Source organism: Thermobia domestica, chromosome 8 (genome assembly GCF_964235325.1).
Source record: "Thermobia domestica chromosome 8, izTheDome1.hap1.1, whole genome shotgun sequence".
Classification (NCBI taxonomy): Eukaryota; Metazoa; Arthropoda; class Insecta; order Zygentoma; family Lepismatidae; genus Thermobia; species Thermobia domestica.
The window spans coordinates 244906829-244978917 of record NC_137461.1 but is presented as its reverse complement, the minus strand read 5'-3'; the positions used below and the strand labels follow the sequence as shown (position 1 = coordinate 244978917).

General features: G+C 34.5%; 1 protein-coding gene across 1 annotated transcript; it reads right to left on the bottom strand.

Annotated features, from left to right (window-relative positions):
- Nucleotides 1-13107: 13107 nt before the first annotated feature.
- Nucleotides 13108-70304, bottom strand: LOC145692532 (uncharacterized). The gene is made up of 5 exons (XM_081767839.1): nucleotides 70052-70304; nucleotides 53354-53407; nucleotides 48221-48326; nucleotides 46243-46349; nucleotides 13108-13142 (listed from the first exon to the last, which is right to left on the bottom strand). Exons 1-5 carry the CDS (start codon nucleotides 70302-70304, stop codon nucleotides 13108-13110), a joined length of 555 nt encoding a protein of 184 aa, XP_081623965.1.
- Nucleotides 70305-72089: the final 1785 nt, after the last annotated feature.

The following is a 72089-nucleotide window of genomic DNA, read 5'->3' as shown; positions in this document are numbered from 1 at the left end:
AAACCTTAAGTAAATGATAAGACAAAAAGATAATCAATATCTAGAGAACTTGTCAGAAAAAAATCTGTAAGGAATGAAGTACATTACAAGAAATTCAAATGGTTTATATGTCTTCAATATAGTACACAATATAACTGAAATAATATACTAATGATAATATATAGACCTAATAATACAGTATGATAAAGATCAATAATGAAATAATGTTATTCTTATATTCAGTGTAAAATTTTATGTCACCTACATTTATAACAATTGGAAATAATAACTGAAGTGTGCTCGTATTTACCATATGATGAATTTTCATGGAAAGGAATGGTTACACTAAAACATATGATGGCATTTTCAGACGAAAACAAATGCATTAACATGTTTTTTAATCTTTATTATTGCGTCTTGTTATATACCATATATCGATCTTTCAATTACTTTTATGTAAGTCACACTCGTTAGAGTTAGGGGATCCGATGCTACAATTTGTACCATACGGGTGTTTCATGGTACATTGCGTTATAACACTAATATTTGAGCTTTTTCGTCCGGTTCTTTTTTTCTTTGTTTGTTTTTCAAGTCCAGAGGCATTGTAGAAGACCTTACGTATGGTTTCACACTTTCCTGCGTCGAGACATAGAAGGTTATGACGTCATACTTCTAAAATATATATTTTCTTTTATTAAGCCTATGTTCATTATTTTTTGGCGGGCTTATATTTACACGTAAAGATTGAAATATTGCACAAACATTCAGTCCACCGAGTAGTATTTACCAGTTTTTTAAGATTTCTGGGTTAAAACAGGGGGGAACCAGAAGAGCAGAAATTTAAAAAAAAGGATATGTTTAACAAAAAATCTTTTCTTTGAGAATTTCCCGCCTTAAATACATGATAGAGACATGTGAATGATACCGCCTGAAAGGCAGTTCTATTCTGAAAAGAATGATGCGCAAACCATGATCCTAGTGTAATTAGAGATGTCTCAGGGAATTTTTACAAAATATTCTTCTTTTTTCGGGAATATGGGACATTGTCGGTATATATTCCTTTTGGTGGGCTTACTTTTGCACCTGAAAGATTGAAATTGTGCATAAACATTCAGGTCACGTAGTAGTATTTAACATATTTTTTTCAGATTTCTGCTTTAAAACAGAGGGGTCCATAGGTGCTAAAAGTTGGAAAAAGGGATATTTAGACCACAAAATCTTTTTTCGGGATTTCCCCGCCTTTGATGGAGACATGTGAATGGTACCGCCTGAAGGGCAGTTTTATTCTGTAGAGAGTGATTGGCGGATTATAGTCCTAGGGTAAACAGAGATGTCTCAGGAAATTTTATACCTGAGATCATGGTGTTTTGCGGTAATTTGGGGCATTGTGGGAATTGTTGATAAAATTTCTCCAGCCCTTAATATCCAGGATAGAAACTTGAAATTTGGAACACACATTCAGTATACCAAGTACTATTTATCAGATATTTTGAGATCTCTACGTTCAAAGGACCGTTCCAGAGGGGCCCAAAGTGTGAAAAAAATTTTCGCCAAATTTTTCATTTGACATCATTTTCCCCCCTCTTGGTGTACGGTATGAGCATGCAAGTGATACAATTGGAAAGCCAGCTCCATTCTGAAAAGAATGAGGTATGAACCATGATCTTAGGGTAAATAGTGACAATGCAGTAGCTGCTTGACTGAAAGTTTAAAATAATACCCAAAAAACTCCGGATCCCGTAAGGGTTAACTATATTTTAATCATCTCACATAAGGGAGATCAAATGGCGTAGAGTATTCTGCATGATTGTACACACAACTATCAAATATTTCTTTCGTGTTATCCTGTGCTATATATGTGGCTTTCCATTTTTCAGATGTTTTATTTATTACCTTTACTGGCCAAGAAATAATCATTTCTTTACGTTGCTTTTACTATTTATGTATAATTAGTATGTATAAATTAATTTTTGTTAAAAGCTTGTGGTTATATAATTCATGTACTGTATAAGTAATATTGGAAAATATATACTAGTGAAAACAATCGAAGGGATTGTAAACACGCTTAGTTTTACAGATGCAGTAATCTGTATTAAATAATGAAGCACTAGGGAATAGTACTGTCACAACCAGGATAATCGGTGATTACGTCCTTTCCAGCAATTCAAGTAACTGCTCAAATACGTTAAAAAAGATGTTACTGTTATTGATTTGCATAATTAAATAACTAAAAGTATAGGCTACAAAATCCAAGCACGAATACCTGTAACACCCTGATAAGTGCAATAAATAAAATAGATTACAACAATGTCACGTTGCGTTATTAATTTCGTGCAATAACAGGTTATTTCTCATTTACATAACCATGCCATCTACTATACTTATCGAGCACTGAATCTTAATAAAGTCAATTCAATTATTTTGCCTCAAAATTATTTCTAAATGAACTTTAATTTGAAAATATACTTAAATGAAATACGCCAATTATATTGCTCCACATCAAACTAAGACACTTGACAACTGACATCAGGGTTACAAGGGTTTTCTTTGTAGCTACATAAAAGTGCAATTGTCGTTTCCTATAACTATATATGGAGGTTTTCCTAGCATGTTGATATCATATTAGCAGTATTTTGATTATTTATTATCAACTAGACGAAAACACGTTTTCTGTATATTTTTTTCCATTTACGAAAAGAAACATAATATCACTTCTCTTTCTTAATCTCGAACGAAATGATTTCCAGTTTCACATGATTGTGCACAGAACTATCACATATTTCTTTCACGTTATCCTTATCAGTGTGTGTCATCCTAAACTGTGTGTCTTTGAACGTGAAGGTACTTAGTCATATAAGTTGTACTGTTATTCATTTTAATGATTTCTTTCTCTTACCTTATGATAGATAGATCCAAAGTGGAAAGTCAGTACAAAGACATCAGTGTTACAAACGACACACTGATTAAATTTACAAACGACACTTAAATTCTTTTGTGCTCCAATACTTCAATACTTGCGCTGTACTTGAAATTCTTTCACTTTGGATGCTCATTTTCAAGATTATTCTGTGCAATTTCTGGATATACATTCCAAGATTAGCAAAGAATATTTTTCAATTTTCCTGGGTTTTCTCTCCCTCGACCTCCCTCTCTCTCTCTCTCTCTCTCTCTCTCTATATATATATATATATATATATATATATATATATATATATATATATATATATATATATATATATATATATAGGTAGATAAATAGATACTGATATAGATATAAGTATACATAAGTGAGAGAGAGTGTATTATTTTTATTCATTACTATATATGTCAATAATAAATAATATTTGCTTTATAGTAATCCTTAACACAACTAACTCTTAATAATATTTCAGTACAAACGTCGTTATAACTATTGTGACAGGTTGATTGTTAAATTTCTTTAATTACATGACAAATGTCAATCATAAGTTCAACAGATATTCATAATTTCCCAAATATAAGCAAATGTGTTTTCTGAGAGATCTTCATACAATCTATTTTACGTCGAGTTATAATTCGTGAAAGTCAACAATTGAGGGGAGAAATTCGGGTGATATTAGATACTCTTTTATACTTCCCTGCTGTTTTCTAACATTAAATGTAACGGTAGAGTTTATTTTGAAATTTAACAAACATTAAATCCATTTATTTGGTTGCGCATATCGAAATTGCATCAGTTATGACAGTCACTAACATTATAATTTTGATAGTATAGCTTATGTTGACACTGGTTTAGTACACTCTAGACACTTTTGACAATAATTGGCTTTTCGAATCCGTTAACGAGTAGGACAATCAAGTACGCAAATATGATTACCCTCTTCAGTAATGAAATCATAAATGTCAAGGCAACTTAAGTCACTCAATATACTGTGGTGTTAAGTACTTATTTGTAAATTAACCATCAACACTATTGTTTATCATAGTAATCTACGAACGCAACAAATTTATATCAGAGATGTGCATCTACGCGTAAAAAGCGATAGTTTACGTTTACGTGTCAACTATGCGTAGACAATGTAAACAACGTAGACTATGTAGAATACGTCAACAACACGTAATTTAATATGGCATCGTGGACAATAAAAGAGCTTTATTTTGTTGTTACCTTGCGAAATTGCATACAAAATAAAATGCCTAGACCAGCGAATAGTAACTTTCGAACACTTAGTTTCTTCTTGATGAAGGAAAATGAAAAATATTATGCATTTTGCAAAATATGCAAGAAAAAATTGGCAAATAAAGCAGATTCAAGACTGAAAGCCCACAGATGAAAATTAGTTTTGTAAATTTCATTATAAAAGCAGTGCTCATTGTAAATGGAAAATCTAAGGAAGTGGTATGTGCAGAGCAGAGTAAACATACAGATTAGATAATTCCCTCTACTTTTTATGTTAGTCGTTTCCCTAATCTTTCGCTACACCGAAGCAAAACAACTGAATGAGGAAATATGAACAAAGGAGCAAAGAAATTGTTCCTTACATTTGATAGTGGTTGTCTACATAGTCTACATGGGAAAAGGCGTAATATAGATTACGTATAGATTACAGTAGACAATCGCGTAGACGTAAAATTATAGTTTACGGCACATCACTGATTTATATAGCTAACACCTTAATTTCAATTTAACCACAACTATGTGGCACTTAAACAATTAAAACCTACAACACGCATTTCAATGGATAAGCAGAAGTAGGAAACTGTCACCCTGAGTAAATATTGTATATGATTTTTTTGGAACACACAAAAATTCTTGTTTTGTAACAAAGAATAAAAATCATCAACTTAAGTCATCGGTCTGAATAAAGAAAATTTAATACTGTACAAGTATATGAAAAACAATAACAAGGATTAAATGCAGAATTAAATAATAGATCTATCAGCTACTTCCTTACAAAAGAAAAAAAGATTTTTTACATATTCACCTTACCGGTTGCGAAACTTTATATCACTCAACTATGCAAGCTGTCACATTTAAAATATGATAAACATAATATATATTAAGAAAGAGACACCTGATGAGAAATACAAAATGACAATTTTATACAGAAGCAATAATTTATACGAATTGCACTGTGACTCATGACGCCCTCTGACATTATACAAGTAGTAAAATGTTCCTTAAAATATGTGTGGCCACCACGGAAAGCAGTTGATGCTCTGCAACGTGGTCCCACACTGTTCAAATACTTGCTAACGAGTTATTGTAGTATGGTGTTTCATTTCTCCATCAACAGCGTTAGCAAGTGTACGATAATTCTTGATGCATCTGTACATTCAGCTAGACATAAACCTGTGTTGTTCGATGTGGTTGCATATTATCATCCGTAATAATACGTTGAACCTGACTTTGAAAAGACGAACTCAAAAGAGGAGTGCTGTCCTGAGCTCAAAAGAGGAATCCTGAGAGAGAGGAGAGAAAACCCAGGAAAAAATGAGAAAATATTGTTTGCTAATCTTGGAATGAAAATTCAGTAATTGCACAGAATAATCGTTAAAATGAGCATACTAAAGTGGAAAAAAAATCACGTACAGCCCAAGTATTGGAGTATTGGAGCACGAAAGAATTTAAGTGTCGTTTGTAAATTTAAGCATTGTGCTGACTTTCCACTTTGGATCTATCAACTATAAAGTAAGAGAAAGAAGTCATTAAAATGAATAACAGTACAACTCACATGACTAATTTCATACTTTCAATCGTACCTTCAAGTTTAAAGACACAAAGTTAAGGATAACACACACTGATAAGGATAATGCAAAAGAAATATGTGATAGTTCTGTTTACAATCATGTGAAACTGGAAATGATTTCGTCCGAGACTAAGAAAGAAAAAGTGATTTTTTTCGAAAAATGAAAAAATACAGAAAATATGTTTTCGAAAAGTTGATAATAAATAATTAAAATACTGTTAATATGATACCAAAATATAGGAAACGACAGTCGCACATATATGTAGCTACAAAGAAAGCGGCTCTTGTTACTCTGGTGTCAGTTGTCAACTGTCTTATTTTGATTAGGAGCAATGTAACTTGCCAATTCCATTTGAGGATATTTTCAAACTAAATTTCATTTAGAAGTGATTTCGAAGCAAAATATTTGAATTGATTATAATAAGATTTAGTGCTTGATAACTATGGGAGGTGACATATTTAAGAAAATGAGAAATATACTGTTATTGCACGAAATTAATAACACAAAGTGACATTGTTTTAATGTTTTTTATGTATTGTACTTATGGGGGCGTTACATGTATTCGTGCTTAGATTGTGTAGCCTATATTTTTCGTTATTTAGTTATCTAAATCAATAACAGTACCTTCTTTTTTAATGTATTTGAGCACTTATTTGAATTACTAGAAAGGACGTAATCACCGATTATGCTGCTTGTAACAGTACTATTCCCTAGCGCTTCATTATTTAATACAGAATAATGCATCTGTGAAAATAAATGTGTTTACAATCCCTTTAATTGTTTTCACTAGTACACATTTTCCAATATTACTTATATAGTACATGAATTATATAACCATAAACTTTTAACAGAAAATTAATTTATACGTACTATTTATACACAAATAGTAAAAGCAATGTAAATGAATGATTAATTTCTTCGCCAGTAAAGGTAACAAATAAACATCTGAAAAATTGAGAGCCATATATATAGCACAGGATAACAAGAATGAAATATGTGATAGTTGTGTGTACAATCATCCCGTATGTTCAACACCATTTGATCCCCCTTATGTGAGATGATTGAAATATAGTTAAATGCTCTACTTTGACTCTAACGAGTTTGACCTACAAATATAATTGAAAGATCGATATATGGCATATAACAAGATACAATAATAAAGATTAAAAAAATGTGAATGCATTTGTTTTCGTCTGAAGTTGCCATCGTATTTATTCCTTTCCATTTATTCCTTTTGTAACGATTCCTTTCCACGAAAATGCATCGTATGAGAAATACGAGCAACATGCTTTCCCTTCGCTTATCATTTCCAATTGTTATAAATGTAGTTGGCATAATATTTTACACTGAATATAAGAATAACATTATTTTATTATTGATCATTATTATACTATATTATTATATATTATATTATCTTTAGTATATTATTTAAGTTATATTGTGTATTATATTGTAGACGTATAAACCATTTGTATTTTTTGTAGCGTACTTCATTTGTTACAGATTTGTTTCTGACAAGTTCTCTTGATATTGATGCTCTTTTTGTCTTATCTTTTACTTACGGTTTATTTCTAACTTCATGTTATGTCTTCTTATAATGACTTTTTTATATGTGTATTAACTATCGTAATTCATGTGTTTAGCTATTTGGCGTTCTTTATTTACTAGTAGTCACCCTCATTCTTCATTCAGCTGCCGTTTAAACATAAACAAGTTGAATATTCATGAGTATTCGTATGGGGGAAGATAGAACGGGATAAGGCCACATCTTGTATGGAATAAGGTACTATTCATTTCTTGTGTTATTTTCCTTCTTCAGTCGTCCTCTTGTTTGTTATTTAGCAATTTCCACATTTTATACTTATATTTTATAATTCTCCCATTATATACGTTTTAAACAATTTTTTGGTAATTGTTGTAATTGGTAGTTTCTACTTCGAGTTTTCGTCGGTTCATGAGTAGTGTGTTATGACACAAAAACTCCATACATGTAATAAGCAAGATGGTTTTAATTTCTTCATGAGATTTTTAGAATATCCGAATTCAACAGTTGAATTGTAAATGGTGAGTGTTTTCCTGGACACGTTTAAGGCCTAAACGTGCATAAGTGACTGTTGGAGTGCTTTGTTGACATGTTATATGAATCTGATGCCTAAAGTGAAAGGAATTTTGTAGTTACATCATATTGTCAAATCCATAGTTTTCGGAGTTGCTGAGATAAACAGAGATATTTCGCATTCCGTTTAAATCCAAATTCGGCCCCAAACTTGTGGGAAGGGAAGGGCCGACATATAAAAATTTTCGAAAATGGTCGATATTAATGTCGAGTCGATAGTTTTCGGGGTCGCTGAGATAAACAGTAACCCTTTCCATGCCGCTTAAATTAAAATTTAATCCCGCAACTAGTAAATGCATGGGAGAGATGTATAAAGGTGATTTAAAAAAACTGATATTATTGTGGAATTCATAGCATTCGGAGTCGAGAAGACGTACACTTCTAATGCAGTTTAAGTCCAAATTCAACTCCTATTAGTACTAATAGGGGATAAATGTTGACATGTAAAAATAATTGAAAATGACTTATATTACCGTCGAATTCAGTTTTTGGAGTCCCAAAGTAGATTGATGACAGTTTTTGTACCCTTTATATCCAAGATAAAAGATATTTTCCGTGCGAATAATTGGTATTCTACTAGTTTACTTATAAAAAGAAAAGAACTGAATAAAATTATTTGTTTAAAAATCTGCACATAAATCTGAGAATAAATGTAAAAAGTACAGCAAAAAGCATGTGTTACGTAATAAAGACCTAAACCCCCTCCTCACCTTTTTCACGCTTTGTAACGCAAAACCATTCCCCCCTTTCCGCCCTTAAGTAGTATGTGGATAACCCCTTATACGCTTCTTTGGTACTTTGAATTTCGGAGCTAATTGAATTTATTATGGTCTGTGCAGGTATTTTTGTACCAAATGTTTTATAATTACTTGCATATCCTAAAATTTAGTATATTATAGTCCTTACTGCACAGTGATATTCATTTATTTTTATTGCACTTATTATCCTTAAAACGTACAATAGAATACTTGTTACATGAAACATTAGTGGAACGCCTTCGTTTGTAATTTTGGTAGTTGCAGTGGTGTGTCCTGGAGTTCTGTACGGCTTCCGGAACTTATCTGTAAGTTTTATTTAAGGTTAGGTCAAAAAGTTTCATTATTATTATTATTATTATTATTATTATTATTATTATTATTATTATTATTATTCGAAGTTTTGTGAATTTAATGGTTCACCCTGTTCCAAAAAAGGTTAAGCGCTTTCTGTATGGTTATTTTAGTCGTAGCTCGCTCAGCTCTGGAGCTTGTGCCCCTGTATCTATCGCAGCACCCGCCAGTGGATATTATGCTGGACAAACGTCGTGTGTGTAGGCTTTCTCGGGATTCTGTTTCCTCCCACATTCTTTATTCTACTATCTATTTCATTCTCATCATCGACGTCTCTTTTAGTTTAGCTGGCGTAACTATGAAACGTATTACTTAAAATCATATACATAAGAATATCAAGAAGGATATTTTCTGTTTGCAAATTTTGCTTGAACAGATATAAAAAAACATGTGTTGAACAGATATAAAGAACGGAAATGGCAAACTAAAATATCATTTTTATTTTTCAGCACTAGAAATAATAGTGGAAGACTTTCGGAACAAGTGATAAGAAACGATGTCGTTTCAAACTCATTTATGACTCATAGTAGACCCTAACCCTTTATTGACTTTTTGCAATTGAGTGAAACGAAAATTATGAAAATATGTGTATGGTATTCAGGACACGGCCGCAATAGGCAACATACTCGACGTCAGATGTTGCAGGAAAGCAACTAATCACCATAACGGTAAATTAGCCAGCGAAAACAGAAAAACAGAAAAAGGGCTAAGGGAAAAACATACAATCACGCAAAGTCATTAAGGAAAAACCGGCTTTAAGAGTAATTCGAACAATTAACTACAACCTGGTGCCTCAAAACACTTTCCTTTCTGATTCACCGAAAGTATCTCCATACCTTATCTCTATTGTACTTGGCAATACCCGTTTTACAGTTATTTCCAGTAACCTTGAACAACAGGACACGAACACAGATACATCGAGAACATATACAATTTCAAAGGATCTCTCACAAGGAATCGAGCCAGTGACCGCGAGCACTGAACTATCTGACGTGTAGGGTACCTGGTTCGTTACCAAGGAAAATATGGTTTAGGTGGACGATATCATGCTCGTTGGTTTTTTCGGGAAACTGCAGTTTCCTCTCACTGTATCTTTCCACCGATTCGTCCATCATAATTTACTTGCTTTGATCATGCTCTCCCTTGACCTACCAGACATAATTGTGTGATATTTAATGCAAAGATTTCATTTTCAATTGGTTAACCGAACCGAAAAAAGTTGTACTTTCTAATGCCCATTAACGTTTTCTCATTAATAATATAGAGAGAAAATACATGGAAATCGTAATTCCATTGAAAAGTGGAACATCAGATTCATAATACCTCAATCTAGAACGAAACCATTACATATCTTTCGAAACTTTTCCAAAATACTTATGAATATTTTGAAAAGTGGCAATATAGTATGTCTTATCAAAAAAAAAAAAAAAAAAAAAAAAAATACGGTTTGGTTTCTAAAATAAACCGACACATTCTGATTCAACCTTAATCCGAACCAAAACCAGTTAACATGGTTGCTACAAAAAACAATAATACTCATCCGGAATGTTAGTATAGTCGTCTGGAACATTATTTTCCGAAAGACTTAACTTTTGGACGGGTAAGGGGCGTAAAGAGTAATGGGAGGGGTGTTACTAAAATCCCAAATTGTAGTTTGGGAACGCCAATAAGCGTCAGCTTAATCAGAAATGTCACAGATTTAATGGTCCGATGCTCGTTGCATGTGTCACAGACTGATATAGGGCTACAGCTCTCTTTCTGATAATCACGTGAGAAGATCACCATTAATGTCCTTAGCAGGGTCTACCAGAAGAAGGTATTTTTATCTATTAATGTAAAATTCGGTGTTATTTTAATAGAAATATAAGCGTCTTTTAATGTAGGGTGTTATTTTGGTAATGCACTCTCTTAGAGAAGCTTAGGGGGCGAAACATATGATTTTAAATCTTTAATGAATTCAAAATTTTATTCTCGAAATCCGAGCATCCGATTAGTGATATATTTCGCAGAATTAATATTCTGATGTTTCTTGCATGTGTCAATGACTGAAATGGCGCTACAGCTCCCGTCCAAAATTAATATAAAATTCCGTATAAATATCCTCAGCAGGACATACAAGAAGAAAGTTTCTTGATAACAATGTGAAAATTGGCTTTCTCTTTGTAAAAATAGTTAAAGAGTTTGAAATATGGATTGAAAAATAGTAAGAGGTTTCTAACACGGATTACCCTTTCGGTAACATATCTCCTTCAGAGGCTCAAGGGCAGCAGCATGGGAGGTTGAATCTTTATAAAAACTCCAAATTTTACTTTAGAAATGAGAGTGAGCGTCAGATTAATCAGAATTAATACTCCAATGCTCCTTGCATGTGTCAGTTACTAATATAGGCAGCGGCCTCCCCTACATTTTGCAAGATATCTACCAGAAAAATTGAAAGAGAAAATTGTCTAGAGATGATCTCTCCAGATACCTGTGAGATGTTCACAATAACTATGGCTATAGTAAACTGCATTAATTTATTTCTTTCTCGTTCAGGAGACCATGCTAAATAAAAGTAATTTGGTTTTACCTTTCTTATACTTACATGAAAAACTTGCCAAGTGTAACATTCCGCTATTGACAAAATTCGGCATATGTCATGTTTCTTCTTGTAATTGTATGATCTGAGCGATAATAAGCTCCTAACTTTTAACCTTCTACGAGAAAATTATTATTAAAAATCTTATTATTACTATTGTTATTCTGAAGATATGATACTTCAAGTATTGAATCATCCGATTATTCAAATAAGTGAAGATAATAAATCAGTAGTGTGTCTTTACAGATCAATAACCACCCAAAATGTACAATGAAAATAGTTACGGCTCTTTGTCGATATGATCCGATTACCTTGAGATTAGTGTCCGAGCGCCTTGACTAATGAATCACGATTACTACACGGTAGTTGATTCTTTTTTTGTTTACCGGTATAATGTACACGCAGTATTTGATTCAAAATAAAGGAGTTTTGAATTTTGTTTTTAAAATCTGTAATATTGTTAATTTAGTGAATACAATAATATAATGTCCCCCTTCTACTCAATTACATATTCCTATGTTTGCCAATCAATTTGACTATTAAGAAGCTACTGTTTTAAGCTAGCAGAAAATGCACCTTATTTAGGTGAGCCAGAACAAATAGCGCTTTAGAAGAGGGGTTTGCATTGTGGTTTCCTAATCGCGCGATTCGGATTCTACTCTCCTCGTCATTTACACTTTTTAAAATTCTTCATTTACAACTGTTACTGGATATGAAGTAAGGACAAGCTAGGAAATCTTTATTTCATATTGAAATTTAACCAGTCATCAATGGGAGCCAAGCAACCTTGAGAGTTCACTGCCTGATGTTACTAACACCAATATTTTGTTGTACGTCCCTAGCTGACTTAACATCGAAATATAAATTAACTATTGCTTTGCTGTTATTGAGAAAGTGTCTGTACTTGTAATTTGTAATAAACAGTGTTACCGACCTTCAGAACCTTCACCCTTTAACAGTCTCACACGCGACGTTTTAAATAGGCTTTGTTAGATCAATTTCTTCTCTCAATTGGTTCCACCTCATTGGCCCCTTCATAGTCGGGCTACTACAAGTCATGGGCCGTTTCGTTCGCTTACCCACGACACGATGTTACAAAAAGGAAGTAATGAATATAGAAGAAAGGACTTTGACTCAGGTGAGTCTCCTTTTGGTTCGTTTACCTGACAACGTTGGCAATCTCAGGAGCAAGTTTGAAAACTTTGTGGTTAGTCGACGAGATGTAGAAACATGGACTTGGTCAATGTCAGTTTTGGATAATCTACCTCGCTCAGGAAACTCTGTGGTGTCGCCATCATCTTATTCTGACGTCAGAGGGACAGTTAGGTCAAAAGCAATTGAAAGAGCACGATCTGGGTGTTTGGGTCTCAACCACGACGCGAGACATATCGGAGTCTCCCTGCCTTTGGGACTCATCATGGCCTTCATCATGGCCATGGTTTTCATCATGGCCTTCATTAAGACAACCCAACCTGCAAGTCATTGGAACTTCGACGACAGGACCTAGACATCACCTATGAGTAAGAGGAAGGAGATTGGAACTACTTCGAATTAGGGTAAGACTGTTCAAAATTAGTTGCTATTCCTTTGCTCTGTCATGTATTCCTTAATGCCGTTATTGCTACCAATTCTGAATTAAAAATGCAATTGTTATTTTCAAATTATTTTAACACTAAATTCATATTCAGTATCTTGTCTAATTTTGCTCGTGGTTCTAGTCGCCTAAAACTGGTGGTGGATTCGCCTTCATTTATCATGTGTTTTATTTCATACAAATATGGTATTGTTATCCCGCACCTTTTAGGTGCCTCTCATTTCTATTCCGACAGTTAAATTGTGTCGAAACATGTGTTCCAGTCACCAAATGTTGAGAAGTTGGTTGCAACCTAACAAATTTTTACTAAATACTGTCAATTTGTTAGTGCTAGAGTCATATGTGTATAGTGTTAATTCACATATTTGGGTAACTAACCCCACCAAGAAGCTATTTATTTTATGACCCAATAAGATCTTAGGTAATGCGGTGGAAGATAGTGAAGGATATTTGTGTACTAACCTTACTCTTGAAAATGGTACTCAAACAACTAAAAGTGATCAGTTGGACTGTACTAGAGTAAATGTGAATCCGCAACGGTCAGATAGTAAAAAACAACGTTTTTGTGATTTAATAGCGGAATTGAAAGATGTTTTAGTTGGTTTCCGTACGATTTCTCTCAAGCCCGTGACTATGGACCTAAAATTCGACTAAAAACTCACAAGCCAGAAACGTCCGTCAATACACGAGTCCTTATCATTTCCATGAAGCTCTTAATGAACAAATGCAGCAGTTACGTAAACAAAAGGTTGTTAAAAATGTAGTTGCCCATACAACAGCCCAATCATTTTAGTTTGTAAGGAAAATGGATCTTATAGATTTATTGCAGATCTCAGACAGTTGAACTCTTGTATTGTACCCACCGTCTTCCCCGTGCCACCTATTCGAGGCATTCTGGTCTATATTTTCGATTCCTGGTGACCAGCAGTATTGTTTTTGTTCGTTACCACAAGAGTGCATTACTTCCCCAGCTACTCTGAACGATCTGATGAAGTTAACGCTTGCTGGTTTGGAGAAAGGTTCTGTGTATTATTACCTCGATTACATAGTGTGGGAATCGAATATGATTGATGAATTTATTGAAACAACCCGAAAGTTATTCGAGAGATTGAAGAGTAGAGGACTAAAACTTCCTCCAGAAAAAACAAAGGACACTTTTCTTTAGAACTTATTCTGCATACTATTTCTCGTCATGGTATGTTGATCTCCGATCGCATTACATTCGAAATTACAAGAGCTTGAAAACTCAGAGAAAAGTGAAGAGTATTTAGGACTGTTTTATTTTGTGCTAAATTATATAGACAAGCTTTCAGCTTTAACTGAATTACTTACAAAAACTGCTTAAAAAGAGTGTTCAACTTAAATGGACTGCTGTCCAGCAGCAGGCATTTGAGCGGCTTAAGGTGCCATTTTTTCAGCCCCAGCTCCTATACAATTTCACCCGCATAGAGGCGTATTTGTTTATACAGATGCCAGTATCCATGGGTTTACTGTATGCGTCCTACAACCTGAAAGAGACGAAAAATATGTTCCATTAGTTCCTATTGCTTTTTGTGGTCTTTCTGTGCGTCCCCAGAAAAAGAAATATGATCCATTTGAACTCGAATGAGCTGCATTGATTTTTACTCTTCGACGCTTTCGCTACTTTTTATTCGGTAGACATTTTTATTTACGATCTGACTGTAGAGATTTAACATATCTTCGTCTGACAAAAAAGTGACTAAATTTGCACGGATTCTTTCTGAATTAAAGCAGTATACCTATACTATTTCACACATTCCTGGGAAGTCAAACACTTTGGTAGACAGTTTGTCAACAAATGTGTTTGTGCCTCGAAACATTGACGACGAACAGAAAAATCTTGAAGATCCTCGAGTTTTCCACACTGAAATTGATGACACATTGAAAGAAGAACAGCGAAAGGACCCATATTTCGAGGATATCATTTCGTTTTTAGAGGGGAAAAATTACATGATTATACCACAGAACGGCATGCGTTGCATTATGAGATGAAACAGGGAATTCTTTACCGTAAACATCGTGGTCCATCTGGCCCACAGTGTCTTGTTGTTATTCCAGCTACTCTTCGAGAAAAAGTGCTTTTTCCGCAAACACTTCAACGTTGGGATCGTCACATTCTGGTTTTCCCAAAACATACCAGTTGTTACTGAGAACTGTATATTTTCCTTATATGAAGAAGTTTATTGCTGCCCAGTGCCCCCAGTGCGAAGTATGTCCAAGCCACAAGAATGCCCCAGGATAGCTTCCAGGAACTCTTCAAATGATGCCATCAGTGGGAACCTTATATCGCCTAGGACTGGATACAAACGGCTCTTAGTCAGTCGCTAATATTTTACATTACAAATAATTAGCAATTGCAGTTGATCATAATACCAGATATGTTGTTACTGCTACTATTGGTGACCAGACAGCAGCAACTTTAGCTGATTTTCTTTATAATTACGTAATGCTTCGATTTAGCCTTTGTAAAGATATTGTGCTAGATAGAACAGCGGCATTTACTGATTCTCTATTTCAGGAGTTATGCAATATTTTGGAAATAAGGATGAATTTTATAAATCCATACTATAATCAAACGTATGGCCTTACGGAAGTTAATGTCCGGAATATGGAAGCATTGTTAACTCTTGACGAGTTTTCGTTAACATATGGCTGCACATTTTTGATCTTGCCTATTGCGTTTGAAGAGTGTTACTTTCAAATATTGTTCGTTGTGGTTATTTGTGTACATACTTTCCGCCATGGTAGAGCAGCTATTGTCCTCTGGTGTCAACTCTGGTGAGTTTTACGCGGTAAGTAGTCTGTGGATATGATGTTTTGCAAGCAGTGCCGGAAGCAGACAGAAAAGGTAGTGAACAGTTAAATGTTAAAAAGAAACTGGACCCCATGAACCATGGAAGTTAGATAGAGAAATTTTCTGCTGTGACCTTTTCTCAAAATGTAACCGTGAATCAACCCACGTCTTACAGTCCATTTTATATTCTTCATGCATTTGAGCCATACTTAGAACATCATTCGATTATAAATGTACCTTCTTTCCATATTTCCAACGAAGAACGTTTAGTTACTCTTCACAATATCAGAGAAAAGGCACAGGATAAATTATTTGACAGATTTCGAACATCATAAAAGTCCTACAAGAAACATCATACAACAGTGACCTATAATGAGGGTCAACGTGTGTGGATATATGATCCAACTAGTTGTCGTGGCAACGTCATAGCATTTTCAGGACTTTTCTTTGGTTCAGAATTATTGTTCGAAAGGAGAACGCTAATTAATATTATGTTAAATATAAAACTTCGAAAGGGAAGGAAAAAATCGAATCGATAGCCATTACACGATTGAAGTCCTGTTATCCAGATGTTACATCGAACGAAGAAGATGAAGAAGTGTTTCGTGCAAGTAATTGTGTTCCTGACTCAGATGATGAACGACCCCATGTATCTCATCACGCTGCGCTAACAATAGCTTCTGGACCCCATACTGAAAGTTTTTCTGTGGTCGTCGTGTTGAAGTTACCAACTATTACTCAAATGAAATATGAATTTCCGGTTAAAAAACCGCTGTATAATTATAATGAGGAAATTAACGACAAAATTAGTATTTATCATGGAAATATTGCCACACTGAAGTGGGAATAAGATTTCGATGGTGAAAACATCGTTAGACAACAGGTCATGAAGCTACTTCAATACTTGAAGGTATTGTAATCAGCTGGCATATTGAAGGGACTTTACAATTCAAACCATTAGAATTTTACAGACCTAATATTCTAGTTTACCTACACAAATTCTGCTGCATCTTTTGTAATATGTATTTTGTACATTTCGTTTATAATTACAATATTAGCCCTGTTAAATCTACATCCCGAATTTAGTACCTTTTGCATTTCATGAAAGAATTATAGAATTTAATTATTCATGTTTCCAGTTTATCGTAATAGCTGGTGGTGGAGACATTCCCAATTTGTTGGGCAACGATTTTCTTACTTTTTTTACGTTGCCTGCAGTGTTATGCCGACTCTATGTACGGTGTTGCCACATGCTGGAGATGCTGGGGAGGTCTGGTGCTTCGAAGCTTATAGTTTCATGATGAGAGATAAGGTTCAGCGGTACGAAGTTTATCTTACAACACCTATCACATCTTGAGATGTTAAATCTCTTTTTTTCGTATAATTTCACAGATCTTTGTTGTCGAAAGGTTAGTATTCTCCAACGATTCGACTCCTTCCGATTCTACATTTTGGGGGATGCCATATTACGGGATATGAAGTAAGGACAAGCTAGGAAATCTTTATTTCATGTTGAAATTAAACCAGTCATCAATGGAAGTCAAGCAGCCTACAAGGGTTCACTGCCTGATGTTATTACCACCAATATTCTGTTGTATGTCCCTAGCTGACTTTACATCGTAAGATAAATTAACTATTGCTTTGCTGTTATTGGGGAAGTCTTTGTACTTTTAATTTGTAGTAAATAGTGGTAGCGACATTCAGAACCTTCATCTTTTAACAGTCTCACACGCGACATTTTTAATATGCTTTGTTAGATCAATTGCTTCTCTCAATTGGTTCAACCTCATTGGCCCCTCATAGTCTGGCTACTACAAGACATTGTCCGTTTGGTTCGTTTAGGAACGACACGATGTTACAACAAGGAAGTAATGAATATAGGAGAAAGGACTTTGACTCAGGTGAGTCTCCTTTTGGTTTGTTTACCTGGCATCGTTAGCACACTCAAGAGCAAGTTTGAAAACTTTGTGTTTAGTCGACGAGATGCAGGAAACTCTGTGGTGTCGCCAACATCTTATTCTGACGTCAGAGAGATAGTCTAGTCAAAAGCAATTGAGGGAGCACGATATGGGTGTTTGGGTTTCAACCACGACGCGAAACACATCGGAGTCTCCCTGCCTTTGGGACCGGCATTCAATGCTATGGTTGTTTGTCGGAGAAGTTTTCATTATGGACTTCATCAAGACAATCCAACCTGCAAGTCATTGTAATTTCGAGGACAGCGCCTAGACATCACCTATGAGTAGAGAGAAGACATTGGAACTACTTCGAATTAGTGTAAGACTGTTCAAAATTAGTTGCTATTTCTTTGCTGTACCATATATTCCTTAATGCTTTTATTGCTACCAATTCTCAATTAAAAATTCATTGGTTATTTTCAAATTATTTTAACACTAAATTCATATTCACCACCTTGTCTAATTTTGCTCGTGGTTCTAGTCACTTAAAACTAGTGGTGTAGTCGCCCTCATTTATCATGTGTTTTACTTCATACAAATATGGTATTCTTATCCCGCACCTTTTAGGTGCCTCTCATATCTACCTCGACAGTTAAGTTGTATTGGAACACAAGGGTGAGCTCCATATGGATGCTGCTAAATGAAAGGTAATGGCCAGTTGAGATATTCAATGATGATCTAATCCTGAAAATATAGGAACAAAAATGAAGGGAGGAAATGAGTTACAGTGTTAACTCTTATGTTTTCTACATTTGATATTATTCGTTAATTTCGAGGATTTTTAAATTGTTGTTTATTGGCACTATATTCTCCTCTTATCTTCTTGTATCTCAATGTGTAAAGTTTGGCAAATATTATACAAATCATGAGCCCTCAGTTATATTTTCAACCTAAGGTGAAATACGCTTAGTACGAATATGTTGTCCAACTGTTTTGATTGTTATCGGATTTTGCTTTTTTAATATTTACAAATAAATTACTAAATACCAAAATTTAGCATTTTCAAAATTCATTTAACGAATAATGAAATCTGACAAGTTCTTCTTTCGAAGCAGTATTACATGTCAAACAGTGGCGCCGAAACCTAGGACCTGAGGCCCTGTTAGACTCCCAAAGTCTTTATTAGCGGCTGCGTTATTCTCCCTAAACATCCTTAGGACATTATACCATCAGTACTTTACGAAAAATGTAAGATATTTAGAATAGTTTAAAATAATATTACTACATTGTATATTGTTAAGTTTAGAACAAAGTAAGTAACTAATATCGAAAAAATGAAATGAAATATTTAAGTTGTATGTCCCACGGTTATGCTGGTTAGGCTAAAGGAGGCAGTGATTATGAGAAAAGAATGAAATGGTGAAATGAAGATAGTGGGAGGAAACGGGAGAAAAAACACGAGCACGGTGTTTGTCCACCACAAGGGTATCTAATATAGAACAAAGTGTGTTTTATAAAGGAAATTAATCTAAAATAAATCTAAGTGAATTTTAGACTATATGGGGCTAATTATGGTAAGTCGTACTATAAGAGTTTTTTATTATTTATTTTATTGTCAAATCAGCATGTTATCAATACAGTATTTACAAGCACTTTCATCTTGTGTGGAATAATGTTATGTTTCGGTTAGAAGCAAACATTACAATTTATTTTATACTAGAAGACAATTGCAGACTGGTTTACTAATCTAACGGATTATGCAACACATTAAAAATCTTCCATTATGAAATCTCTGTGACTTATACTTACTTTCTTCAAATTTATATAAAACAATTTAGCAAGCATTTTGTAAGCAATACACTATAAATTAATAAGTAAGGCAAAATGATATTGATTCTTTCAACAGGTAATTCTATGTGCTGATTGAGCCCTGTTTCCTCTTTGTCGTAGCCAACCTAAGGAACTTGTCGAAATTGTTTTCCAACGATGTACTGTCTATGTCAGTTAGGCATATATTTTCTTCCATTATTACTCCTCACAAATGTCTTTTTCTACAAAATATGTATGTCATTGAAGTTTGACACTGTTCCTCGTAAGACACAAAAACCCCAACCTGTTGGCGACAGTCTGTAGACACTCTTGCGACACAATTTGTATCTTTTAGTTTTAGAACAGTTTCTCTTTAAAACACACAGAAATCTGTCACGTTATATATTCACTTAAACCCTTTCAACTGACTTGACTAATATATTATAGACGTTCACTTAACTTTTCACCAACAAATTCTAGACACAGCACATATATTCTTATAAATATGTCCTCACACACCTTAGTTTTACTAAACTTTATTATGTGTAAAACTTTGATAAAACTGTGTATTTATATCACAAATACTAAGATTATGATACATAATATAAATAATTGTTTACATTATTGAGAAAATTCGACAGTCATTATATGGGTAACATCATTATAATACTTTCACAACAGCTATATATTATACTTGAACGAAAAAGTTAAAACATATAACATAGCTTTAAAATGAGCTTTTTCTCATGCATTTTGAGCATTTGTTATAGGATATAACTCTTTCAGAACCCCACAGCATTGCACTTTTTTAAAGTGTGGAGGTATCCATAGCTTCGACTTGGCATATTTGGCCATCACAACCAGTATTTGATGGAATTTTGTCTCACTTTGACCGTATTCCACCAGTGGTTTACTACTAGTATATCTGCAGGATGACTCCGCTCCGTCTGAGGTCTCAAAGATTATCAAATACCAGGGAAGCAAGAAAGTTCGTGCGCTTTTGAACCACTCCCGCTTCCATTTGGCTGCTGCGGCGACATCTGTCCCTGTATCATGAAAGTTTTGACTGTTTGGGAAAGCTTATTCATTGACGCATCATCCACGGTGAATATAACAACGCATTTGTCAGTGTAGTGTGTAAAAATCGCTCGTGATCATGTCAGTGTCAAATGAAGTTTTTAGAGCTTGTTTGCTTTACGAGTTTAAATTGGGGACAAATGGTGCAGAACCAGCTAGAAAAATATGTGTTGCGCTCGGAGAGGGTGTTATAAGTAAATGTACAGCACAGAAATGGTTCCAGACCTTTTCAACTGGTGACGAGACCTTTCAAGATAAGCCTCGCTCTGGGAGGCCTAAATAAGTAGATATGGACCATCTGAAGGCCTCTATTGAAGATTATTCCAGTCAAACATGTGAGGAACTTGCTCACCAATTCGAGGTAAGCAGGAAAATTATTCGAGTAAGTCTGCATCAGCTGGGGAAGACCTGAAAACTGGGTCAGTGGGTGTCTCACGAGCTGACCGCTATGAGCCAAGTTCTAAGACTGAATATCTGTTCATTTTTGTTGACGAGACACAAAATCTGTCCAATTTTGGACCGTATAATAACTTGTGACGAGAAGTGGGTCATGTATGACAATAAAAAACGGTCATACCATTGGCTATCACCGAATGATCCGAAGCCTTTGACTGCAAAACCTAACATCCATCAACACAATGTTTTGCTCTGTGTTTGGTGGACTACAAACGGTACAGTGCACTATAAATTCCTGGAACGTGGTAAGACAATTACCAAAGATGTGTACTCATCACAACTGAGAACGGTAGTCACCAAACTGACCCAGAAACAGCCAGCACTAGTGAACAAAAGAGGTGTGCTCTATAACCAGGAAAACGCGCGCCCTCACACCGCAAAACAGGCGCTGGAAGGTATCTCAGAACTTGGTTGGGAGCTTGTATCTCATCCTCCCTACACCCCAGATGTCGCCTTTTCGGATTGCCATTTATTCTTGGCCATAAACAACTTTATGCGTGGCAGGCAGTTTAAGACTGAACAAGACGTCAAAAATGCAGTTGCGGAGTTTTCCGAGTCTCGGGAACAAATATTCTACAAAACTGGCATTTACAAGCGTTTGAGCGCTGGGAGAAGGTTGTAGAAGCAAATGGAGGCTATTTTTCCGAATAAACAAACCGTTAAAACCCTGTAATTGACAGTTTTCTTCCATGATATAAAAGCGCACGAACTTTCTTGCTTCCCTGGTATAAGTCATTATCAATTTTAGTGTTCGGACATAATTCTTGTTTCGCTTACAAAGTATGAACACATATAATGATTTTTTCATTAAAAGTTACGAAAAATATATTAAAACTTTACAATAACAGTAACAATAAGTTCCTAGTTTATTAAGTTACAATATTATATGTCACCTGTAAATTTCCATCTTTGAGTTAATTCTGTTTGCAAACAATATTATTTTACTTAAAATACTAATCTAATAGCATGAGGCTATGAGTACTACAAGCATTAAAAAATTTCCCTACGTAATGCAATTCTTTTTAATTACAAGAAAATGAATAAATGAAACCATGAAACATAATTTACAAAATAAAATTTCCTAAGTAGGGTAGTGCCAGTAGATATCGAAGGCCCCCTATATATCGAATACCTGGTCGTTTCGATAAAAAAAATAAGAATACGGAAAACGTTGCGCACTATCTGAAATTTGTGAACACACCCTTCCATACCTCGTCTTATGGAAATCAATAGGTCGATATGTTTGGATACTTGCAAACACAATAAAGTTTCCTAGTTTGTGGTTTTGGCTGAAGATTGGAGAAATCACTCTATATTTTGTAAAGAGCAGCACCGCACTAATACTCTTTTTTCTGTTGCGTAATGGTGGCATCATAAATTATCCATTTAATAATGAGATATTTTAATATCAATCTATGTATATATATTTGTTAAAATGTAATTTTTCAAATATCATCTTATTTGAAGCAAAAAGAAAATATTGTTCGATATTTGAGACCCATTTCAAAATATCGAAATGCCGTTCGATAAAAGAGGTTAATTTAAGGAAAAGTGGTATTTTGTATCGAACATTATTGTAATTTAAAAGGCTATTGGAGGTTTAAATATTAATTCTTCTAACTTGTTGACTTCTTTTGCTCTGAATATCGCGTTTGGCTCTGAACTTAAAGGCTTTCACGTTGTACCTGATAATTCATGGGTTCAAACTGTTTTAAAAATATTTAGATTCACCTTTTTAGTGATGTTTCACTAGAGAGAGCCCATCTAATTGAGGTCATACTTCGTGCTAATCGCATTAATTTAGAGTTTTGTATGCGGGAGTTCTAGTTTGCTCTAACAACTCTAATGATAAATTCTGGGCATCAGTATATTGAAATTGCTCTTTACCCGAAGATCAAGACGGATTTTCTGAATGGATTATGAACATGGCAAAGAGATGATTTCCGTTGAAGAAAACTAATTTACTGGACACAGTTCAGCAAATTACACAGTCTTCAGGAACAAGCACACCGTTCAAGCCTGGGTGTAACCAGGGAAAACTTCGTTCAGGTGTTTTGTCTGATGACACATTGCCTGTCTCAGAAGAAGATTGAAAGTATTAGCAAGGGCAAAGCTGCGGTTTCGGAGGAGAGAATACGCAGCTTGTTTGCTGAATCTTGGAGCTAGCTTGAATCTGAGGATTAAGTGCAATTATGAAAGACTCAAGAAGGATCCTCAACACAGACTAAAGAAACATATTCTTCCACAAGGTTTCAGGAAAGTACTTTGGTGTAAGAGAACAACAGCTTCAAATTAAAGCAACATTTAAAGAAAAAGAGGATATAATAGTACTCGTCAATTTCTGTACTGACAAGCTGTCCCAACCACGATCGTCTACAGCAACATACGACTCAGCAAATTATGAAGAATAGAGTACCAGTGCCATGGATCTACGAGAAAAAAAAAAAACTGGCGAAGACTACAGCATTTGTTACTTATTTAGGTGATGGATAGAGACTGAGAAATCTCACTTCCTGTTATTCTCTTTCTTGATGAATACAGGAATCATCTTCATTTCAGGGCAGTTATATTGTGACGATTATGGTATACTGTTATATTGTATATTCCCCAACAGCAATCATCTTCTGCAACCAGCAGACATAGGTGTACTTTCATCCTTGAAATGAGCATGGGAGAATGCTCTTCAGGACCAGAAAATCATAACTATCGCAAGACTTTCTGAAACGAAAGGAAAATATTACACCTGAATTGAAGAAAGTTTGCAATGATTCTGTCAGACCAGAAATTGTGAAAAGTCCTTTCCGTAAGTGTGGTCTTTAACCATTGAGTCCTGCTACTGTGCTAAGTGTGCTGCTGATAATCTGAAGACCTCAGTGGAAAAACCACAGCAAGAGAGTGACTAGAATACACCTTCAGCTTCTCAACAACTGTTCCCTACTCCTGAAGTTCGTGCTTGGTGATCTGGAAGAATTCCTGCGTCCTCTTGTTTTTAATATGCTCCATGACAAACTAAGACGTGACAAAGAGGGACAGAGTGATAATGATCCAGATTTGGATCCTAATTGGAAAAATGATAAAACCGGTAGAGTGCGACATTTGACACTAAATTGGCTGTTCAAAATTAAACTGATCCAAACTAAACTACATGTGGTTCAAGCTCAGAATAGGAAACGAACAGCAAGAAAGTGACATACGTAAATTCAGAAGGAATAACGAATGCTTAGTGGTGTACACACCTTCACGCAAGACGGATCTTTCAGGTGGCGTCATTGCAAAAGGTGAGGTAAAAATTTACATGCCAAAATTATTGCATCAAGGTGAGATCTCTTCGGAATTTCCATGCTCAAGTAGCAGTAATGACTCTTTCAAAGATTTTCTCAAAATTCCTGAAGCCGTGGAGAAACCTCATCAATTTAGGTTTAACAAAACATGTGCAAAATCTTCCGAGGTAGAACGGAAAGATCTGATTGAAAGAAAGGCAACAAAAAATTAAGGCAAGATACTCTTCCTTCTGCTGAATTGTGGCGATATACAACAAATATTTTATTATGCATTTCTCTTTGGATCTGCTATCCAGTTTATATTTTAGAATTACTGCAATGTGCTTACATTAGTATTATATCCATATAACCCTCAATGTAAACTTGTTTAAAAATATAATATTCTGCTCGATACTTAAAAGCTCATTGCTCGATATATAGCATAACCCGTTCGGTACAAGGAGTAATACAATCTTGCTATTAAAATGTATCTCAAATTTCAAAATTGTTAATTATAATTGTCATAATGGGCTGTTTCTATGAATAAACAAAACTTCTAAAGCCTTATCGCTTATACAGGAGCCTGTTTCTCCCTGATAGAGAATATTTATTAAATATTCATATGAATGCCCTTAAGTGTTCAATACATAGTGCCATAACTCTATATTTAGTGTCTTATAGTGAAATAATAATTGATATGTAAAAAATAAAATCAATCAAAAAAAATATGTCGTATGAAACATGAACACAACTTCTTTCTAATAAAGTGTATGTCAACGTCACGCTGAAATTAAATCCATTTGGTCAATCAGTTAAGAACAGATTTCCGTGCTTTATTGTGATATAGGATAGATATTTTAAGACATTATGTACTGAAGACAGGTCCTGAGTCTCATATCCACCAACAGTATTGATAGGTCCACATAAGATTTTAGTTTTGAACTATTTAATAATAAACAATATACTAATCACGTTTTCTTCCATGAACTCTAAACATAACAAATTATTTTCAGTAGTTTTTCAATTATTTATCTTAGTAATCTTTGTATACTTCGGTCCTTGCAAAGTAAGAAAGAATGGGATCCTCTAGTCCGAGACATCTAATCAACATCCAGAGTAAAAGATAATATAATAAAATGCAGATATGAGTATCCAACAAACCTGGGATGGCTTTCTCGATTTTATAGCCGTAGTGATACTACATATTGTTAAGGATTAGTTGATCTTAATGTAGAAAAAATAACAATATCCATATGATAAAATCATCTTTTAATCCTTTTTTCAACCATAAGTTAAATCGTCATATCATCTTAAATTTAGGTATATACATCAGAGTTTATATATTATAAATATTAATGTTCATTATGCTTGTATGTTTGATCAAGGAAACAACTGAAGATACTAACTTACTCTCAATTTTTTCCCACTTTAAAGTATATGTTATTAAGAACAATAAAAGATTTTTCTTAAACTTAAAAGAACTAATTTCACTTTCATTTTACAACTAAATGCACTGATATTAATAATTACATATTAGGCACTTGGTAGTAATATTGCATGGTAATTTAGCCATACAATAGAAAAGTGGTATCTATCAGGTAAGTATTACTCAATGTAATTCTAAATTAGTCCTATTACAGCAGATTACATGTTCTTAATATTGTAATTAATTTAGGTCGAAATGTTCACGGAATAAATCGAACATCAGGTTTTAGCATCTATTTTACTATTGATTCAATTTGTAAATGTGTGTGCTCAAGTGAAAAGGTGCTTTTGTTGTAACACATGAAGTCCCACTATGTAATCTAATATTACAAGGAAATAGATGTTTGAAGATAAGCATATATTCGTTGGCGCAAAGTAATTAAATAATAATAAAAACAATATTTTTTTATAGCAACCGTTCTCTTTTCACATGCATCATTTACCCTATAAATTTACTTTATTTTCATAAATCCGTTTGGCTTATTGATATATAGTGTCTTACATAAACTGACAGCTAAGCAATCTAAGCAAAACACTTAAATGCATATGTGGCAAAATGCATATACCTACAAAAATGCACTTCGTAAAATAAGGGTGGAAATTGCTAAATTACTTTCAAAGACGCTGACTGATATTTAAAAATTCAAGCGTTCCTATAACCTACTTTAATAATTGCCGAATAAATATTTGCTACTCAAATACCGTTAATTCTGGATTATCATTTCACAAACGTTAGGCACAACTAATAAAATTACCTTTCTGTCTAAAGATACATTCGATGCAACGGAATTACGGAGTGCCAGAGATTTAATAGACAGAATAGGAGATCTAAGTACATTTTGTAGACTTCTTCAGCTCAGTAGTACAACTTATGTTAACTTCTGTTATATTGATTACAGTATATTCAGTGTATTTCTATACTTTAACAAATAAACATATCATTGCTTAATTCAATATCAAATGAGCTGAACGTCATCTGTAATATCACTTACATTATGCAATTGTATCACATGAATTGAGTGTTATGACTCATAATGGAATATCAACGTTGTGTGTTTTGCATGAAAATTGGTCTAAGTAAGAAATAGTAGAGAATCTCAGCGGCACTCATAAAACTTGTTCCGATGAAAAAGGAGAAAGCACCTCAAAGGGATACTGAAAAATAAAGTAATGTATAGTGAAAAACTTTTGTAATGCATACATATTGAAATATGAAACTAGTAATTCGAGAGGAAACAGCATGCAAACTATCTTTCTCGTCAATTAATAATTGTTCGTTCTATGATACAGATGGCAACAGTGTTTCTAATTGACACGAAAAAGCTTTAGGCTATATAATCAGTAGCTTGCTAACCAGGTTTCCTATATAGAGTGATTGCAACCCATAGCAGTGTAGGGTTACGACGAATGCCAGCAAGTAGTGTACACATAATAATGTCAAAAGTTGGCATCTGTTACAGAAGTCAATTTTATGTCGACACACCCTAATAACGTTTTTGTTGCAAGCAGTAAGACTAATAGCAAAAACACTGATAGAGAGTAAATTATATAATTTTATTCTAAAGAAACTTGTTTTTTTTTTTATTTTCAATATTTAATGCACTAACGGTATTGTTCCATGTGCTTCATACAAAATAAAGAAAACAGTATTTGATTCGTTTTTCAATATTTAGCTTCCTTCTCAGCGGCAACGTTACCTGAGACGTACACACAAACACTAACTTGAGATCCAACTGCATGAACGTCTCCGGAAATCGAACCCAGTTCCAAACACGAAAGACATAATTAGCTACTTAGACATGAGGGAACATAAAAGACAAGAAGAAAAAGTATGCATTGAAAAAATAGGCGAATCGAATCTGGTTGTAAGGATTTCTAAAATAAAGATTGTGCGAAATGGCTTATATAATCATATCAACCGAATATACATTATGTCTACCTTAGGAGAACTAAACTGTCTGAAAGGTTATGTAAATGAATATTTTAAGCTCCAGAGCAGTCAGGTAAGTGAAATACATGAAGCGTGGTTCCATAAAAGTACTTAATGTTTCAAAAATAAGAAATTATTAAATTGCCTCTCCCTTAATGAAGCAAGGAATCATTGTCAAGTCAAAAGAGAAAAAGACATACACAATAAGAAGGTGGATAAATTTGTAAATGCACAGCCTTTTACTTTTTGTAAGAATTAGGTGAACATACTAAAACTACAAAGGATGTTGACACATCCATAAGTTGTCTGGGCCACAACAACCGATTTGATAAAACTTGGTAGACTAATAGGCCACCTTGCAAAACTAACGTAACTAGCAGGAATTTGTGGAAACAGGTGTTGTTTTTGCGATACAGTCGATCCATTAAAGATGACATTTGCCGTGAAATCTCGGGAACGGCTCCACCGAGAACAAGCAAAGTTTGCAAGCAATAGTAGATGCATGATACCTTTAAAACGAATTGTATTCACGTGCGCAAGTAGTAGGGACCCCGTTATGGCTAGCCGAGTCAGCAAAAATTTTAGTGACGTCATAGGTCAAAGGTCAATGACCTTGGCCCGGGGTCAATGACCGAGGGGTACCTAGGACCACCCCCTCTAAATTTTGGCAGGGGTACCTTGGCCCACCCCTTAAATTTTGGCAGGGGTACATAGGACCACCCCCTTAAATTTTGGAAATTGCCAAATCTAAAAATTTGGTGTGGCAGCCTAGGACCATAGTATGTACCTCTATCAGTATTGGGTGTCTATGTCGTTCCCTTTCATGGGTAAAAAATTGCCAAAAATTGAAATTTCGGGTTTTTTTGACCTAATTTATCCCCTTGGATGAGGTATTATTACCTTATATAGTTATATGGGCGTATACAGGGGTCCATTACCTTTCATAACATATGGGTATATTGGTGCACCCCTTGAAAAATTTGGGAGGGGTACTTTGGCCCACCCCTTAAATTTTGGAAATTGCCCAATTTAAACATTTGGTATTATAGTACTGGACCTTAACATGTATTATGATAAATTTGGGTGTTCCACCTCGTTCCCTTTTAGGGGTACAAAATTGTCAAAATATAAACGTAAGCAATACGTTGTACCACGTGTTTGGTCTTTTGGCCCAATTTATCCTCTTGGATGAGGTTCTATTACCTTATATGGTTATATGGTTATGTATAGGGGTCTATTCCCTATCATAAGACATAGGTACATTTGTGCACTCCTTTAAAAATTTGGGAGGAGTACTTTGGCCCACCCCTTAAATTTTGGAAATTGATCATTTTATATATTTGGTATTATAGTACTGGACTCTAACATGTATTATGATAAATTTGGATGGTCCACCTCGTTCCCTTCTAGGGGTACAAAATTGCCAAAATATAAACGTAAGCAATACGTAGTACCACGTGTTTGGTTTTTGGTCGATTTTATCCCCTTTGATGAGGTGTTATTATCCTATATAGTTATATGGTCATGTATAGGGGTCCAGTACCTTTCATAAGATATGGGTATATTTGTGCACTCCTTTAAAAATTTGGGAGGGGTACTTTGGCCCACCCCTTAAATTTTGGAAATTGCCCAATTTAAACATTTGGTATTATAGTATAGGACGCTAATATGGATCACTATAAATTTGGGTGGTCCACCTCGTTTCCTTTTAGGGGTACAAAATTGTCAAAATATAAACGTAAGCAATACGTTGTACCACGTGTTTGGTCTTTTGGCCCAATTTATCATCTTGGATGAGGTTCTATTACCTTATATGGTTATGTATAGGGGTCTATTCCATATCATAAGATATAGGTACATTTGTGCACCCCGGGAGGGGTACCTTGGCCCACCCCTTAAATTTTGGAAATTGCCCAATTTAAACATTTGGTATTATAGTACAGGACCTCAATATGTATCATGATAAATTTGGATGGTCCACATCATTCCCTTTTAGGGGTACAAAATTGCCAAAATATAAACGTTGTACCACGTGTTTGTTTTTTTGGTCCATTTTATCCCCTTTGATGAGATTCTACGATTACAGGGGTTCATTTCTTATCATAAGACATGGGCACCCTTCTTAAATTTTGGCAATGGGGGTCCACTGAAATTGTCCAATTGAAGCATAGTACAGGACCTCAATATGTTTCGGTGGTCCTATTACCAAATTTGTTTAGTACAACCACATGTTCGGTTACTGACTCAATTAAGGTTATAAGGTATGGATGGGTATCCCCTTTCAATTTGGTAGGACCCTTCGGGTGTAGTACAGTCACGTGATCGATGATTTGGTTTTAATGCGCGACGAGGTCCCTGGTTACCTCGTTTCTCTTTCATGGGTACATGTTATATGGGTATGTACAGAGGTTTATTACCTTTATATGTTTATGTTCCCTTTTAAATTTGGGGAATTATCAAATAACAAAATTCGGTAAACCTTTTTTTTTCTAGGACCCGTTGGTGTTCCTCTTATGGCCAAATATTCAAAATTTAAAGGTTATTGACCGGCTTTATTATTGAATAAGTACAGGATTTATTACTTTTTCATAACACACAGGTGTATTTGTGTACCAATCTTAAATTTTGGGAGGGGTACATTTCTTATTGTCATATCAATAATTGGTAATTGGATAGTATCTCATTCATTGGGTAAATCATTGTGAAATATGAGTATGATCACGTAATCAGTTATTGACCTATGATGGAATTAGGAGTCCAGGACATTGGAACATTGAAACTTTGTAGGATAATTTGAGAATTGCGTCATTGGTTTTGATTATTCCCGCCAAATATAAACGTAAGCAAGACGTTGTACCACGTGATTGACCTTGATGAGGTAGTGTACAGGGATTCATTTCCTTTGTTGTGGTACTTCTTAAGTTTGAGTACACACACACTTCTAGAAAACAGTTGGTTCTACTCAGGTAAACAATTGACGGACATTATTGACATTATTGAACATATTAACTCTAAGACTTAGGTATATCAAGAGAAGTATTCTTTAAATTTGGGAATGGTGATAAACAGAATTTTAACATAAGGTGCGAAATTTGAAACAATACATTGAACTTTAGTCACAGCTCATAGTCTAAGATCATTGGTGGTGATTGATTTGAAATCTGATAGCTAACCTTATTGAATCTTATGACTCATAGACGAAAGGCAATACATGCTACAACACTGGCAAAGTTATTGTTAATGCAATTTGATTGGTTGATCACTATCTTTCCTGCAATCTGATTGGTTGATCACTATCTTTCGTGCAATCTGATTGGTTGCTGATTTCCAAATCTTTGATGCATTCAGTTTTGTTTTGTTTAACATTTAAAAATCTTGGTTTCGTTCAACATTTTGCACTCACTGATAAATATGATCAAAACCGTTTATTTGTTAATCGAATAGTTAAAAACCGGATAAAGTTTGACGGTTAACCGTGAAACGTAAAATTTTTTTTTTTAGTTTGAAATTTTTTTGCTTCAAATTTTTTGTTTGAAAATTTTTTCGTTTCCAATTTTTTTTGTTTCAAAATTTTGTTTGAGATTTTTTTTCGTTTGAAATTTTCGTTTGAAATTTTTTTCGTTTGAAATTTTTTGTTTGAAAATTTTTGTTCAAAAATTTTGTTTAAAATTTTTTGTTTAAAATTTTTCGTTTCCAAATTTTTTGTTTGAAATTTTTTGTTTCAAAATTTTGTTTGAAATTTTTTGTTTGAATTTTTTTCGTTTCAAAATTTTGTTTCAAAGATTTTTGTTTGAAATTTTTGTTTCAAAGTTTGAGTTGACATTTTTAAAAGTTTGTGCACTTATTAGTAAAGAACTGGAACTGTTTAGAACAAAAACCTTTGACAACATTGTGGTGCAATAGTACACGTCAGAACCTGGGGTTGTACTTGAAATGAAAAAACACAATTCATTGAAATGGATCATTTTATTACACTCCACATACATCCATACCAGATAGTGGTTCTGGATATTGTCGATACAATGTATTTTGAACTTCTTGCACTAGTTTGTCTTTAGGGAATAATTTTAATTCCAGTTGAAGTCTTTTAAGGTCTAATGCAATATCAATTGGTGGAAACTCAATGTCCATTTGATCACAAATAAACTGTTTATCAATACAGGTATGCACTAGCCGGAACTGTTTAGAACAAAAACCTTTGACAACATTGTGGTGCACGTCAGAACATGATGTTGCAACGTCATCAGTTTTGCATCATCGTTCGAGTTAGTTAGTATTCGTGATAACGTCATCATGGCTACTTGTCTGCAGTTTCTAAACACACGTGATGTGATGAAATCATTTACCAAGATTACTGATTTACAACAGAATGTACCTTATAGAATCTTAGCTAACCAAATGATCCCTACAAAGTTTGGATTAAGAATCGTAGTGAAGCTTGAAAATGATAAGAATATAATTTTACCAGCAAGATATTTACCCATGGAGGCATCAAAACAAGAAGAACTGCTGCGTTTCTTAAATACTGGATCTGTATCTTTATGTTACAAAGGATTCTTGGGTCGAAGTCATCAACTTGAATTTAGTACACAGCCAGATTCGTCAGCAAAATCATGAATTAGCACATTTCTTTCCAATGACGTCAGCTGTAGTTGTATGAATTTGGTTGGTCAGCAACTGTGATGAAATCATGAATTCAAATGTCAGCACATTCCTTTCCAATGACGTCAGCAATAACTATAAACCAGCAAATACAGTGTCATCCCACGAAATCATTTGAGCAAGTGCTTTTCAGGAGGAAAGATGTGTACTTCTAACGATAAAGAGTTCATCTTCGCAAGCTATTATCCAATAAATATATTTCAAACAAAACATGTAATGATTGGTATCAGTGCTAGAACATTTGAACCTGTGATTCGATTGGGTAAAGCAGAACAATTTGGTGTACAACTGACCTGTGAAGAATGGCAAATATTATGTTCACGAATCGACCAAATGAACGATTATTTTCATGATGAGCTAAATGTGACCATAGTCAAATCATTAGGCTCAAATCATGAAGTGGTGCTGCGTACAGTCCTCGAAGAGAAGATGGTGTTGTTACGTAAAAAGAGTACATTCCATGTCCCTCGCAACATGGTGTATCTAACACAAACGGAATGGAACAAATTCATCAGCGTATTTCCGTGTGTGAAACATGCAGTGGAAGTGTGCAACAAAACTAGTATATTCCTGAAAAAGTACTATTTTGAAAAATGTGTTATGCATATTGTACAACATGTATCTAGATATTGTGATGGTTGTCAACATCGTTCGTGGGTGCATACCTGTATTGATAAACAGTTTATTTGTGATCAAATGGACATTGAGTTTCCATCAATTGATATTGCATTAGACCTTAAAAGACTTCAACTGGAATTAAAATTATACGCTAAAGACAAACTAGTGCAAGAAGTTCAAAATACATTGTATCGACAATATCCAGAACCACTATCTGGTATGGATGTATGTGGAGTGTAATAAAATGATCCATTTCAATGAATTGTGTTTTTTCATTTCAAGTACAACCCCAGGTTCTGACGTGTACTATTGCACCACAATGTTGTCAAAGGTTTTTGTTCTAAACAGTTCCAGTTCTTTACTAATAAGTGCACAAACTTTTAAAAATGTCAACTCAAACTTTGAAACAAAAATTTCAAACAAAAATCTTTGAAACAAAATTTTGAAACGAAAAAAATTCAAACAAAAAATTTCAAACAAAATTTTGAAACAAAAAATTTCAAACAAAAAATTTGGAAACGAAAAATTTTAAACAAAAAATTTTAAACAAAATTTTTGAACAAAAATTTTCAAACAAAAAATTTCAAACGAAAAAAATTTCAAACGAAAATTTCAAACGAAAAAAAATCTCAAACAAAATTTTGAAACAAAAAAAATTGGAAACGAAAAAATTTTCAAACAAAAAATTTCAAGCAAAAAAATTTCAAACTAAAAAAAAAATTTTACGTTTCACGGTTAACCGTCAAACTTTATCCGGTTTTTAACTATTCGATTAACAAATAAACGGTTTTGATCATATTTATCAGTGAGTGCAAAATGTTGAACGAAACCAAGATTTTTAAATGTTAAACAAAACAAAACTGAATGCATCAAAGATTTGGAAATCAGCAACCAATCAGATTGCACGAAAGATAGTGATCAACCAATCAGATTGCAGGAAAGATAGTGATCAACCAATCAAATTGCATTAACAATAACTTTGCCAGTGTTGTAGCATGTATTGCCTTTCGTCTATGAGTCATAAGATTCAATAAGGTTAGCTATCAGATTTCAAATCAATCACCACCAATGATCTTAGACTATGAGCTGTGACTAAAGTTCAATGTATTGTTTCAAATTTCGCACCTTATGTTAAAATTCTGTTTATCACCATTCCCAAATTTAAAGAATACTTCTCTTGATATACCTAAGTCTTAGAGTTAATATGTTCAATAATGTCAATAATGTCCGTCAATTGTTTACCTGAGTAGAACCAACTGTTTTCTAGAAGTGTGTGTGTACTCAAACTTAAGAAGTACCACAACAAAGGAAATGAATCCCTGTACACTACCTCATCAAGGTCAATCACGTGGTACAACGTCTTGCTTACGTTTATATTTGGCGGGAATAATCAAAACCAATGACGCAATTCTCAAATTATCCTACAAAGTTTCAATGTTCCAATGTCCTGGACTCCTAATTCCATCATAGGTCAATAACTGATTACGTGATCATACTCATATTTCACAATGATTTACCCAATGAATGAGATACTATCCAATTACCAATTATTGATATGACAATAAGAAATGTACCCCTCCCAAAATTTAAGATTGGTACACAAATACACCTGTGTGTTATGAAAAAGTAATAAATCCTGTACTTATTCAATAATAAAGCCGGTCAATAACCTTTAAATTTTGAATATTTGGCCATAAGAGGAACGCCAACGGGTCCTAGAAAAAAAAAGGTTTACCGAATTTTGTTATTTGATAATTCCCCAAATTTAAAAGGGAACATAAACATATAAAGGTAATAAACCTCTGTACATACCCATATAACATGTACCCATGAAAGAGAAACGAGGTAACCAGGGACCTCGTCGCGCATTAAAACCAAATCATCGATCACGTGACTGTACTACACCCGAAGGGTCCTACCAAATTGAAAGGGGATACCCATCCATACCTTATAACCTTAATTGAGTCAGTAACCGAACATGTGGTTGTACTAAACAAATTTGGTAATAGGACCACCGAAACATATTGAGGTCCTGTACAATGCTTCAATTGGACAATTTCAGTGGACCCCCATTGCCAAAATTTAAGAAGGGTGCCCATGTCTTATGATAAGAAATGAACCCCTGTAATCGTAGAATCTCATCAAAGGGGATAAAATGGACCAAAAAAACAAACACGTGGTACAACGTTTATATTTTGGCAATTTTGTACCCCTAAAAGGGAATGATGTGGACCATCCAAATTTATCATGATACATATTGAGGTCCTGTACTATAATACCAAATGTTTAAATTGGGCAATTTCCAAAATTTAAGGGGTGGGCCAAGGTACCCCTCCCGGGGTGCACAAATGTACCTATATCTTATGATATGGAATAGACCCCTATACATAACCATATAAGGTAATAGAACCTCATCCAAGATGATAAATTGGGCCAAAAGACCAAACACGTGGTACAACGTATTGCTTACGTTTATATTTTGACAATTTTGTACCCCTAAAAGGAAACGAGGTGGACCACCCAAATTTATAGTGATCCATATTAGCGTCCTATACTATAATACCAAATGTTTAAATTGGGCAATTTCCAAAATTTAAGGGGTGGGCCAAAGTACCCCTCCCAAATTTTTAAAGGAGTGCACAAATATACCCATATCTTATGAAAGGTACTGGACCCCTATACATGACCATATAACTATATAGGATAATAACAGCTCATCAAAGGGGATAAAATCGACCAAAAACCAAACACGTGGTACTACGTATTGCTTACGTTTATATTTTGGCAATTTTGTACCCCTAGAAGGGAACGAGGTGGACCATCCAAATTTATCATAATACATGTTAGAGTCCAGTACTATAATACCAAATATATAAAATGATCAATTTCCAAAATTTAAGGGGTGGGCCAAAGTACTCCTCCCAAATTTTTAAAGGAGTGCACAAATGTACCTATGTCTTATGATAGGGAATAGACCCCTATACATAACCATATAACCATATAAGGTAATAGAACCTCATCCAAGAGGATAAATTGGGCCAAAAGACCAAACACGTGGTACAACGTATTGCTTACGTTTATATTTTGACAATTTTGTACCCCTAAAAGGGAACGAGGTGGAACACCCAAATTTATCATAATACATGTTAAGGTCCAGTACTATAATACCAAATGTTTAAATTGGGCAATTTCCAAAATTTAAGGGATGGGCCAAAGTACCCCTCCCAAATTTTTCAAGGGGTGCACCAATATACCCATATGTTATGAAAGGTAATGGACCCCTGTATACGCCCATATAACTATATAAGGTAATAATACCTCATCCAAGGGGATAAATTAGGTCAAAAAAACCCGAAATTTCAATTTTTGGCAATTTTTTACCCATGAAAGGGAACGACATAGACACCCAATACTGATAGAGGTACATACTATGGTCCTAGGCTGCCACACCAAATTTTTAGATTTGGCAATTTCCAAAATTTAAGGGGGTGGTCCTATGTACCCCTGCCAAAATTTAAGGGGTGGGCCAAGGTACCCCTGCCAAAATTTAGAGGGGGTGGTCCTAGGTACCCCTCGGTCATTGACCCCCGGCCAAGGTCATTGACCTTTGACCTATGACGTCACTAAAATTTTTGCTGACTCGGCTAGCCATAACGGGGTCCCTACTACTGCGCAGAACTGCGCATAATGCGCAAATATTTCTACGCGTGAGCATATCTCGAAAACGTGAAGAATGCTATTTATTTTTCTCTTGCTTAGTTTGAACAACATGACGAGCATAGCATAATCCATTAAAAAGCTAGACTTAAAGGTAAGCGTTTTGAAGCAACTGTGATGAGAAAATGTTGGGGTGGTCGAACCCGGATACCCCGTCTAGTTACGGCACTCTGTCTGGCTTCTCAATTATACATTTCCATTACACCTTTGGAGAAGTCATATACTTAACGTTAATAGTCGCTATATTTGGGTCGTAGTCATAATAAGTACTGTAAGTCATCAATGATGCACAACAGTAACACAGTATTAAAAAAGTGTGATAAACTATCAGACCTATGGTCGCGGCTTATTGGAACACATCAGTGTGATGCATGCATTTATGGCTTCTAGAATCATACGCCATATGGTTACCTATATATAGCTACTGTGACCGTGGACGAGACCTTTGGGGTTGTCTGACCTCATCGTGTGAAACAGTCTCGTCGCAAAAAGTATAGGCTAGTTTCGTCTCGTGTCTTTGTCTCGAAGCCTGTGCCTGGTGCCGGTTGTCGTGACTACCCGTAGAACATTACGAGACAAAACTCGGGAGACAATGAAGGGAAAACCTGCTAAATGAGAGTCGAGATCCGAACAAGCCCTAGAAAATACCATCGCTGATTTCTTAGGTTAGCCTTTGCTTTGTACAACTGGGTGGTATTGCAACGAGACAAGACGAGATTTTGTGGACTTTTGCATCTCGTCTCCTTACAACACTGTCACGAGTCTCGTTTCGTAAATAATAGACCGGTCTCGTCTCGATGTTTTTGCTCTTTTTTGAGACGAAATGAGACATGAAAAAGGGCTCGTCTCGTGGTAACACAGCCGAATGTGACTGCACATCTTTTTATAATGCAGACAGTGATCATTAATATCGCAAATGAAAGATTTAGTGAGTATATAATGCGACTTGATGTGTGCTTGCGCGGTCACACTATCGAGTACTGTACAGTGATGCAAATCGACGTTTACTTCAATTGACATCTGCAACTGAACGATTTCGTTTCAATCTTTTGTAACAGAGCTTGAAGGAAGTGACGGATTCATAAGTTGTGTATGATCTTGACAGGACAAACCTTCACAATATGAATGATGTTTGTGCTATGTGTAACAAACTATTTCGGAACATAACATGACAAAAAACAACTGTTAAACAGTTTAAAATGACTGAAAGAGTACGTTAGAGAATGAAAACACTCAATGCAGATGCACTTTATGCCTGCGAGAGCTGTTATAAAAATTACCGTGGAATCCACGAGTTAGTGATGGATACTTCGACTTCAAGTTAGCAAAGCACACAGCCTCCCACTGCTGCTCACGATTCGACGTCTGACCTGAGCAATGGCAGTACAGTTCCGGAGTCAGTAGCCGATAACGATGAAGAGTTTGACATTCCATCTTCATCACTCTCAAAGGTAGAGGTTATGGTTACTTGTGATGTAACATATGTCTACGGAACGATATTGCTTTATTTGCAAGTCGAAGACACAAAGAAATCGCGTGACGTTGGCTGTATTGCAACATGCATTTTGGGAACTTCGGATTTATATTCCAAAGAATAATCGCTGCTGTCCAACTCATTATCTGAACAATCGATTTCTCATCGACAGCTTGACATCGAATATTGTATCGACCACAATCACAATTCCATTCTCTGATTATGCATCGCTCCGCAGTACACCGCAGCAAGTAAATGTCGCCGAGTTGTCAATTATGGCTAACCTGGCTAAGAATCTGTTACGTGGTAGCGAGTACTAGGATTTCACAGGTGTTTGGAAACAAAACTTTCATGAACTTCTAGGGATACTGAATTCGTTGAAGCTGAAAAACATATCACGAGAAGCAGCACTATTAAATTAATTCTTTAAGATGAGAACGGATATTAGTTACCGTCAATTAGTTCATGTCCTTGGTCTTCCTACGTCAGTTCACCTTTCCTGTATTCTCACCTTAGTTCAAAAGGTATTGAATTCCGACATTGTTCCTAATTATCTCTTCTGAGCAGTCTTGGATCGTGCAAAGATTTGTAACAAATTAACATCTGATGTTGAGAAGCAATTATTAAGAACAACTGATCAGATAATTTTAATTGCATATGGAACTTACGCTCATCACCAAAAGAGTTAAAATTACGGTTATTTAAAAGATTCGTTCGCACTGCATAAGCACGAGCATCTTTACAAACCATTTACTTTAACGACAACTACCGGCTACATTGTTGATATGTATTGTCCTATCACAGTGAAGCAAAGTGATGCAGATATTCTCAGAAATATTCTGCGCTCAGATGATGAGATCAACAATCTGTTGACATGTAATTGCATTTTAATTCTGGACAGAGGATTTCGAAATGTGAAGGAGATTCTTGAAACTCGCAGTATTCGAGTTTTATTGCCAGCCTTTAAGAACAATCATACTCAGCTGTCTCATAAAGATGCGAATTCGTCGCGAATTGTCACAAAGCTATGATGGACAGTGGAAGCTATTCTTGGAGTGTTTAAAACGAAATTCAAGATATTGTAGACATTGTGCGACAACAAAGAGGTGCATAGAGTAAGAAACTACTTTCGACACCTGCTGTCATTCATAACATGTTTGGAACAATGATACTTTCTTATAAAGGGAAATCAACTGCAATAGTTGAGACCATGAGGTCTGTCATGGTTGGAAAGAAAACAAACAATTGACAGCGTGATCTGCTTCCAGGATTTTACGTGCCACAGATTCCCAAACTTTTAGATTCTTTTAATCGAAACCTTCAAATGTTAACTACCGATACCTATGTGCTCGCTCAGGCTAGCTGCTATTTAGCTACACACAACAAGAATGGTGTCGCCCGTATAAATGGCTTCCTATTAGAACGTGGTCTCTTTCGTGTCAAGATACATTCTCGTTTCCGATCAAACAAAACATACACAGTTTTCATTAAGTATGATACCACGAAACCGTGTTTAAGTCCGATAGAAGGACAAGTCTGTAATCTAGTAAATGAACTTCGCACACTGGGATGTTGCTCGTATGTGGCTACAGTTATTTACTGTTTCAATCACGCTAGATATGAATCTGTATTAGCGGAGCCAACAAAATCTCTCTCCTCTTTGTTTACTTTCACGCCACAATTAGTGGCTGAAGATGGTGAGGGCGATGATACATAAACAGTACGTATCTCTTTCCATTAACAAACATATTTCTCTTCCTGCAACCAGGATACATTCCAGCCAGTTTCAACATTCCCAATGACCGTCAATGGAGAGGACCTTGGGTTACCGATCGCCTACGTTCACAACTAACATCTGGAAGTTACTTTCGGTACTGTTGCCAGGAGACGAGCCACTTTTCGTGTCTCGTCTCGTCTCGACAAGCAGTAAATACCGGTTTATTATTTACAAGACAGGACATGCGACAGCGTTGTAAGGAGACGAGATGCGACAACCCCCATATCCCGTATTATCTCGTAGTAATACTACCCAGTTATATAAAGCAAAGCATAACGTAAGAAATCTACGACGGTAGTTACTCAAGCTTGTTCGGGTCTCGACCAGCATATAGTCGGTTTTCACTTCATTTTATCATGAGTTTGTACCGTAATTTTCTACGAGACGACAAGACAACATACAAGACACCAGGCACATGCTTCGAGCAAAGACACGGAACGAAACAAGCCTATACTTTTTGCGACGAGATTATTTCACGCGATGAGATGAGACAATCCCAAAGGTCTCGTCTCCTATCCACACCCTATGGCGTATGAGATATAGGTAAAAATACGACGTATGATTTTGGTACTTTTCTTCGAAGTATAGATGCCTGCATCACACTAATATATTCTAATTGACCGCTCCAATAGCCCTGATAGTTTATCCTTACGCTCTCTTCATACTCTGTTACTGTTGTGCAACATTGTTGACTTACAGTGTTTGATATCACTACGATCAGATAGATTATAGCGACTATTAAGGTTAACTATGTGGCTTCTCAACAGGTGTAATGGAAACGTATGATTGAGAAGACAGAGTGCCCTAACTATACGGGGGTATCCGGGGGCAGACTATCCCAACATCTTCTCACCTCAGTTGCTTAAAAACGCTAACCTTTGAGTCTAGGTTTCTTCATGCATTATGTTATACTCGTCTTGTAGTTCAAATTAAGCAAAAGAAATTAAATCGCAGTCTTCTCGTTTTCGAAATATGCGCATGCGCACGAATATTTGCGCATTATGCGCTGTTCTTCGCACGTGAATTCAATTCGTTTTGAAGCTGTAATATATCTACTGTTGCTTGCAAACTTTGTCTGTTCTCGGTGGAGCCGTTCCCGAGATATCACGGCAAATGTCATCTTCAATGGATCGACTGTATCTCAGAAACTACAGCTGTTTCCACAAATTTCTGCTAGTTGTATTAGTTTTGCAAGGTGCCCTATTAGTCTACCAAGTTTCATCAAAATCAGTTTTTGTGGCTCAGACACCGAATGAATGTGTCACAGACCCTTTGGTATTCATTCTGAAATCACATCGGAACGTTTCTTGCCTCTGGCTATAAAAATAAACTGTAAATATTTTTGATTGTTTACTGAAATAAAAATATGTATATGTAAAATAACTTAAAATGTAAATAGACACGAAGGTGGTCGCGGCGGCTCTGAGCTCCTAGGCTAGTTTCTCTCAATGAGCCTACAAACTTATACGCCAAATTCAGCTTTGTAATTACTTATCCAAATTAAAAGTGAAATGTTGATAAAACAAAAGGTGATAAACGATATCCCTCAGAGTTACAAATTGTCGAAAACACGTCATTTTTATTTTATTCATTTATTTATATATTTTTTAAATGGTATACTTTTGGTAAACATTAAGTCGTGTTATTATACAAGAATTATCATGCATTTTTCCTGAATATCTATGCTTTACAATACTTCTGTATGTTAAACGAATGTTCAATTCGTACTTAAAATTCTATCCCCGAAGCCAAATTTGCCATTCATTGCGCTAACTCAAATGGATTCAGACTAAATCTATATAATAGTAATATATGTTTTACAAATTAAACAATTTAATTTAAAAAGATAAACAAATTATCACTTACTCAACCTTAAATTTAAAAGTAAAATAATATTATCCAGAAATCAATCTATAGTCTATAGAAAATCTCTATACTGTAATGTACCACAGCAAAGCATTATCGTAGTCTATTCTATTAACATTACAATATCTTTCATTACAATATCTCTCCATTACCACAACAAATACCTGAATAATTACATTATATTTCCTAATTACTGTTATTTACAATGCAAAGATGCGACTTAAATATGAAATAATTTTAAAAATTGCAAAATGAAAATTGCATAGTTGCAGTAATATTTTGTTAAGTACATCATTTGCTAAGAGAAGATATAAAAAAGGGGATGTGAAAAGTTTTCTGATTTATTAATGAAATTAAGTAGCTCTGAAAGGAGACATCCAAGATGTATATCAATATATGTATATACCTTTGCAATCAATAATATTCCCTCTGTTTGCTTATTTTAGTAACTAAATAACAGACAACTATCAGGTTTAACATTGTACTACTGTTGCTGCTTAATAGTAACTGTGCTCATATTGTGTCCAAAGGAGAGTAATGGTGACTTCTACTTGCTTTCAATAAATCTAATTATTTTCTGTAGCCAATATAGGAGTAGTATATTAGCAGGAGATATTGTATTCCCTATAGAGAACTTATTGTTGAGGAAATGGTAATCTCAGATGAATTCTAGAATACGGAAAGAGTTGAAGTGAAGAGGGTTTAAGAACCTAAACAGAACCTGCTATGAGTATGTATGCAACCGAGTTCACGTTTAACTTGGAAGATATTTTCTATAAGCTAGTGCAGGATAATTTATCAACCGAGTAAAACAGAACAACGAGTGTAAAATTAGCCTAATGATAAAAACACTGACGCCCTTCAAGGCTAAAACTACCATGTGAAGTGATTCAAGTAAATTCGTCTGCTAACCGCACGATGTTAGAACAAGAGTCAAGAGTGACCGCACACTCTATGTAGTATACTCGAGTGATCAAATTGTAAGGAACCCATTAATGGACACACTGAGCTTAGAGACAATCGCTGTAACAATAAAGCTTTTCTACACCAGACAAAAAGTAGGTACCATAAAATACCATTCAGACGAAGAAGGACCTACTAGTATATGAGAACAATTTATATAATAAGTCGCGTGCCTTTATGTTTGTCAGATCGATCTCGTAATTCCTGAAAGTGATTCTAATATGTTAGAATATTCAATACTCTTGTAAGTCTGCTAACTCATGTTGAACGTAGGTAAACATCATAATAAAACTAGTCGCGTACATATTTGTAGTTACATGTATAGACCTAAAATAAATTGAAGGTGTAACTTAAATTTTATAATAACCTTTAATTCTACTCTCGTAACTGAATATTAGTTTTTCGCTGTTATCAACACGATTGAGTGATATTGAACAATCAATGCTGAGATCAATTGTGAGTTGAATATCTTTAATCTGGCTCATTTTTGGCTTCAATATTAATCTAGATAGAGCAAAACGTCTAACAGATAACGAAAGCGAATCGATTTAGAGTTCTGAAAATAAATACTATCTCAATGTCCATTTGAAATCGGAAGCGGTACATATCAGCGAATTCTGGCTTCAACGTACATTTGTATAAAGTGAAAACGGTAACCTATAGTGAGAAACGGATTTCTTTCAGCAACAAAACGTTTTAATAATCTCAACTTTTATTTTCTATTTATACCGCAAGCGACAAAAATCAATAATTTTCAGTTTTAATAACTTTGATCATCATAGAGTAGAAACGATAACGGATAAAGAAAAGCAGTTTCACGGAATCGATTACGCCTGCCAAGAATATGTACAACTTTCGCACTAATCTCTCTATTAAAACAAACAGTGGTAGAAATGCAAATTCTCTTTGTTTTTAACGTTGAAGTCTATAAAGAAAAATGGTAATATATAGAAATATGTGATATGCTATTGATTATATTCCATCTTCATCCTCAGCTTTCTATTAAATTCAGATAGCAACCCAGTATAATATTCAATGTTGATTTGCAAATGTCAGAAACGGTAGCTGATAACGTGAAGCATTCTTTTTTTTCGCAATCGTACTTGCATTCTAAGGGTGTGAATCACATTCTCATTTAACCATCTATCCAAGTAGGAAATTTTAAAAAATCAATCACTTCCAGCTTTAACATTGATCGTCTTAGAACAAGGACCGTAATATATAACGAGAAGATTATATATTTTACATTAAAAATCCTAATAATGTTGTTTTGTAACTATTCTAATCTCCATATTGAAACCGATAACAACAAGTACCAACCACTTACGTTTTCAATTTTGAATGTTATATAGTAGAAACTGTAATATATATCGACAGAAACATGTTCCTAGAAATACTAGAAAACCGCAACGACTTCTGTTTTCAATTTTAGTCAGACAAGAGATAGTGAAAGGCTGTGATATGAAACGAATCTAGCGTTCTTTGAGTAGGTATACTTTTGGCAAACCATTATTCAAGTGTGAAGCAGTACAAATAAATTACTTCCTAATTTAACGGTGATTGCCATAGACTGAGAATGACAACATACAGCGATAAGTGGTAATCAAATAAGTGCCCAAGAACATATTCCATCTCCACTCTGATATCTATACTAAGCGAAAGTGGTATATCAACTATCACTTCCGGTTTATATAATAGCTGAGAAAATGTCACATTATATAAACACAACCTATATTTGGGGTTTACACGTGACATTGGTATTTGCACTTCTAAGTTACAATTTTCTTTTCAAGCAATTTCACTGAGCGAAATTAAGTCAGTTTATGTCAAAGGTTTGGTTGTTATTATGTTGTGAACCAAAAGCCAACAGATCAAAATATAACACATAGTCATTAAGCTGTTACAATGTTACTATTTTTCAAGTTACATTGTCCGCGCAATAGTCTATCATTCACCAAGAATGACATCATTATTTTTAAATCATGTTCTCGAGACATTGATAACACTAGCGAGATAAGACTAGAGCCGTTCGTGGTAAAGTGTCATGGAAATACGCATATTTCAACAAAGGAGTGGTATTTGTCACTCGGTTTGTCACAGATTGGAATTATATTCTGAAAATTTCGGTTATGTAAACAGGCATCTAAGCAAATGTGACTTCTCTCTATTTAAGTACTTTCTATTTGGGGACTTAAATTTTGAGGTTCAGGAGAACATACAATGAATAAACTGAAAAATAACGTTAAAGAGTGCTGAGAATTTACAGTGAGAAATATCTACAATGTGTATACTATAATTTACAAAATCTAATCAACCAAATATATAATCGAGGATATTTCAACGATATTAATTTCAGTTGAATATCAATGACCGACAAAACTTTATTTTTTTATTATTTGAAGCATTCAGTCCACCTTATTTTATATTCTGGATTGATTTTGAAAGATGAAGCGAATAAAGAAATATAAGAGAGTCACTATACTTGCTATTATGTTGCAAATTTACTTATTAAGATTTCGTGCATAAACAACTTATGACACGACCACGACTCATTTTCTATAAACCAAGTAGACGCCAGAAGTAGCATTCCTCTTGGAATGAATAATTATTCATTCTTCTTGTAAACCACAAAGCCTGTTCACGAACGTATTGTACCATCAAGTTATACAATAAATACGTGTATGGTATAATTAATATGTGAGCAATAAAATGGTAAAGTAAGAAGAGTAAGAAAATTCAGTAAATGAACAAAGTAATACGTTTGACAGTGTTACGTATCATAGAAACAAATAATAGAATCGGGTATAAAGTAACGACATAACCAAGAAACCGCCAAGTTCGGAAAAAAGAAAAACAGTAAAATATAACGAATCCCTAGGCTGATAGTTATAACATTCGGGAAAATATATAAGGGAAAGACGCATACAGGAAATATTTATGTGTATTAAACGTGTGTGACGTGTAACTGGAATAACTAAATACAAGTAAATGTGGGATAAATATAAGAAAGAGTCCTCTTCTTGCAATCTCATATCAGATCGACGCGCTACCGATGTGAATAACGGGGTTCAATCTGATTAACTCCTTCACTATTTTTTTTTTAAAAAAATGTTCCTAGTTGAACTTAATAGTGACTTCCAGAGAATTGTGCTTACTCTGAAGTCAAGTAAATATGGCACGTTAGAAGTTAACGTAACGGTGTCCAATAAATTTATTAATTTGACTAAGATGGGAGAAATACCTCTATATTAACTTATAAAATACTAGCACCAACTTCTCTTTTAACTTGAAAAATGAACTTGATACCTATATTACAATTACACTCTTACCTGCAATATCTAGTGCTCCACGAATCACTTTCAGTCGTCGCCTTTCTTTCCTAGTTATTATTGTTGTTTTCCTTTGGAAATAGTCACCCTCATTCACACTTCCAGAACTGTTGCAACAAATAAGATAGTATTACGAAGCTAATTAACCACTGTAAGTGCTTACTTCTTAATTTCATACATGTAAATTATTCAAAGTACAAAAAGGTTATGAATATGTATTTGTCGTTACCATAAGTGTTTGGTGATGCTTATGATATTCTACAGTTTGACTTTATTTGTATCTGAGCGATTTGCTCATTCATTAATGTTTTGCAGGATATACCTTTGTACTGTTAAGGGTTGGGCTAGGAAAATTGTAGCCTTGTGCTGTAGCATGATCTAGTAACTCTCCCCCGTGAAACACACTTCGAGACTTTGTCTTGAATTTCACGGTTGTAGGTACTTCGCACTATGATTTAATATTGTTAATGAGAAAATGTTTCGTTGAATAATAATAGTAATATGATATGCAATTTTGTTGTTAAAGTATAAAATAGAGTTGTGCATTTCGGGAATACCATCTTCATTTCTATCCTGCCAGTCAATCAGTGAATTTCATAATGTTTGATTCATGTTAACTTAAATCTAACAAGTTATTATCGAATTTCAGCCACCGAAGATCGAAACAAGTCTTTGTTGTGATAAAATACGTTCACTGCTTGCTACCGCAACAAGCAATTTTAGTAGTAAACAATAACATGTAATGCGAAAATAAACCAGGGATATTGTTAACTTTATCTATACAGTCTGAATAGGGTCCTGAATATGAGTTGTAAGTTGCTGAGTTGTATGGATAATTACGGTTGGTAATGCTTGATAAATTTAAACTAGTGATAATGCATGATTCTCTAAAATAAAATAAATTCATTTATCATTATGATAAATGTGTAAGATAAAGGTATGAATGTATTATAAGTGTATTATAACGAGCGTAAGTTACGCATATTTTCTTACCGTCTTAGATGAATATTCAACGAAGAAAATTGTAAACTTTTAATTTTACAATAATGGTATCATCTTCACATTTTGCTTCAAAATGTTTAACTGGATAACATTATGCAATGTTTTGATCAGTTTTTCATTTATCTAGTTGCATATACTTCTACAGTAGTATTTTTATTTCGTTTAGAAACCTACATCTATTTATATGCTGTCTTCATACAGCAAGATTTAAACCTTAAGTTATTGTGTACTTTAATCATTGCTGGCTTTAGTACGGTGTTGAGGATAAACACGTAATGTATTTTAAGACACTTACAATTGATTGCAGAAACACAATTCGTTCTTATTAATAATTTTACTCTACCGCGATCGAAATTGAAAGGAGAAATTGCTAATTTCTACACTTTCCACAATCTAGAAAACGTTCCTCGCTTCTATTTATAATTATTATACTAATTATTAACAATGTAAATTCTGCCCAAGTTTGACCATGATTGTTAGCGAAGGTCTCTAGATTTTTTTGTATTCCAGAAGAATGGACAGACATGGCAAATATATAAAAGGAATTTTGGTAAACATAGGTTCTTCAGAGGTAAAATATAACCATTAAAATAAAACAAGAAGTACAAACATATATTTATACAATACTATAAACATGTACATTCTAGTGGAGTACGAGCTAAGCTTGCCGAAGTACGAAATAAATTTCTATTTTGGGAAAATTTAAAGGCGCGCAACCGTCAGACTTTTGGCCAGTAATGGTCAGCTATCTTAAGCTATGCGCTTATCGCTATTGAGTCCATGATAGCTCTACTTCTTACGCAATTCGGTTCAGTAAATTTAGAGAAAGCTCATTAACTAAAGTATTATATTTCAAACATAAATCTATTAGTTTCTATAGTACTCTACTCTATTTCTACTTTAGCACCGCGTTTCAGTATACATTTTCTCGTAGTATTCGATTTTAATATGTACCTATGCATGCCTTACTACTTACCCTGATGCTTTCAATGCGTTCACACTACACTCCAGACAACTTCGAGGGCAATCACACTTAAGCCCCTTCTCACTTTTCGTTGAGCTCTTATGAGGTTTCAGTTCATCTGAAATACATTGTAAATTATATATTACAAATTAAATGCTGAAACACACCTCTGCTGCTCTAGTGCTCAACTTCAGCCATGTTGTGCCCTGGATTTGTGGTTTTGTTCATTGTATAAAAGTATTACAATTTGAACGTATTTTCATGCTTACTTTCTTCATAAATTTCCGATAATTGCTATATTTACAAGTTGTACGCTAAACTTCAGTTAATCATCCAAGCAAATTAATAATGGCTGCATGAACACTGTTAAGAGATTTTAAGACTGAAACAATATACGCACATTTGACGCTTTCTTGTACCTGTGGCATATACGAAATAAATTGGTGTTGTTGTTGTTACTTACATGCATCTACTAATAAATTTACTTAACAACTCAACAGTCTGGCTTCAACCAGTGGTAGGGTACAGTATTTTTCTTTCCTTATCGTTTTGCAATTGAGATTCGGTTTTTAATCAGTCTCTAACAATTAGGTACCACAGAAAGTAAGGCAAATATGCATAGGGTAGATTACATATCCTCATGCATACATATAATTCTCAATAGTGTAGTAAAATACTAGCATCAACTTCCTTCCCTCCCATAAGGATGCCCGGATTTGGAAAGACTATTTATTTTACTATTGTGAATTAAATATCTACTGCGGTTAAGGGTGTTAGTTTCGATAAAATTTTGCGAGTACTTCAAAAAGTCTAAATTAAAGTTGAGTAATTAGATATTATTGAAATCGAAAATTATTCAGAACTCTTGAATCTCAATTGTACTCCATAAGAAAATAAAAAGTGGTATTCGTTTCATTCTATTTTATACATGGGCAAGTTTTTTTAAAAAAAAAAATGTTCTTGTAAGCTTTAAATTTAAAACCATAAGCATTATTGTCGATGACACTAATATTTTAGATTTAGGAATGTCTTCTTGTATCATATACAATGGAAACAGATAAGCAACTTATAATCCATGGATGTTTGGTTAGTTGTAAAATAGTGTTCACAGAGTGGCACATGACTTGTGATGAATATTGGTACTGTTCTCAAACTTCTTTTGTGCATCCGATACAGCAGCCACTTGCAGCATCTTCAGTCGGTATACGTTAATCCACTTTGCATCATGCTTCACTCAATGACTAGCGAGCATCAGATTTTCTATTTTTGATGGCCTACCTGTGCTCCATTTGTGATTTCCATGACTCTGTTGCTTTCCAATCAAAATCATATATCAACGCAAATGGTAGAAGAACTGTGCATTTTTTTCTATTTTTCAGTTCATTGAGGAATCCGTGCATCCACAGCTTACACTTTAAGAAGCTTAACTAAATCTTTGCTCTTTAGTTTCCTTGAACGAATGTCAACACCATGTACAGAAATGTTCTGGTCACAAATATTTAACTTTACTTTTGGTCAACTTAACTTTACTTCCATCTTTCTGTATGCGATAAAACTTTGTGTTGCTTTTATCAACCAACTCGATTCATCTGATGCTATTGAAAATGAGGCAAATGTGCTCATTGCACTCCAGTTATATATATATATATATATATATATATATATATATATATATATATATATATATATATATATATATATATATTGTTTTTAAACTAGGGGAAGGAAGAAGTGTCAATAGGGGAAAATTAGTTTAGAAAAATATAACAAATCTTAGCTATGTTTATCTCAGCAAATAGCTAGAAACGCAAGTCAAGTGTCGCTGAACTGCTGCTATATTTCTATCTGAATTATTCATGAATCTATAAATCTATAAATATCATCTGTTATTAGCGCAATATATTTGTCAAGTGGACACAATGGTCCTACACACATTTTACACTAGTTTAAAAATAAAGGAATATAAGTAGGTGTAAACTGTAATTATATAAACCATAACAATTTAAACTTTAACTATATATGACCAAGTTAGAACGAATTTATTTCTTATTTCAGGTATAAATACTGGCTAATATAAATAATCATATCGTTGAAGAACGAATCGTTACGGACATTTCGGACGAAAGACTCAGAGCAGGTAAATCTTTGGGGTATATGCGTGTGTAGCTCTGATTACAATTAGGACGAGAACCACCCTAAGGAGAACACTTTTACCTTAGGAACACAAGTTCTGTCATTACAGACAGTGTAAAGGATAAACTATAATGTGCTAGACAACAACAAGAGATGAATAATGCAGAGAATTACGGTGTCAGCGGGAAAGCCATCGATGAAGTCAACTCGAAAATAGGCCGCAGAAGTTGGTATACACAGTTGAATTATTCGCAATGACATAACACGGCTTATAATTACACACATTTAGACAACAAGTTCCTCAGTAATTATATGACAATTATTTTAGTCGAAGAGATGAGGGAGGTGAAGCACTGCCTAAGTTGTTTGAGACTATCCCATAACTGGAAAACAGGTGTTCGAGAGTCAGTGTGCCAAATATCGAAACTCCTCGGCAAAAACGTATGTCTTACGGTAAAGCAGTAATCCATATTTTTATCAGGAGATTAAGAATAATTATTCATGAGCGTGATATGAGCCGGCCTTCAAAGCATACAAATTTACAGTCAACATTTCTTTTATGCTTTTGTTATCCAACATCGATATCTTGATATGCCAAGAAACTTATTCATTCCCCCTTTTTAAACCCGATATGGCCCATGGTGGGTAGAGTGCTCCCTCACTCACCCACTTCACTTTGACAATATCTCAATGAGCTTTCTTCAGGAATACTGAAATAATCGTTATATAATTTTCAAAACGGGAGTGGGGTCATATTGGATCGTCGCTGCAGGTCATGCAATGTTTGACGAGAGTTCGCTAGTATCCCACCCATGGTCCATCGACGCTTTCGGCATAGATAGCTAGATTTTAGTATTTCTTTGCATTATAACTTTTATTTTCTACCTTTCACAAAAACAAAACTTCGATGCAAAATAACTTATTAAACAGAATATATGTATATAAAAAGTACGTTTGAGTATTCGGGCGACACATCACGTTTTCGGGGCCAACAGTTAGAGATTTTGATTTCCCCAATATCGACTAAACTGAATAAAATGTTGAACTCGACAATCTGCAATGTATATTAAAGGCTCGCGAAAGAATATAATTATAAAGAAATACCCTAAAAGATATAATTAAACCGTAGTCTCATAATATTAGATTCGATCTTCAAACAGGGCGTTAAACTTCCTCATATCTAAATGCTACAACAACATACACTAATACTACTTCTATTGCTCATTTTAACAGCTTAATTTGACAATTTATAATTGAATTCACTTGACTGTTGCTCCTATATAATACTTACTATTTCTTTATGATCTGAACAAGAGTTTAACAACATTCAAACGTAAAAGTAAACGTTTGCAATTTGCTGAAGACACTTCACGCCACGTTTCCTCACCCCCTTACCTAATAGTGATGTCTTAGAGTACTTCGATAAGCCCAGGTTACATATATCCCTGAGACTTCGTGCTCATAACTTTGTCTCTCGCTCGCTGTCCGTTTGTGTTGTAACAAACGACACGTCACTAAATTAGTTTGATTACTGTGTTAATATCGTAGTGTGATATTTCCGCTCTTAGTAGTGTTCTAAATCTACATATTTTGTTTCTTCGAAGCGATTTTTACGGTCGTCGTACGACGAAAATTCAACATGAGTAGCTTAAGTGAGAATACCTTACGTATCAATTTTGGTCAAGTAAGTCACATCCTACTTCAATTTTTATACATGAATATATACAAAACACATTCAAATCAACCATTGTTCAAATTCATAACATAGAAATGGATTTCATAAGGAAACAATTGTACAGCGGGGGACACTTCTAAATGATACACCTTAGCCGTAAATCTCCATATGGCTGTACCATTTAGAAGTGTCCCCCGCTGTACATTAAGTTACTCAACAAGGTGCTGTATGAAAGAATTCCGTCTTCAACTAGTGGTGAAGTCAAATACACCGATAATGACATAGAAAATTTGCTTCATTTTGATCTCGCTGGCAAGAGTATTACAGTCGTTAAACTGGTTTTGTGCCCCATGGAACTTAGTATTTAAGAGTTAACAAGAGTTTCTTTTTCTTTTTTTTGTCCGAACGGTATTCTGTAGACCATATACATGTCACCCATTCTGGACGTAAATTAATTAAACTGAAGATTAAATAAAATATTCCTTCATTTATTACAGTGTGCGGTTTGCGTATTTTCTAGTTACTCAGGTCAAATCCAAACTTGTGCGTTGTGCAATTCACAGGACCATTTTGTTCAAGAGTGCCATCGCAAAAAATGTTCGCAATTCAAAGTTGATCCGCAAGTTCGAAGTTCTAACCGCCATCGCTTCGTATATCTCATCATCTTCCACATCAAAAAGAATCCTTGCATACTAATAACTACGCGGAGTTTCCTCTACTTACTTCTGCTAACCCTGATATTTCTTCAAGTCATGTCTTCGTAGCACTTGAAACATCGTATAATCTCGCAACGCGCCACGACCCACCTATGGAAGGAGTTTGTTCTACTGACTCGGAAGTTCTTGCCCTCTGGAAACTACTGCACTACTCCTCTAATCCTGATCCTAAGGCGCAGAAAATTCTGCAGGAAGGATAACTAGCTCATGTCAGTTAAGGATTTAAAAGAAGATCCTAGTACTCAAATGAACCACTATAATCAGTGCGCTTAGTAGCAGATTCAAACTTTGATTAATATCTACGAAACGCTTAATTGATAATTAATAACAAATTCCAGTAACGGACGTTCAATTTTATTGACAATTCACTCTAAGTTTTCTCTCTCATCTGAGGCCGTTTAGACAACATTCAGAGAAATATTCGACTTGTAATGCCACTGAAAATAATTCTTGCACTTAAAGTTTATTGCGTATGTTTTGGTAGGGTTTTTGTTTGTTTAATTATTAATGTAATAAACCACTTGACTATAACTCATAGAAAACGTATCATTTGTAAATTACCAGCAATGTACATCGAATGTGTCTAAAAAGAAATATTGTTAAAAACCGTAATATAAATACCTTTGAAATTCTCTAAGCATGCCTTGCCAGAAGGGTCACATAATGATTGACGATCTGTAAAGAAATACAAAATAAACCAAAATTAACTACGTTATCCCCTTATGATCATCTATATAGAATAAAAAAATCAGTTATCAGTTCTGGAGTTCACTAATACTATACCTCTCGGTACACGGGACTTTACATTCTAACTTTCTCGCCATAAGAACTGACTTCGGCGTTCCCAAAAGGATAAAAACGCTATTTGCTGACAATCATCATTGTGTTGGATACCTCATTTTCAGGAGTAATAAATACCGAATTGTTAGCTCACGTTCTTCCAACTGCAAACATCTAGGTCGAGTTATGTTTCACAAAAATGTATACGAACTTTGATGACAAATTGAATAGTAACGGAATAATACATTTGTAACCATCACAAGGACATGTAAATAATTTTTCTGGACCCTTTGTATATTTTGAAAGGCGGAATTCATAGTTCAATTTATACTTGATTTTTTCGACGCTAATAATTTCTTTTCTTCGGTGCCAATTGCTAACAGTTCAATTTCTCTACCAAAAATCAAGTTCAAAAGAGTCTTTCATCTTTCACTCATATACAGAGTGTCCATAAATTCCGTTTCCACCCGATCTATCTTTGAAACGACTGCGAATATGGGAAACGCATAAACACCTCCATCATTGTTTTAAGGGGCTAGAATTATGAACTGTAGTAGGTCAATCCCAGAACCCTATATACGGATACGTGGGGTCAACTGGCAAAGGGTGTCGAGTAATACATCGATGGAAAGGACTCGACAAGAGAAATATTTTGCCAAAAGTTTCGAGTCGCTATTTTGTACCAATCCAAAATGGCGGGGATTCATATTTGGTATCCACGAAGTCCGATCCGGACCTTCTAAAACTCAATATTTAAGCCCCTTAAAATAATTATGGATTTGTTTTTGATTTTCAAATATTTGCAATCGTTTCGAAGATCCAAAGGGTTGTAATGGACTTTATGGACAGGAAATAGGAACTCCCGCCATTTTGTAAGAGATAAAAATAGGGACTTGGTACGGTCTAGAAAATATTTATCCTGTCGAGACCTTTCCACTGATATATTATTGACCCCTTCTGCTATTTAATACTTTCAAATTGACCCCACTTACCCCTCTACGAGGTGTCTGGAGTGGACGATTTAGAGCTCGGAATTTAAGTGTCCTAAAATAAAATGGACGTGTTTCTACGTTTTCTCATATTTGCAGTTGTGTCAAAGATACATGGAGTGGCAATGGACTTTAGGGACACGAAATATGAAACCCCGCCATTCAGGATGGGGACAAAGTAAGGACTTGAAACTTCCGCCAAAATACTTTTCTTGTTGAGACCTTTTCAGTTGTATATTACTCGATCTTTTTTGTTATTTAAAAGTTTCAAATTGACCCCACGTACCCTTATAATGGGGTGTCTGGGGTATATCTTATATAGCTCGAAATTCAAGCCATTTAAAATAATGATGGAAGGGTTATTGCGTTTTCTCATATTTGCAGTCGTTTTGAAGATACAGAGGGTGACAACGGACTTTATGGACACCCTGTATATGTCTGAAACGCTTTTTCATCATCGGAAGATTGAGTGAGTAACACTGACAACATTCATTATCTGAACTACATATATGATAATAGGATTTTTGTTTCTTGGTGCCTCGATGTTTCTTTCCTTACACATTAATTTGCAAATTTTAAGTTCTATAGTTATTTGGAACCGAATCAAGTGCTTTCTTTAATTATTTACGGAAATACTGCGGTAGACGGGATCAGACAAACTGCAACCTCGCCAGACTGCCAGGTGTGAGAACGACTCAACGGTGCCAACCATATATATCGTTCAGGCAGTTTTATATAGAAGTTCTTACGGTTAGTTATCGTGTTATTGCACATCGTTGGCAGTGAACTGTGAATTAACGCAAATTCTTTCCGCATTTAATTTGAATATCCATACAGGTGGCTTAACCTAATCACATTTTAAAATGAACTGTCAACATAGACCAGTTGGTCAACCGAGCTCACAACCAAAACATGTAAACTCTGGGAGTTTTCTCCATGCGTCGATTTCGGCGAATACGTTCGTAAAATTCGCCATACAAGTAAATAAAGGATCACAGCGTTGTGATTGATTTTCTTCTACATGTTTACGCATAGTGCATTTAATTAATAAACATAGCATTATTCTATTTAATGTCTTTTCTTTGCATGTGTAAAATACATTTTTGTGTGTCGTGGTCTGCGTGATCATCTGGATGTCTTGAGGGTTTCTAGACGAGAGATCCGAACATCTGGGTGCTTGATGCTCATCTAATTGTTGAGACCGGAGGACGGTCTGCGAAATGTTCTTTGATGTCTTAACCACGTAAGTGCAGGTCTCCTGAAAGTACTCGTTGGTGGTACACCAGGGTGTAGATCCGGAAAACGGTTGCAGAGTAAATGGCGATCAAACAGGGAGTCGAATTGAGAATGTTCGTACTCGAACAGATGTAGAATACGCTTATAGGAGAAAGACATCCGAAAACAGCGACCCGAGTCGAGATCGTTGGTTCTCGAACAGTTACCATTATAGAATAAGTGTTCCCTTGAAACAGGATATACCGCCAGAACTAGTGATACGAGTCGAGACCGCCGATGCTCGAATACCCATAATATTAATAGTTTAATATACCATTTCTTTTTCAGCTTAGAACCTGCAATTTAAAAAAAAATGATTTCACGTTATTCTAATTATACGTTTTAAGTTTACCTTTTGTCCAAGATGGTAAACCAGGAAGTAGACTTGGCTACTAAGCTGGATTTACTTTTACAGAAAGCAGACAAAAATGAAGAAAATTTTTTCGAGTTGCAGAGTGTGTTAGGTCAGAAGCTATACGCTATACGAGACGAGATTCGTTATAACAAAAACAAATAGAGAGCGCTTAAGACAGAACAAAGGAATCTAAACCCAAATTACAGACAGATATTCCTACTGTGAGTGAAATACAGAAATTTGAACCCCGATAATAGAGATATACTCCAAATGAAAATAAAATATAGGAATCTGAATCCGAATCAGAGATAGACATTCTAAGGCAACCTCGTAATAGATCTAGTAATGATTCTATTTATTCAGAATCTAATGACACAACTAGTAGTAGTATAGTGAAAATTTTGAAGTCGTAAGCCCATCAAACAGCTGCTATCACAAATCACAGAGAGAAAAGACACCAGCTTGTAATAGTTACGAGTATAATAATAGGCGATATCCTAATTTGCAAAGTATGCAACAAAACAATTCGTATAATGAGGATAATAAGGAAATTATCAAAATCAGCTTGTAAACAACACAAAGCTTAAGAGGAATCATAACTAAGACCGCACATTAAAAATAAGAACAGAAAAAGTAGGAATCGTAAATAGCGATCAGGTAATCATAGTAATAGGAAACATTTTTGGAATCGCAACTTGCGTGATAACGTGAAGAATAGATCTGTACGTAGCAGTAATCATTTTAGGGATAGACAAAATAACTGTAACTATCCAAATAGGGATACTAAGCAAAGAAAAAGAAAAAAGAAAAAGGTGACTGAGACTTCCACATAAACATAACTATTAGAAATTTGTTAACAGAATTGCTATAGTCTATGGGGGATTTCTTGAAAAATGTGGCGGAAGATCTCTTCTCACGAGTCTTCAGGCTGCAGCCATAGCAAAGGGTATGGAGGATTTCCTTCAGAAATTTACATGGTCGAAGCTTTGAGTATAAATCTTCAGGTTTCAGCCTTTCCACAAATCATGGTAGGCTTTCTTCAAAAGCCTACATGGCACACTACTTATTTGTGAGGTCCCAACCGTCTCAGAGATATTGATATATATATTTGTTTCAGGAAAGCGACGTACTTTATTTGTTTTCAAAATTAAGTTGACACATTAATAAAGTAAGAAAATATTACACATTTCTTCTGATCTTTCTGTTTGCTTTTAGACTTTCATATCTTACGTAATAAGCATGTAATTCGTTTCACATCCTTTTGTTTTGATAAGGCAATAACTGGAATTTTCGACCACCTGTGTTTACGTATACGAAGAACAGACATTATAATTGATTGATTCTTTATTGTTTTGTTTACATTTAATACTTCACTCATCTACCTGAATGCTAGTATTACAAACTACTATTAATTTACTTTTAGCTCAGTGTTATTAATCTTCAATTTCCGACGTAAGATTTTAAGCTTTTCAGTAAATAATAACACACATTATATGCGTAAGGTAATCTCCTTGTCTAAAAGCTATGTGAAGCCCGTGGCATGCCTCCGTACCCGCAGCTAGTAGAAGGACATTTTGGTTTTACAATGCATCTTGTCGTTAAGCGTTTTTAATTTCAAAATTATTTTTCGAATCCTCTCCCACTTTCTAAAATTTTTAATATGTTATTACATGTGACTTGCAATTAATATTGAGTTTTCTTTTTAGAACCATTTCCACATATATTTTGAGATTCACAGGTTAAGAAAAATTTTAGTTTTTGTCAATTATATATTCATTTATACATTTGTGATTGAAATTTAACATTTAACTCTAATGAAATTTAACATTTAATATTTTAAAATGAATTGCCAATTTTGACCAGTTGATCAACTCAGCTCACAACAGTAAAACCCGGGCTCTCGGAGCTTTCTCCATGCGTCGATTTCGGTGAATACGTTCGTGAAATTCGCCACACAAGTAAGTAAAGGGGCACACGTATCATAGTCGATCTATTACTGGTATTACGGCTAGCCCCCAACTAGTGAAGTCGCGGGTCCGCTAAACTCGTGCGTATAAGTAGAAACGGGTATTCAAATGTCCTAGTTCTTCTATATTGTGACTACCTGTATGTGTTCTGCAAGGTACGGATTTTTCTCGCACCAGCCAGGAACGTACGTCGTGGAGTTACTTTAATGTTAACCCACACGTCCATTAGTGAGTTGTGTGAGAAAAGTGTTTGTGGTGAACCCTCATACATATCTCATCCACATACGTATGAGATACAAAACTAAAGAGCTGTTATGCCTGATGTCTTGTTTAAGATTACCTTTTATTGTTTGGCAATTAATTTAATTTGGTGATAACAAAAAGTATCAGAAAATTTACCTTATCGTTTCCTAAGTTGTTAATCATATTATATACCATCTCTATGTGTATGAATCAGGACTAAAATATTCTCCTAAACAATTACTAATCTGTCTCAAAAAATATTTTCAACTTAATTTAGCTTAGAATGAGGAAATATTTATACTTGTGCATCATCAATACATTGTAAAACCTCTTTCCCTTTAAACACTTATACGTCACATACAAGCCTTACCTTCATTTCCAATAATTAAAGAAATCTATACTGCTCATCGTTTTTTATTGTTACTAATAATGGTATATTAAAACACGTACGCAACGTGTTTTAATCCTATGCAATATGTAACATTACATGTATAATTCACGTATAATAATTAATGGAAAAATAAAAATATATACTTGCATTAGCTCCCTTACTACGTGTTGTTTTGTTTATAGTGATTTCTTTTATTTTCTCTATGTTAATTTCAGTATGCTAATAAAATGTGTTGTACAGAGCTATATAATAAGAAACCTCTGTGTGGATGAAACCCAATTAACAGTATTGTTATAAATATTCTAAGATTGAAATCTTAGTAAAAAAGTTTATTTACTGGTTTGAGGTACATTATAGAAAAGATAATATAGCAGAGACATAGATCATAAGACTAAATATTATTTTTTGTGTAAATAGTTAACGAGGGTGACACAGAATTATATCCATATTTTCAAACTAGCTAAATACTCTTCTTACACAGGAATATTGAGAGTAAAGTAATATTAAGTGCAAAACATTATTAATAATTAACTTACATGTAAACATTTAAATCGGACTCAGCTATGTTGCTATAATTTAATATATATATATATATATATATATATATATATATATATATATATATATATGAGATGTGCTGCTTATATATTCGTGTTTTATTACCATGTCTGTGTCTGTTTTGATTGCACATTAAACTGCTTATTATTAGGCGACAACTTTGAATTCTTTCTTTAAGCAGGGAAATTTATTTTACAATAATATAAAAATCTATTTTATTACTAAACGTTAGTACATATTTTCCATATTAGATAATAATATTGGAAAATGCAATTAATTTTTCTTCGGAAAGTATACAGTGAACATTACCGCGAAATAAATTGTGTTGTAAGAAAATGTAAATGCGAGTTCTGTTTGATGAATTAAATTACAAAATTCATTATGAATGAGCATGTACACAGAACATTCTTCTCACTTATATTATGCATTCATGGAAGTTTCACGTGCATTTTACATTTACTAATGTGTAAACAAAACTTCAAACTAACCTTTTAAGAAATATTCGAAGTTTGAAACTTATCAGTAGGTTCATATCTCAAGACTTCTATTTAGAAAAAGTAATAGGAAATATATGTATACACGAATAGTCGCATTAATATATTTAAGGGTAAAATTAACAAAAATATACGTGTTTTATCACAAATAATGATGCATATGAAAAACTATTTGAATTGAGTGAATATACGTTTCTCTATGCAACTCTGAATTGGCGTAGTATTGAGCTACGTATTACACAGCAACCGTTTATTTCCCATAAAGAACTTGATATATTACACATAAACATTACACGTAAATAATTTGACTTTTTTTTTTTTGAAATGGGAGCGGTTGCTTTTCTAAGGATCACCGCCATAATAACACAATTGAAAGAGATATGCTTACAAATTGTTTAATGTCTCTTTTTGAAATTTTACAGATTGTGAGTGTGCTTAAATGTCTGATCATATTATAGTTTAAAGTGTTTTTACAAACAATTATTGGTGTTTTTGTACTTAGATATAAGCAGACCTGATTTTCACATACGATTTCCTATGTATGCGCAAGTTGCTCCGTATCAAGATATACCTTTATGAGAAACCTATAAAATAACTTTTGCATCCTTGGAAGATATCCCATTCTATTATAAAATTTAGCAAGTAATAAAATATGTTAAGTTTTTAGCGGTTAAGAAATAGGTGTGATTTATACTCATTATTTTTCTAATTATCGTTACATTATCATACTATTTCCAAAAGCGAAATTACGCGCATAGCTTTTAAAACCTGGTTTATTTTCCATTGTTTCCCTTACAACTAGTGTCCATATATATTTCGAGTTTGCAATAAGTGGTACATTAAATTCAAATTTTCCAGATACACTAAAATACTTGTTTCATTCTCTGTCCTTACCAGGGTAACAAATTTACACAAAAATGTAATTCTTTCAAAAAAATCATTTCAATATGATTGCTTTTTGAGAATGTTGAAGTTGATGAGCTCTGCAACTATAAGTGTGCCCATTTGTACTATGGGTTAACACCTATCCACAAACCAAGTTTGTAGACGAAAGAGATTCTCAAACAATTAGCGATCCTAGTGTATATGTTCCTATGTAGATAGTAAATCGAATTATTGGACATTTTGTAGAGAGTTATTATTGACAAAAAGAAGCAATTATTTATTGGCAGAAACACTGACGAAAAAATCGTGTTAGAGGATGTAATCCTCTATTTATTAAGAATGGCTATTTCTGAGCAATTTACAAAACTTCAGATGTGTATATGTAGCAACATTCACATGTTCATACCTGCATGTAAAACATGTTAATACACGACCGTCTATGAATTCAAAATATTTTCATAGACATTTAAACAATATGTTGAAAAGAGGTCAGACAAATTTGAAAATGTTACAAACATTTTCAATGAAATTATGCAAGCAATCAGTGAAAGATTAGCGTGATCTATATATATTGTAAAACTCTGTCCAATATAGGTTGTAGGTAGAGCAAGGTAACAAAATGAGTGTCCGAAATCGAGTAACATTACCGGCTTTTACAGGCTTTTATTATAAAATATACTAAATAACAGTATTTACAGAAACGCTACAAGCTTATTCTCCTCTGAATTAGTTAGGATGGAAATTGGAAGTTCTTGACCGTGAGGTCGCGGACAGGAACTCCATGGAGCTCCGTGGCAGGCTGCGGAGAGTGACCAAGGAATCCCCAAAGTTCCGTGGCAAGCAGTGAGAAGTAGTGAGTAGTAATGAGTAGTAGTCAGAGAGCCACTTAGCAGGCTAAGCAACTGCGTAAGTTTTCCGACCAGAGCCTCGTAGCAGGCAAAGCCAGAAGAAAGAAAAACCCAAGAGTCCAGTAACAGACTAGAGGCTTAGGATTAGGTTACTCCTAATGTTCCGTGGCAAACACTACGAGGAATACCAGAGAACTGGTAGTGGTTCACTGGTTGCTGCCGAACTTTTAGGTTCCAGGCGGCGGTGTTCGAGCCTGTTAAACAGTTTGTCCATTAGCAACAGGAATACTATTAAATTCGTCCATTTGAATAGGCGGAGATATAGCTATTCCGGGTCATTTGGATGTTTTTTGTTTTTGAGAGAAGACGTCTATATAGTATGTATAACACAAAGAGATTTGCGAATTCAAAAAGGTTGAAATTATCACTGGAATATAAAGATGGTTATATAGGAAAGTTCCTGATGAAAACAGTTTGACTTCTTGATCAGGACGCAAAAGATGTAATATTTCTAAAATATTAGCAATAATCATATGCCTATATTTATATAAAGAACCAAATTTTTAAATGACAATAATGATGATGATGAATCTAAATTGTTGGACATCATGTATAAAGTAACGGTGACCATGATTTGTCGTAAACTTTGTATAATGTTTATGATCTATAAAGTTGGTGACAATATGTCGTTCATAGTTAAAAAAAAGTACATAATAATTGAAAAAGTTAAGAATTATAGGTTACTCGTCTTTCTATAGATCATTCGCTTTCTTAAATGCAGAAATGTTATAACATTCTTCCATTCAGTGCGGAGTAGTGAATCAGCCTAATGTAAAAATATAAAATAGGAAGTATTTGTTCCGCAATGTGTTCTTTATTCATTTTTCAATTCTTCTTTTCTCTTGAGGTAAATATTATGAAACATGAAGTCGTCTGTAGAAAATGTTTTAAGTTCATTTATGCGTTGTAAGTTGCATTATGAGTATTTTCATGGTTTAAATATCTTCGCGCGTATGGTAAAATGAAGTTTGCTATGTCTATAATAAGTTTCATCCATGCTCTCATAGTAGGGTTTAATTATATCCAGAGAAGTTTCCTATATGTATTGACGACAAGAAGCGGGGAATTTAACTCTATAGAGATTAGGATTGATCCTTTGAAGCATAGAAACTGGACCCATCTATTTGGAAGATAATAAATCTGGTACTAAAAGCTGATATTTTCTGTAGAACAGAAGTACTGTTTGTTCTTCTGTAAAAATAGTTTGTTTACGTTTCGCATCAAAATGTTTCTTTTTTCTCGTAGCTTGCCGCTAAATTACCTTTTACAGTTCCCCTAATTCTGTTCAACTGTTCCTCGTACATATATAATGTTGGAGTGGATCCAATCGCAATATCAGAAATAGTTTTTGGTTGTTACCCATGTAAGAAGAAAAAATTGAACACTTGGTTACAGCCTGGATAAAGCTATTGATAGAAATTATGTATGAAATAAATTTTGGCAACTGATTTTGATTTTCCTGTACAAAAGGTTTAAAAGAATTCTGTACAATACTGTGGAATATTTTCTCTACACCTAAAGTTTTGTGATTGTATGAAGGACAAAACTTAAACTCAAAGTTGTAGAGTGTTGCTAAATAGTGTAGTCTCTTTGAGTTATTTACAGAGCGACTGTCTATATATAGGTAAATAGCTCCATATTTCAAGATGATTTCGTGAATGAGAAATTGCTGGATTTCTTCAGCTGTAATTTTATCTACAATCCTTCTGACACAGAAACACGATGACATTTTAACTGCTAGAATGATGTGTTTAAATTTTCCCTGTCCCACAAGTATCTTTCCTATCGAGTTATACTGCCACGCAGTATAAATAGCTGAAGTAGGGGATAGTAGTAAGAGACCAGATGGATTAGTTGGTATCTAGATGGTTGGTTGATGAACTAGATAGTATTTTTTGTATTTCTACATGCCGTTGTTATGTGTGCTATATATGTTTTCATAGGGAAATAATATTTCCGTAATGTCGGTTGGTAAGTTTTAGTATAACCAAAATGAGGAGCCATTGGATTTTTATAGATTGCATCAAATAATTTGTTTAGTAAATACTTTGATATGAAAAGCAAATACAGGGTAGCCGGACGGTTTTGAACTGCGTAGTACTGAGAGTGAGTTGGTGGGAGGTGATCGTTGTGGGGATAGTTCTGCTCTACACAAGACACCATTTCATTTACTCAGTCACTGGTCAGTCACTATGGGGCAGTGGGAATTTCAACGTCGATTGTTTATCTGTGACAGTTTCGTGAAGTGGTGAGTCTATTACAGTTACGCAGCGATCGTTTCGTGCGCGGTTTAATGTCGGTGGACATGGAACTGTTCCAAGCCGTAAGACAATCCTCAGATGGGTGAAAAACTTAAGATCGTCTGGAAACATACTGGATAAGAAGCATCCTGGCCTGAGACGCAGTGTAACGACGCCAGAAAATTTTGAAAGGGTAATGGAATCGGTAGTCAGAAGCCCAGGACGGTCAGCTAGACGTCATGCTAGTGAGCTACGAGTCAATCGTGAATCGGTTAGACGAATTTTGCACAAAGAATTAAAAAATCATCCCTACAAAAGGTTCGCTGTCCAACATCTTAAGGGAACTGATTTTGCTTCCAGAATGCAAGTGATTTTAGGATCAAATGAAAAATGCAATTTTATTGATGAGCGATGGAGCTCATTTCCATTTAACGGGATCGTGAGTAAGCATAACCTACATTACCGGGCTTCAGAGAATCCACACCTTATCCCCCATCGTCCTCTACACTCTGAAAAAGTAACAGTCTGGTGAACTCTTGGCTCATTTGGCATTATTGGACCTTATTTTTCGAAGAGAACGAGGTCACAGTTACTGTTAATTCGTCTCGATACATTCGTATCCTTAAAACTTTCTTGAAAGCAGAACTAAGAAGATGACGAATTAACAGTATGGAGCTACATCACACACCGCGAACACTTCAATGACGGTTATACGATTGTTTCCTGGACAGATTATTTCAGTTTTTCGTAATGTTTCTTGGCCTCCCAGGCCCCCGGACTTATCAGTATGTGACTTTTTTCTGTGGGGATACATTAAGAGCTGTGTCTATAACCACAACCGACGTACTTTGGACAATTTGAAGAATGCAATCATTCAAGAAATTGCTGCCATCTCTGCGGAGATGTCATCCTGTTCTCAAAATCCGTGTGATGGAGGATTTTGAGAAGAGACTTGAGTCATTCATTCGAAATGATGGACATCACCTTGACAACATTATGTTTTTACAAATAACTGAAATGGCAAGTAATGAACTTTGTTAATTAAAATGGCAAATAATGAGCTTTGATTTTGCGTAAATGAACATGCAATAATTTTCAAATTGGCTGAGTATTATTTCATTAAAAACCATCCATATCCAATGTGTATCACCCTGTATAAAATTCCCAATTGAGGATGTTTGGGTGTAATATATATTAGTCCATCTTTAAGGCAGAAACATTTTGCGGCATGAAGTGTTGACATTTTGTTACGTTGCTTATTTTCTAAAACACTGCTAATATCCCAAAATGAGGTATTCTTTCTTTTTTTCTAACCACATTAGGGAGTGCCGTTGATTGGTCGACTTAAAGGGTCTGCTCCAATGAGTGAGACACAAAATTTTTTGCGTCCTCAGTGTCAAAATTTTTTGCGTCCTCAAATTGTCCGTTTCGTGCTCTTCGTCGTTTTGAATATTCTGTTATTGTTCTAAACGGCTAAAAATATCTGCAGGATGCTGCAAACTTCCTATATTGTGTATTTCAAATTGTAAGCTGCTAAAAATATGTTATAAGAGTGAATTTTCCCAATCTGTCATGCTGAGTATTCAATGAAGTCAATCACTTAGCATCAATTAATAGCTGGAATTTTCTATTTAGTAAAAAATATCGAAATTTTCTAAGAACATGTATTAAGGCATATAATTCTTTCTGCTACGTTAAAACTTTACGTTCAGTCTTAGTAAAACATCTGCTGTAGTAAGAAACGACATGTTTCTGGTTCGTTTTAGGATCGTAGTAAAACCAACATTTCATCGTCCTATACAGATGATGCATCTGAGTACAAACGAATTTCCAGAGATGGGTCGAAACGAAATAAGAATGGAGCCTGAATTATTCCCTTTCTCAGTATAAATTTTGATGTGGACTTTCAAATAAGCACAATCCGGGAAAAACTTTTAAGGCCCGCTTAAAGGTTTTTTTTTTAATTTCCGTATCTTGTTGTCAATTTCGGGAGAAATTTTGAATTCTTTTCCACTGACTGTAAAAGAATTAGAAAAACACACCTAATTTCGAGTACAAAAGATTGATCTTTTTAGCTAGCTATAAAATCGTGTCCGTGTCTCAAACCGGGTAGTTTCAAGTCCGATAGATGATACTTTCAACTTTTGCTCCCTATTATGAGATAATCAGCGAAGGCAGTAATAGGAGGTGGTATACCTTACAAAATCATGCGTACTGCTATAGTTAAACTTTGAGTTCAGATGGCGTGAACAATCAATAGCGCTGAAATTTAAATGAGTTCCTACTACGATTGACTTCAAAAGTTATGGAGTTATTTCTTTTAGGGTCCAATAATATTTGAAAATAACTCTGATTTATATCGATACTTCATTTAAAAAAATGTTTGTATACATATGCAAAATGTCTTCTGTTGACTGAAATGGTATACTAATTCATTTTGTGAACTTATTACGGGCTTGTAAGTTCAGAACCAAGCGAAATTCTGAGGTATTTGGCTTCGCACTATCAGGATTGGCGAGGAGAATGAACTATCGCTAATTTATTGATAATTTTACCTTCTAATAATGTCTGCTTAATTATTTCTGCTTAATTTTTCTTTTAATTTGCGGTCTCACCGCCAAAAGAATAGGGATGTCCTCTTATGAAAAGATGTCGCTTTATTTATACGTATTTTATGAATGTAGCAACGAAATGTATCTGTAGGTAAATAGGAAGAAACTTCCCGGTGTTTACAAAAAAAATGTGTACATCTTTTTTCTGTTCATCTGTCAGATCTGGATTTATGTTAAGAAGTTTGGTATCAAAAAGGGGTGCTGTTTTGTCCAATCTTTCCTGTATTTCCTCGTCTAATCTATAAAATATTTCTTCATTATGGTCGCATAATTGTTGATCGTCCTGTATATTAACCTCATGCAGATCATTTTCAACGTACGAAATTGGCATATTTCTGCTAATTTTATTGGTCTATTAGAATTTTAGATATTAGTAAAGTGATATTTTTTGTAATTTCGTTGGTAAAGCCTGCAGTAAGTATCTCTCCAATAAATTCTCCATTGGAGAAAAATGATATATTCTTTATCAGTGTTCCAATTTTTGATGTTAAGAGGAAGAAAAAAATTCGTCTTAGTTTTAACGTGGTAACAGTGGTAACTTAACCGTAGTAACTTTACGATTGATAAGAACGTCAGGTCTTTTCTTGAATTAATTACATTTACCGATATTTTTTCCTGTGCAAACAAACTTCAGTTGGAAACGTCGGTATCCATGGATTCCTGTACACAGACAGTGTAGTGCATGGTATATCAATTTCAGCTTCTAGATGATTTAAAATATCTTCACCGAATAGAGGAAAGAATTCTCCATGTTCCAAAATCCGAAACTACTGTGAAAAAGTTCATGAAAAAAGTTTGAATTTAATTAGAGCAATGTACCGCAATTTTACAATTGAATTCTCAATTTCTCTAAGATTGGTATTAAAACCAACCAAATGCGTATTTGATGGAATCTTTCATTTCGGTCAAAGACTGAGAGAGCCTCCTGTGTCTATTATTACAGGGTATTTTTCTCTAATGTTCTATAAACTGACTAGTAGTTTATGCTTCTGGTTTAGTAATTTTATACTCTCTCCTATCACTCACTGAATCTACAGCGTAAAGTGATACCGGAATTTGTTTGTTAGTTTCAGTAGATACAACTTTTTGTTGTCCGTTGTCTTTCTGTGTAAAGGCCCTATGAAGATGTTCTGGAGAAAATTTGTCGTGGAGCTCCTCTATGCGTTTCTTTATTACTTGTTTCTAAAACATATACTGGAAAAATGGCAAAACAGACTGTAAGTGTTTCAAGTCTAGGTCAGGCCTTTTTTTGTTATTAATCCTACGACTACATTTCTTCGTTCCTAAGCTGATTATTATTGCAGTTATTTGTATTGCGTGATTTATAATTATTAATTCCGCCACGTCTAAATTGTGAATTTCTCATTGCATTCTGAGCCACTGAAAGACACAAGTAGACCATCTCATCGGGAAGCCTGGTTAACTCGAATGAACCATTCGCGTTCATAGTGCTAGATGTGCTTGGTGTAGAGGTATAGGGCGGCGATTGTGTAGTGCTAACTTGGGAGGGAGGATTTGGAGGTCCTTGAGTTTGACATGCACCCTTCGGCAGGGGGAAGGTAAAAGAAATGGTGGAGCAGGTTGTGAACAGTGATGCCAATGGGGTGTCTGATTGCATGAAGGATAAGTTGTTTGTTGGTGATAAATGGGAAAGGAAGGGCTAGCCATCGTTAAAGAATTTAAACTGTTAACTGACGGATTTTGATCACATAGAGAATAAAGTACTTGTGATAATTGAACGTAATCACGCTTTTTCACAGAATTATGTGCTTTTTCTAAGTTATGAAAATGTGCCTGTAAAGCCTATACCGTAGTAAATGTTTCCAACGCGTTCTTCCGTAATTTTTTCTTTATATAGAAAGATAAATAGTTTATTTTGTGTTCCTCGGTCGCCTGAAGCATGACTTGAAGAATGACCCTGAATGTTTTTTTTTAAATGTGCATAAATAGGTTAATTTTCCCCATTTGTAATCTGAAAAAAATTCAAATTTCCCCCGATATGCTGGTATTTTTGGCCTATCTAAATCTGTAATTTAAAAAAAAATCATAACTAAGTTTGCCCAGTTGGTTTTGTGCCTTTAGTTGCAATACCGAATCGGAAGCCATGTCCACAAGATACATAGGAAGAAGTTACTATTTTTTCTTGGCATTCCAAAAATTCAATAGCACAATTTGGTTAAATAATAAGATAAATCTATCAGGATCATCTCTAATGTGTTCAGAGTACTTAGTAAGGTGCGGGAATCGAAACAACTGCGAGACGTTTGTTCTTCCATTTTTATAACGTCTTCCGGAAAAGTATTTTTCCCTGATCTGTTATGAGCCATACGCATACTCAAGGCTAAGTCACTAAGTTCACAGACAAGAAAAATCACATTCCAATGCATTTTAAAAAGTTCACTTATGGCTAATAAAAATACCGTTCGGTAGGGGACTATTCAGAAAATGCTGAGACAGTCAAAGCCTCACCATGTAATACTCTGTCCCATATAGATTGTAGGTAGAGGAAGGTAATAAAGTGAGTGTCCGGAATCAATTCCCACTACCGGCTTTTATTTATTAATTAACAGTATTTAGAGTATTACTACATAGTTATTCTTCTCTAAATTTCTTGGGTTAGAAGTATGTAGCCCTAATCGTGAGGTCGCGGATGGGATCACCATGGAGCCACGTGGCAGGCTACGCGGAGTGACGAAGGAATCCCAAAGCTAAGTGGCAAGTAGTGAAAAGGTTTATAACCACAGAGCTCCATAGCATACTAAGCAACTAGGGAAGGATTCCTAACAGAGCCTCATAGCAAGCTAAGAAAGAAGAACCCAAGATTTCCGTAGAAGACTAGAGGTTCCGAAATAGGTTAATCATAATGTTCCGTGACAAACAGTAGGTGGGACACCAGAGATCTGGTACTGGCTTCGCGGGTTGTTGCCGAATTTATAGGTCTCCAAGCTGCGGTGGTACTGCTGATCCGATGTCATCGTCTGTTTTGCAGAAAGGTGCAGAAATCCTTCGTCTGCTGGTTTCAGTGAATCAACGTGTTCCCTAGTATCCTGACGTAAAACCATGCTGTAGCGTTTATAAATACAAGCGTAAAGTATTGTGTTATTCAATACCACGTGGGATATTATACTATTCATTTTCCGTAATAACGTATTAAAGTTAACCAAAAGAGAAGCAGGCATTCTGTTCAATATTTTGTTTTAATAGTTTCATCGATTTTAATATAATGTGCACCTCAATGGTTAATAGTTGAATGAAGCGTTAACAATGATTTAGATATTATTATGAATTAAGTAAATTATATCAGAATATGAACTGTGGAATGCTTTTGATAAAATTAGTAATATCTCCTCTTCTTAACCTTTTTCAGTGTAATAAATAATATGCTAAATAATAAGTAATATGTATGCAAAGCAGTGATTTCCTTGCTTTGCATTTGTTAATAATGTGATAGAGAGCCGAATATATTTTTGAATAAATTCAATAAATTTGAAAATATCAAATTTAACGTCATTTATATTATGCAGTTTATACATAATTATATCTATGCATTTACCTATTTATCTATCAATCTCTGTAAAATTATCTATAACTAGTTCATTATTCTTACATGCTAAATTATTACCTTTGTTGTTCCCTACAACTATTGAACTGCAGTTGCATAGCTGCATACTTCTGTCTACATAACATTGCCATAAACAAGCAGAATAGCTGTAATGATCGGAAATCCAAATGCTGTCGTTCTCATCAGGAAATCTACATTTTCTTGATTCCAGTGGAATGGAGCGAACATCTTCATCTGATACCTCGCAAGTCACAGACGCAATTATTTCACCTTTTTCCACATAAGATATAGGAACCGAAATAAGGAATTCCATACCAATCAATGGGAAGTCGTATATTCCATGGTATTCAAACTAATAATAGATACAGACACAATATATATATAAGGACTTTTAATAATGAATTAATAATATAAACATTTCCACGTCTAATTCTTAGTGAATTTAAAATGTACTCAAAACGTCGATATGGCCTGGTAGGAAATGTAGTTTTATGAATAAAAAAAAAAACACAGTTTCTCTGCTCACATTAATAATATAAGCAAATAATAACCATTTGAGTGAATTGTTACCATTTACAAAGAGTGATTTCTGAGCTACGAGTGTCATGTACAAGCCATCTTAGTACTTCAGTATTACGGATATTTTATATCGTTGAGCAAATACCGACGAATTGCATAGTGTTAATTCATTGTATCACAAAGGAGGATTCGTGTCATAAGTGGTTGTTTGGATACTGCAAAACAGAAACTGTTAATACAAACAGAACTAATTTTACACAAATTCATATCTTGCCTACCTTCTCTACATAATCACCATTCAACTACAGAAATGAAAATAAAATGTTTTTTTTTTTAGTTTTACGTCCCACAGTTATGCCGGTTAGGCTAAAGGAGACGATGATTATGAGAGATGAATGAAATGGTGGAATGAAGAAAGTTGGAGGAAACGGGAGAACCCCGAGAAAACCCACGTACATGTCCCCCACAAACTTCACTTGGCGGGGGCAGGTTTTGAACCCGGTACTCCAAGCACTAGAAGTGAACGCTCCACCACTGAGCCACCGAGGTCCCTATTCAACTACAAGACTTCATAGTAGAATTACATAAACTTTTACATACTTTTATTACGGTACATCTACTGCAGTTTCATATATCATATTGCTTGAAACGCCATTGGTAGATTTGAATCTGTAATAATGGCGTTAAACACTTGTGTCACACTTTTAAAGTAAGATTTATATTTTAAATGTGAGTCTCAATTTTACAATATTTTGTTCTGGTTTACCCTAAATGTACTCTATTATTCAAAGATCATAGTACCGGACACAAAATTAATCTGACTTTATTTTCCTACGTTTGTCTTGGTTTTCTTCTTACAGTTTATAATGGTGCAATTGCAGTCGATTTTGATTCTGTTGAGATTCTAGGGTTTCTGATTTTAAAAAAGACAGCTACTGTATCACTGGATGTTATATTGTAAGTTCACTTTTAACATGCAAATTTGAAAGTTGTAATAATCTCAAAACGCAGTGTGACAAAGTATAATATTAAGTTCAGTATGTACTTCAGAAGATGCTGTACAGTTCTTATTGATATTTGTTTTTGTAAAGTTATGTTCTCTTTAATGAATGATGTTGAAAGTTCCAAAAATGAGTCTAATTAAGCTGCTCCAGGACTGTACTAACATGAAGAAGAGAGCAAAGTTATTTTAATACTTTCTTTATGGTGTATATTGCTAGTTTTCTTGTCGACACATACAAGAAAAAGACAAAAAAAAAAAGGCGAAAGAAATTTCTGTCGTCATACAATATAAAATTGGCAATTTAATTTTATATAGTTACAAATCCGAAATAAATACATCTCTTTTCTATGTTAGGAAATACGAGGGGTGACAGGAAAGGTTTGATATTAATATAGAAAATTAGAATCTAGAATAGAATAATTATGTGTATTAGAATAGTACAACCTCTGACGTTAATGTACATCAAGTTCCAGGTTTTAAGTAATTTCGTCTGCCTTTTGCAGGCTCATAAAGTGAGTGAGATATCCGAAGTTGGGAAAATGGTAAAAATCGAGTACAGGTCAGTCATCAAGTATC

Excerpts from the sequence above, each read along its gene's own strand:
- LOC145692532 (XM_081767839.1), bottom strand. The coding sequence starts at position 70,304 with ATGGAATTCCTTATTTCGGTTCCTATATCTTATGTGGAAAAAGGTGAA. Across the intron at positions 46,350-48,220 it reads AACGCATTGAAAGCATCAGG|TTCTGGAAGTGTGAATGAGG; the intron begins GTAAGTAGTAAG and ends TTGTTGCAACAG. Across the intron at positions 13,143-46,242 it reads TGGAGCACTAGATATTGCAG|AATTGGTAGCAATAACGGCA; the intron begins GTAAGAGTGTAA and ends TTTTTAATTCAG.